Here is a 72,089-nt window from a genome sequence, read left to right as displayed (position 1 = left end):
CAGTTTATCATGCTGGGAAATCATATATCACTCTACGTCTTGATTCTTAACATTGGTCAAGGGACATATATACATGATTGCTATTCCCTTGAGCTCCTTATGTGGAGACTTAAAGGAGAAGGGTGGGCTGCTGGAAGCACAGATGATCCTTGCTTGATCTCAAGGCACATGAGAGTGATTTGTAGCTGTGACTGTTTGGAGGAATGAATATGCGCCACTCATTGCCAGTGAGTATTAATAGATATTAGCTTAATGGGGCTATTGTAATATCTAGGACTGAGGGTTATGGAAGATGGGAACAGTTGTAGGTTCAGTAAGGTAGAACAGCTGAAACTAAAGAGGTTCATAAATATCAAGCAAGGCTATGTGCAATGGGAGCAGTACATGGAATGTTCTGGAAAGGATGCTCAGATGAATAGAAAGATAGGCTAGATGGGTGTTCTTACTGAAATATTCAAACATCCATATTAAGGACATGCCTTTATTAGCCCAACCAAAATGTCATGAATTGGTGTGCAAGCTTTTGAGTTCTTCAGAACTTTTCTTCAGGCTAGAGGGTAAACAAACAAAGGCTGGGGGGGGTGGGGAGAAAGAGGAATAAACCAGGCTGATGGTCAAGCCATAGAGTTTGCATCTGGTCATGGTTTCAGGATGGGAGGGGGGACTGGAGGAGGCAACAGGCGTTCTAAGGAGCCTCTGTTAGATGCTACGTATGCAGGGGTGCCGACAGGATGTTCTTGGCCAAGAATACTCTGTGTGGATTGGATCCCTTGCTACACTCATAAAAGAAGACATAAATTTGCATAAAATGTGCCCACTTAATGCCATATGAAAATTTGCACCCTGCTTTGCATGCGGGACCAAAAATAAATCAGGGGCCACCCACAAGTAATAAGTTATCTGACAGATAGAATGTCAACAGGTGAAGCTTTCCTCGTAACTGTAGTTCTGTAGTAGAAAAGTATTACCGTGTTTAATGTTTATTTATTTATTTATTTTTATTTATTTAATTAAGCTTGTCAGTTTGGCTGACAGACAGTTGTTAAAGGCACAAGAGCTCTGCTTTCCCCCAGTGCCAACCCTGAACCATGCAAAGAACTCAAGTGTTATCAGTTGTAAACCAGTTATGTTACTACCTGATCTGAGTTTGGCAGTACTACATTAAGTGCAAGAGCAGATGGGGAAGGAAAACAAAAGAGAGTTAAAATTTACTGTGACCCTGTTACATGCTCATGCTTGGATAAATTCAAGATTTAAATTGTTAAAAAGCAAGCAATGTATTCATTTGTTGTGGTTTCTGCCCACTTCTGTCACTGGTCCCAGAAGGCAATGAGACCCTTGGGTTGAAGAAGGCTCCCCATCACTGTCTTAAAAGTGCAAGTAACATTTCAAAATGGAAATAACTGAGAAGATTGGTTTGTTTTAGTTTTAATAAATCTTATGGTAGTAGCATTTTCTGTGGAAGAATGGGAGAGAGAGAGAGAGAGAGAGAGAGAGAGAGAGAGAGAGTGCTGAACTATGGGGGAAAGGTATGGAGTCTCTGAACAGGGACGTTCCATTCCTGCTTAGTAAGAATCACAGCCATTTGTTTAATACTTTTAAAAGCAAAAGAAGGGCTTTTCTTGTCTACGCCTGTAGCCTTTGACATACTTAATATGTCTTTTATGCGTTCAACCTCTGGCAGGAAACCTCTTCTCTGGGCAGAGAATTAGGGAACAGCACGCTAGTGACAGAATTCATCCTAATGGGACTTTCTGATCTCCCAGCTGTTCGCTTCTCCCTGTTTGCTGCCTTTTTGCTCATCTACCTGGTCACCCTGGTGGGAAACGGCATCATCCTTCTTGCCATAGGAGCTGACTCACACTTGCACAACCCCATGTATTTCTTCCTCAGTAACCTTTCCTTGCTGGACATCTTCTGCCCCACAGCTACAGTGCCCAAAATGCTGGAGAACCTTTTGTCAGAGAACAATACCATATCCTTTGCTGGCTGTGTGCTTCAGCTCTACTTCTTTGTAGCCCTGGCAGGGACTGAGGTCTTCCTCTTGGCTGCCATGGCCTATGACCGCTATGTGGCTATATGCAACCCCTTGCGATACACACTCATTATGAGCAAGAAGCTTTGCCTCCAGATGACTGCTGGTACATGGATCACTGGGTTCCTCAACTCCTTGCTACATACAGTGCTGACTTTCACTCTACCTTTCTGCAAATCCAATAGAGTAAATCAATACTACTGTGACATTCCACCAGTGATGGCCTTATCATGTGCTTCCACCTATATGGCCGAGATGGTTGTCCTTATTGTTGGGGGTATTTTTGGTGTGGGGGCTTTTCTGGTGACACTGGTCTCCTACATCCACATAATCTCTACCATCCTTAGGATCCGTTCCACCGAAGGGAAGCACAAGGCCTTCTCCACTTGTGCCTCTCATCTTATGGTGGTGTGCCTTTTCTATGGGACCACCATCTTCACTTATATACGTCCTTCCTCCAGCCACCATCCAGACCAGGACAGGCTGGTGAGCATGTTGTATGGGGTGATTACCCCCATGTTGAACCCCTTGATCTACAGCCTTAGAAACAAGGAGGTGAAAGGGGCCTTGAAGAGGATGATCATTCATAAATGGCACTAAAGCTGGAAAGGGAATGTGAGGCTTAGGCATTTGCATTTCTCAGTAATATAAAACAGGCATCAAAGTGATCCTAATTCTGAAGATGGGGGATACTATTATCTTATTCTATTCCATATCATCCCATTTTATCCTATTCTGTACCAAAGTAACCTAAACTCTCAGCAAGGAAGAACAGAAATTGACAATCTGTTTAAATTATGACAGATTAGCATTGACAGTGAGCCCCTTTGAAGTTGTCACCTGACATCATAATGCAGGGGGACCAGTTCTCCATCTAGCGCCTGGGCTGAAAAAGATTCCTCACCCTTGAGTTACGTGAATCAAAGAAATCCCTTTCTCTGGCTCTGGAATGCGCTCCCCAAGGAGGCTTTCCCATTGACAACCTTGATGTTTTGAACACCATTTTATTCTCCCAGGCATTTTAGATCCCATTTAAGTTTTAATTTGGCTGTCATTTTTTTTCTGCTGCTGCTGCTGTATATGCTTGATTATTGGTATTTTATTTTGCTTATATTTCAATTTTGTATTGGCTAACCTTGGAGGCTGCTGCTTGAGGATCAGGGTACAAAATCCTGGAATGATAATTAACTAACTAAAGTACATTATTACATTTGCTAATATTTATCCCATGCTGTCTTTGCCTATTTCTTTCCTTCGTTGCCTCTTTTTCCTCTCTTATCACCTCAGCTTTTGAATTATGCATTGTAAGCTCCGTGGGGCAGGGATCTTTCTTTCTTTCTTTCTTTCTTTCTTTCTTTCTTTCTTTCTTTCTTTCTTTCTTTCTTTCTTTCTTTCTTTCTTTCTTTCTTTCTTTCTTTCTTTCTTTCTTAAATCTCTTCAGTACAATCTACTGCAAATAATGTTAATACAATATATGGAGTCCAGTGCATGGCATAAGCACAGTTCTTAATTTTGACTCCCCACCACCCCCTTGGAGATTTCCTACACCAGGGATTTTCCCTCTCCCATTTCTACACTTGGAATAAAGTATGCCACTCAATAAATGAATTCATCAATAAATAAATGTTCTCTTATTTAGCATAAACACTTTCAATTTGCAAAGTTTATCTTGAACTGAGATACTTGAGTCTCTGTTCAGTGAATATTTGTACAAGTGTATATTTCTTCTTTAAAATGTTAGTCCTTTTTACTGTCTTTTCCTGCTGAATGTCGTATTTGTTTTATGTTAAAAACAATATATTAAAATTGCTGGAGATACACACACACATACACACACAACTGGTAGACTGTGTTCATTACTAGAAGTGTAAGCCCATTACTGAAGCTTCATTACAAGGATTTCATTTCCTTCCATACTTCAAAATATTTAAGGTTGCTGGAATGTATGTGTTTCTGTTTCAATTTATTGGTGCTGAATGCCATTAAACTCATCATCAGTGTAATATCAACGGACAAGAGAAAAATGCTCTGAAGTTCACAGGCAAGCACAATAGTAATATCCATCTTCATGCATCCTCAGCATTGGATAGCTGGAAGTGTTCCACCTCTGAAAACAGAAGTTGAAGTTTGAGCTGTGTTATTGAGGCGGTGCCCTAGCCACTCCCCACTGTTCTTGTTGCACACCTCAGTCATCTGCTTTTCTACTTCTTGCAGAAGAAGTTCTAAAGGGAAGGAGAGGAGGAAGGTGGGTGATCTGTTTGGGGTGGAGGAGAAGAGGACACTTTGTGACTCATTTGGGGGAGACCTGTTTGGGACTCAGTGTATGTTTGGGAGTCCCTGTGTATGTCTGTTTGGGAGTTCCTGGGTGTGTGTGGGGTGGTGGAGGTGTGCAAAGCAAGCAGGGGTGAAGCCCCTAGTATTTATTAAAAGAATGTATATACTGTCTTTCATTTCAAAAAGAATTACCACGGCGGTTCACAAACCAATAAAATAACAAGCTAATAATTAAACTGTCTCAATAAAACAAAGTTAACATATCAGTCACAAGACAACATTAAAATATGATTCACAGTAACCAGGAACAGCAGAATCGGAATTAAAGGTCAGGAAAATGCCCAGGTAAACAGGTATGTTTTTAAATGTTGGTGGAAACAATCTATTGTTGGAAGCTGCCTGATCTCTATGGGGACATCATTCTGTTGGGTCCAAATCTAAGCGCCCGCCCCTCACTGTGCAGGGGCGAGCCAGTGCACCCCTCAGCCCTGAATAGGAGTGCAAGCTTGGTAATTTAATTTACCTGTCTCAGTGGTTCAGCCAGATACCAAAACACAAATAGACACACACAATACTGCTTGATCAAGAAGGGGTCTCTAAACTGTACAGACAGCAGTCTGACAGAAGAGAGAGCACCGTTTAATAACTGAAGCATCATTTATATAGGTTTCATGAGCAAAACAAAGTATAATATTATTAAAATCATAACAAAGGGAATACAGTTTTACAGAGATAAGCAAGCGCATCTGTTATCCTTATTACATTTCTTATAATTCTAAAAAGTGAGAGATTGATAATGAATTCATACACTTGTCAATCTCAGAAAACTTATTCTGAGATAAGAACTAAGAAAAGGCGAGGAAAAGAATTAGATTGACACTAAAAGTGATAAAGATGTTGCTAGTATGCCTGTGAAAGTTACCCACTCAGCAGTGTGACGTAAATCTTATAGATACAATTTCTAATACGGTATTTTGAGAACAGTTCTCACTTTGTGCTGAATTAGCTACAATGTGCAGGATGTGTATAGTGAAGCAAGACAGAGAAATAGCAACAAATCAGAGGGGATACACTTTATCTCATTTTCCAAGATGTTACAGCCTTACAGGCGCCTCTGGGTGTTCTTCTCTCATGAGAGAAGAAGCGAAACTTAGAGTCTTGTGTCCCCCACCCTCTCTATGTTCCATGATTCATTGCGGCACTAGCTCTGGCAATAAGGTAGCGTTTCTTGACAACTCTTGACAACTCTTGGGGCCTAGGAAATAAAATATTTCCTAACAATTCCACAAGGTAAATGCCACCGTAGGTTTAAAACAAGGGATGAGAATTTGAGCTCCATGGATCACATGTGCTCCTGAGGCCTCTGCCCAGGACGTACCCCTCATTTTCCTTGCTGCATGCTCTCCTTGAGTGTGTTTGTCTGGCTGAAATGTATCCTTGAACTGCGATCCTGCTTCTTGCCTGGATGAAGAGATCTGGGTATTAATGTGGGAGAGTGTCGAAATCTCTGGCTTTTCTGTGACTGAAAAGCAGCCTACGGTACAAAGGTGCATGTCACATCTGTTGCTCCACCCACTTTTGCCTCGAGCTCCACCCATCACGCAGCCCCTGGAAAGTTGCCCACAAGGGAATGTCGCCCTCAGACTGAAGAAGTTTCCCCACCACCGGTTTAGAATCTCTGTGTGTGACACAGAATTCCTGCCTCAGAATTGGCTTTCAAAGGTCACAATGGCATTTTGAAGCTTCACTTTAGAATCTAGGATTATGGGATGCCTTTGGTAGTTTCTTCTAAGGTGGGGATAGGGAACCTATTGCCCTGTAGATGTTAGACTACAGCTTCCATCACCCCTGACCATTGGCCATTGAAATCAGCTGCACAGATATAGAGGGCTTGGTGGAAATATATTCATCTAATATTTTTATCTGTTTATTTTATTTTTTATAAACTACATATATTTAAAAATAAATATTTGAAGTGACTCAAGGCAGCACACAGGGTCCAGAGGGACAGACCGAGTAGACCAGAATGCACCAGAAAAAGGACAGGAGCCTTCTGTACCCTGGTCTGCATCTGCACCTAGACAATGTTGCTGGCTCCTATGTTTTCCAAAAACATTTTCCATTCTGTTCACAGCGTGATCATTGCTATATGCATCCTTCTTGACTGTTCCTGGATATATACAGGCAGATATTTTATGCACAGGGAGGGAGTTGCAATTCTGTACCAAGATCCATAAATTTGTGCATATTAAGAACTCTTTATCAAGCAAGATGTTACACAACGCAGGGGATGGGGGACAAGGGAAAAGTACAAAAATGAGGCTTAATGGCCTTATGATCAGCTTTTCAACTCAGTTTCAAGATGAAGATTGCAGATATTCCCTTAGCTGTAAATAATTCTGTCTGATCCACACTTCCAGTACCAACTCAAATCATTTTGCTGTTCAGCGCAGAACCCACATTGTTTTTCTATCTCTCCTAGGACCAACACACACACAAAGTCTTGCATCACCATTCAAATACCAATTTCTGCCTTTATCTATTTCCCCCCCGCCCCTTGTGGTTCTGTCCAAGTGGGTACTCCACCCTGCTACATGGTAGGAATGACCCTGCATATTTTTGGGTTTTCAAATTGCATCAGTTCTTTGGGGTAAGGAAAAAAGTTGATAGAGGGCAATGGAAGATGGGAAGGACATTGCCATTTTTTTTTTCCCTGCTCAGGTGTAAATAAACTTTAGAAAGCAGAAATTGCAAAGATTTACACGGCACTTCACTGTACATGGCGACATGTCCCTGCCCTGAACTGCTTTAGGGAAAGATGAATCTGTAATTTTTTGTTTCTCTGTTTCTCATATTTCCAATCTTAAGATCAGTTCTCCATATTTCTGCAACAGTTTGCTTTAAAAAATCCTCATAAAAATTCATCAGTAGTGCATATTTTTCCACATTTTTCTTTCCTTAAGAGAGTTTAGGTCAGGGGTGGGCTTGGGGAACCTCAAGCCCGAGGGCCAAATGAGGCTCTCCAGGCTTCTTTATCTGGCCCTTGAAATCCTCTACTGGCCCCCCTCTCACCAGCCCTCACCCCCTTACTGGCCCTGCTTTATACCCCAATTGTTTTTACCTGGCTAAAAATTGTTCTTGAATTCTGTAATGCCTCTTGCTTGTCTTGCTGGAGGACAGAGGTGTGTGTGTAAAAACTAGTCTTCTGTACAAAACTAAAATGTACATTTGTTGCTCTACCCACTTTTGCCTCTGGCATCGCCTACCACTAGCATGTAGCCCTCAGAAAGCTGCTGAGAAGGTAACATGGCCCTTGGGCTGAAAAATGTTTTCCGTCCCTGGTTTAGATAATCTAATTCAGTTTCTCTTGTGCATCCGTTTGTCTGTAGCTGCTCAGTGCTTCATATTCTGCCAATGTTCCATTGCTTTTATTTCTCTATATATGTTGCTGTGTGAGGACTTGGCCCTTGGCAACTGATCGATAGCAGGCCTTAACACAATACATGCAAATAAATAATGAAGCAACAATAGAACATAATAAAAGCCGCAATAAAAGCACCATGTCTGCAGCCCAATTATAATTATTCCATGAAAGCTGCAGAGAATGGGCGTGTCTTTAAGGCCCACTTAAAAATATATGGAGGTGGGGCTTTGATCTAATTTGGAATTGAGTCCTCCAGATTTGAAATGAGACCAGACAAGCTTCATTTCCCTCTCCCGCTATGTACCTACCCGGTTGCTGCGCTCGACGTCAAAGGCCCTTCTCCGTGTCCCAACGCATAGGGAGGCACGGAGAACGATAACTAGAGCTAGGGCCTTCTCAGTGGTGGCCCCCGAACTATGGAACGCCCTCCCTGATGAGATACGCCTGGCGCCTTCTTTGTTATCTTTTCGGCGCCAGGTAAAGACCTACCTCTTCGCCCAGGCATTTTAAAAATTTTAAAAATTTTAAAATTTGAATTTAAAATTGAAAAATTTTAATTATGTTTTATTGTGTATCTACATCCACTTGTATTTTAACCTGTTTTATTATGCTGTACACCACCCTGGGAGCTTATTGCTATAGGGCGGTCTAAAAATGTAATAAAATAAATAAATAAATAAAAAATAAATAAATAAAATAAATAAATTTCACTGGTAAAAAGATCCTGCCTGCTCACCAGCCTGATTGCTCTAATCGATGGGCACACAAGCAGGGCCTCAGAAACAGTTTGGTAGACATGGGCAGGTTCATATGAAGAAAAGCAGTCCTTCAAGTTACCTATTTACGGCTTTAAAGGTCATCACTCACACTTTAATTAGGACAAGGAAACATGTGAGTAGTACAATATTTGTGTAATTTGTTCAGACGTCATGGCCCCACCCAGTATCTGGGCAGCTACATTTTGTACCAGATTCTGAACCATCTTTAAAGGCAGCCCCATGTAATGTGTTCCTGTGCATGTGTATTTCACTCGTGGGGACATTGCATCATGGCTTTTGTGGGTCTTAAGGATGCATGAGCTTTTGCTCTCATGCAAACATGTTCATTAGGACAGTACATTGCGGTGATGCTCTCACAGGTTTTGTGGTTGAAAGGGACAAGTCTCAGTCACTGGCTATGATCAAAACATAAGGTGAAGATGAGGAAAGGTCTGATTGAGGAGATGGGTGGGAATAAACTTCCTTGTGAAAAAGAAAACAGGAAGATAATAACAGGAAGCTGAACTTTGTGCCAACTTCTATATTATGTCATCTCCTCCTCCCGGTACTCCTGAGGCATACACACTGCTTAGCATATAAATTATGCTTTAAACTGGATTCCTGTATTGATCAATGAGTTGGACTAGATGGCCTTATAGGCCCCTTCCAACTCTACTATTCTATGATTCTGTGAAATCACATACATTAGCAGCATGTGTCTCTGTGGCACTGGTTTTCCACTGAAAATCTCAGGAATCATGGTGAAAATACAGATTAAATCAGTTCAAAAGTATAAAAATATCCTTCAAAATATATCTTTAGGAAAACACATATTGTTTAGTTTATCATCAGTTGTGCATGTACTTCACTTGTTCGGATTTTAGTGTTTTCACAACCTTCCCCCTTTAGTAGCTGCCTTATCAAAAGCTGCCCTGCCCTTCTCTGACATCAGAGCAGCCAAGCTAATGGCAACCAGAAGGGCCATGATACTCCTACCTATGTGGGCTCACTGTGGCATCAGAGCAAATCAGCCATCATTGCTAAATGGTACCTGTTATCCATAGGCTGTGAACACGCTAATGAGTAATACTAATAGTTGACTTATGATAAAAGCTCAATTAAAGTTTAACTCAGCTTCGTAGTCTGGTCATTTTAAATAACAGTGTCATTCTAATATAAAATATGTACAATTAGTTGCATGGGGACATGAGGATGCTGCCTAAGAGTTAATGAGATGCAACTCCTCTGAGATGGATTGTCTTAATGATCCCCCATTAATTTCTGCTCTAAATTTGAACTCTTGGCTGCAGGAATAAGGTCCAAAGCGATTAACTGAACACTGTCCTTGTGGAGTGAATGGACAACTTTGATAAACTCTAGAGAAATTAAATGAATAGATGCAAAGAACTTTATTGTAACTCTAATAAGAGTGTAATGGGTCCTTCTGGGAACCCTCAGCATGCTTTCTATAATGCCTCTTCCAGCAAGAAATCCCACATGAGCATTATAAAGAATATTTATTTTAATGTCACTGATTGAAGCTAGACGAGAGACAGAAGTGGACATATTCTTTGTAGGGCAGGAGTGGGGAATCCCTGATGCTGGGCAACAGTGCAATGTATTCATGTGTGTAGTTGGGGGGGTGCAGATATGACAATATTTACATTTCACCTCTTGTTCAATTTGCAGTCTGGTAGAAAATTCACCAGACATCTATTACATTAAGGAATGTAAGAGTATATTGTAGACTCAACCTATCACTGTCAATTAAAGGGTTTTGTTACATCCACAAAGCCTACACTCTCTAAGCTGAAGCTGTGAGTCAGTGTAGTTTAGCAGTTCAAATCCTCACAGCCATTAAGCTTACTGGGTGACCTTGGGCTGGTCATTGGCTCAGACAAACCTACTTCACAGTGTTGTTGTGAGGATAAATGGGGAGAAGAATAGTTGATACTACCTTGAACTCTTAGTAGGAATTGCTGGATATAAATGTACTACTGCTACTGCTACTCCTAGGTTCTATCCAACACTAGTCATGCTCAGAGTAGACTCACTGAAATTAAAGGACAGGAGTAATTTAGGCTCATTAATTTCAGTATGTCTATTCTGAGCAGAATTTGGATAAATACAACCCAGTAATGATGATGAGGAGGACTGAACTCTTCTTGAGCAAGCCACTGTGAAGCCTGAACTGTGCATCTTCTACTGCAGCTGTCCATGGTGCTGAAGGTTCAGCATACACTCAACACAGAACTCAGCCCAACAGATATTTAACCTAGTACTGACTAAGAAAAACCTCACAAATAATTAGTGTGTGCATGTGTGTGTGTGTGTGTAAAAACTAGTGGGCTGTGGAAACTCATGTAGAAAAGGAGTGTGTGATACAATTAGTAACTCAGGGCCAGATTCTGGATACATTTACCATGAACCGATGGGATCAATTGTTCTGGTTAAATTTCTCGGAGTGGTGCTAATGGCATGCATTCTGGATTAGATTCTGATGTAGTCCCTGTTGCATTGCACATGACAGCACCATCAAAGTGAGAATAATAGCAGATTATTATTATTATTTATTAAATTTCTATCCTGAACTTCCTTCCAGTAGGAGCCCAGATGTAAGGGAAAGGTGATACTTGCATAAAGAGGGGGTTATCATAGGAGGGTGATGTTGAGAAATGGTGGTAGGTGGGGAGGCTGAAGGCAAGGGAGGATATGGGGAGTGCTTATTCATAACTGTGGTGCTTCCTGCTTCTTTCTCATCCACCTGGCTCCAGTAATCCTCTGGTCAGCTTAATCTCCCTGCTAAGGTCTCCCTCCCCTGCCTACATTTTTTGATAGCTGTATCTTTTGGAGTCCTAAACCTGAAATACTACTGTTTATAGCACAGCTCTAATACCACCACATGAACTGGTTGCCCTTCCAGTGCTGAAAGTGGATGGCATCTTTTCCCAGAGGTCTCATAACATGTTTCTGGTAGTTGATGCTCAGTGACAGATATGGAAAATTTTTGTTGCTGTCGCCAGGACTCTGTTTCCATCTACTACAGCTGGCTTTGTCTGCATCCCCTCGACAGGTCTTTAGAAACTCTGGATGAATGAATAGCATAAATATATATATGCATTTAACAAGGATGGCCACGTGGTGACAGCAAAGGATAAGAAACATGAATGAAATTATACGGGTCACAGTGAACAAAATATACCACAGGTAACCCCAAAATTGGTACCCTCCAGATGTTGCTGGATTACAACTCCCATAATTCCTAATTGCTGGCCATGCTGGCTGGGGCTGATGGTCCAGCATCATCTGGAGGACACCAAGTTGGCTATCCCTGAAATATACTGAATGCCTCTGAGACCTTCTTTGCCAGACCATTTTCAAGGGTAACCCCACATAGAGCGCATTACAGTAGTCTAGGCGAGAGGTGACCAGGGCATGTACTACTGGTGGGAGCAGATGGTTGGGAAGGTAGGGGTGCAGCCTCCGTATCAGATGGAGTTGATACAGCGCCGCCCGGCTCACAGCCGAGACTTGAGCCTCCATGGTCAGCTGGGAGTCAAGAATGACCCCCAGGCTGCGGACCTGGTCTTTCAGGGGCAAACGTACCCCATTGAGCACCAGGTCCACATCCCCCAGCCTTCCCTTGTCTCCCACAGGAATGATTGTGTATGCTTCCCGGTGAGTGCAGGGAGCTCCGGAGGTGAGGAGTGAGTAGTTCCTTCCTTGTTTTAGTGTGAGGTTCAAGTTGGGGAGACAGTAGCAGAAATGAGATTGTTGCTGCTTCCTATCACTACAGGCGTTTGTATACTTGGTGCGTAGACTCCGTTGCCTCTCTTGTATTACTGTATTTTGGATCTGCTATAGAGGGTTTTTTTTCATTTTCAAATATTTTATTAAATATATATTCATACAATACAGAAGACAGTAAAAACAAATCAACAGAAGAAACCCCCCTTAGTGCCATGCTTAACATACAGAAATCCTTGATAAAGAAACAATTAATTATGACATCTGTACTTCTTGCAGTGGTGAGGATAACAAATATTGGGTAGTAGTTCTACTAGTATGTGAAATAAAATTCCACCAGATGGCATAAAACTCCTCTGATTCCTCCAGTCTACAGGAAACCCTTAAATCATGGCTTATTTTTTCCCTGAGGCCAAGTTCCACACATTTTTGTCTCACAGTTGATTATTTAAATCCTGTGCTGTCTTTTGTGCTATAGAAAGCCTAGCATCCGCCAGCAGCCATGTCGAAAGCTCCTTGGGACAAAAAGCTTTCATGTGAGCAGCTCACAAAGACAATAAAGAAAGGTGAAGGATCATATCCATAACACTATCAAAGATGTTGGAGAGTTGCAAGTACACATTAGTCCAAAAATGATGTACAGGTGGGCATAAATGAAAAAAGCAGCCTCACTAATTTCCATTTGTAGGTCACTTTCCCAGATGGCCTTAAGACCCTGGATCCGCTACTAGTTATGATGGTTCACATATGTTAGTTGTTTTAGTTTGTAGTGATGGCTATCTTGTCAAAGTATTTTGTGCCGCTTTAAAATGTGGATTTTTAAATTTCATTTTTATTTTTTTGGGTGATTTTTTAATGATGGTATAAACTGCTCAGAGATATTCTCTGAAATATGGAACACTATATACAATTACCTACCTATCTATATAATGAAATACTGTACGTACGTTCTGCCAGCTTTGTGTCAACAAGTGTTACAAGCAAAGTTACTTAGTAGTTACAGATGAAGGGAGGACATATGAGAGACTGCACAGCCTTGTAAGAAATTGCACATCCATGTTCTAGTAAACATGGAAATTTAGTTTATTGATACAAATTTACAGGGATCTACTCTCTATTGTAACCAGTTGGATATTTTCCCAGGCACCAGTCACACTGGCCAAAGAGATCTCCTCAGTGCTTTGTTTGTGTGTAACAATACTCACTGGTATAGAGTATTGTCTACTTAGGTATTACATTTTTAACTAAAAGCAGCTCCAGGCAGCATACATGATTGTCCCTCATCTTATCCAATGTGACAGTTGAAAGAAAATATCAGGTGTAGTGGCTGAGTGGGGATTCCAAGCTGAGCCTCCCCCAGTCAAAGTCCAACACTCTAACCTAATGATAGGGAACTTTTGGGCCTCCAGATGTTGCTGAACTACAACTCCCATCAGCCCCAGCAAGCAAGGCTAATGGTCAGGGATAATGGAAATTGTAGTTCAGCAACATCTGGATGGCCAAAGGTTTCCCACACCTGCTCTAACCACTATCCTGCACTGACCCTCAGCTGGGATCTGCCCATGAGCTTCTTCAGTGCCTCTTTAATTTCTTTATTCCTCAGAGAATATATGATGGGATTGAGCACAGGGGTCACTACTGAATAAAGGATAGCGACCACCTTGTCTTCTTCTTGGGAGGAGGCTGAGGTGGGCCTGATATATGTGTAGATGATGGTTGAAAAGTAAAAGCTGACCACTAGGAAGTGGGAAGAGCAAGTAGAGAAGGCTTTCTTCTTCCCTTCGGTAGATCGAATTCTAAAGATGGTTGCCAGAATTAATAAATATGAAGTTAATGTCAGCAGACAGCTACCCATGGAGAAGATTGCATCAGAAACATAAGCCGTGATTTCGTTGAGGCTGATGTCTGAGCAAGAGAGAGCCAGCAAAGGAGGCAGGTTGCAGAAGAAGTGGTTGATGACATTGGAGCCGCAGAAGGAAAGGCGCAGCACAAGCCCAGTGTTAATGGCAGAAACAACCACTCCAGCCACCCACGCTCCAGCCATCATCCCAATGTACACTTCCCTCCTCATGATGACCACGTACTCCAAAGGGCGGCAGATGGCTGCATAGCGATCAAAGGCCATGAAGGACAGGAGCAAGAGCTCTGTCCCCAAAGCCCATAAGAAAAAGTAGACCTGGGCCATGCAGCCAGAAAAGGAGATGGTCTTCCTGGGGGCCAAAGTTGCCTGGAGCATCTTGGGAATTGTCACTGAGATACAGAACATGTTTACTATGGACAAATTGATGAGAAAGAAGTACATTGGGGTGTGGAGCTTCTTGGAAGTGCTTATAGTGAAGATGAAGAGGAAGTTGGTAGACAAAGCTGCTGCATAGATTAAAGTGAATCCCCAAAAGATGATTTCCTGATGTTCAGGGGAGCTGGATAAGCCAACCAAAATAAACTCTTGAATGGCTGACTGATTCATCATTTCCATCTCTCTGATAGTAGATGGTTTCCTTTATTGGTACTAATACACCCAGGTCAAATTCATGGAGACCAATTAATAGAGGACCACTCCATCACTGGGTATTAACCATGATCTGGAACCTCCATATTCAGAAGCAGGACAGCAGATGTTGTAGTCAGATAGGTTCCTGGGCTCCTGCTGGGAGGAAGGGCAGTATATATATGAACAAACAAACAAACAAACAAACAAACAAACAAACAAACAAACAAACAAACAAACAAACAAACAAACAAAGTGGAGGGCTGCTGCTTGTAAACTTCTCAGAGGCCTGTTTGGTCACTGTTGGAAACTGAATGTTATAGCACAAGGACTTTGGGACCAATCCAGCAGAGCAGTTATGTTCTTAAATATCCATCTACATGTCTCTACCAGGATCAGTAAGGAAGAAGAAATAGGTCACACAAAATTACAGGGCTGTCAACTGTTGGAAGGCAATCAAAAGGTGCTGATTAAGACAAAGAGGAGCTTATTGATTGTGATGCTACAATTTAGCAGGGTGTCTCGCAGTCTCCGGCCTGTCCCACCTCTCCTCCTATTAGGCTACAATTAAGGGGTGGAGAACCTGTGGCTCTCCAGGTGTTGCTGGACTACAACTCCCATCATTGTTGGCCACTGCCCACACTGGTTGAGGCTGATGTGAGTTGGAGTCTAACACTGGAGGGATGTGGGTTTCCCATTCCTGCCATAGTTTCTGTACAGACCTGCATTCCAGCCATATTTCATAGTAAGTGGGGGAGGAGAGTGATTTATCCTATTAATTCATATTTTTCTGGTTCACTGTTAACTGCATCTCATCATTAATTAATTTATACCAATATCTATCTATCTATCTATCTATCTATCTATCTGTCTGTCTGTCTGTCTGTCTGTCTGAGAGCCAGTGTGGTGTAGTGGTTAAGGTGTTTGACTATGACCTGGGAGACCAGGGTTCGAATCCCCACACAGCCACGAAGCTTACTTGGTGACTTTGGGCCAGTCACTGCCTCTCAGTCTCAGAGGAAGGCAATCGTAAACCCTCTCTGAATACCGCTTACCATGAAAACCCTATTCATAGGGTCGCCATAAGTCGGGATCAACTTGAAGGCAGTCCACCTATCTATCTGTCTATCTATCATCTATTTATCTATCTATCATCTCATTGCTTTAAGATATTTTCTACATTATTTTAATTTGATGTAATTCCAATATTATCTTTGTTTGATTGTCTATCAGTTCATTATCACATAGGTAACAGATCAGGATTACTGTGCACGCACAGCTGACTCCTAATGCTGACCAAGGCTGTCAATTTATTTCACAGAAGATCAGAAGTGTTGGGTCTTCTGCAACCTTATGGCTTTTCTATACTGAACATGTAGAAGATCAATTTCCCCTTATAATAAAGACAAGTCAACACTCAGATCTGCTGGTCTATGTAAAATAGCTCACCTGGAAGCAGCAGGGTTCAAATGTTCCATACATCTGAAGGTGCAAGGTAAAACAAATCTAGTCCCATTGATGACAACCCCCCCTCCTGAGAAGCCAGAGAAGAATGTAGCGAAGAAACCCACAGCAAACTTAAATAATGAGGGACTAGTTCAAGTGCAGTGTTGGAGCCATTGGGAGAAAGACTTTGGAGGCACTCAAATTAGCAAGAGATGTAAGGTTGCCATCGTGGCAAATTGGGATCATCATTCATGATTGCCTAGGAACCTCTGGGCCCAAGGCAGGAGGTTTGGGTTTATGATATATTTATTTATTTTACATTATATCCAGCTTTTCCTCCAAGGAGCACAAGGTAGTGTACATGCTTGTCCCCCTTCTCCATTGTATCCTCACAACAACCTTGTGAGGTAGGTTTGGCTGAGAAGCAGTGACTGGCTCAAGGTCACCCAGTGAGCTTTGTGGTTGATTTGGGATTTGAGCCCTGGTCTCCCAGTTCCTAAGGCCAGCACTCTAACTTCTGCACCACTTTGGCCCTATATGGCAGTATATTTGCATTTCTCTTTTTATGTACAGTATATGATTATTATGACTATCTATCTATCTATCTATCTATCTATCTATCTATCTATCGATCGATCTATCTATCTATCTATCTATCTATCTATCTATCTATCTATCTATCTATCTATCTATCTATCTATCTATCTATCTATCTATCTATCTATCTATCTATCTATCTATCTATCTATCTATCTATCTATCTATCTATCTATCTATCTATCTATCTATCTATCTATCTATCTATCTATCTATCTATCTATCTATCTAATTTTATACCTCTAATCTTTATACCTCTGCAACTGGGGCACCGTCAGTGAAAAACCTTCTCTCCAGGAGCCGCTCGCTTGGTCTCTGACAATAGGAGCACATGGAGGAGGGCTGACACTGGATGATCTTAGCTGATGGAATGTTTGTATAGGATAAGGTACCCAAAGCCAAAGCATTTAGATCTTTAGTGCAATTTGAATTGTGCTTGGAAACAAATCAGAAGCTGGTGTAGATATTACTTTCTTTTTTTTAGAACATTTATCGGTGTATTAAGTGAATGAATGAATTTCATTTAGAATCATAGAATTGTAGAGTTGGAAGCAGCCAGTAAGGCCATTGAGTCCAACCCCCTGCTCAATGCAGGAATCCAAATTAAAGCATACCCAACAGGTGGCTGTCCAGCTGCCTCTTGAATGCCTCCTGTGTTGAAGAGCCCACCGCCTCCCTAGGTAATTGGTTCCATTGTCATACTGCTCTAACAGGAAGTTTTTTGTAATGTTCAGCCTTCTTGGCTTATTAAAGGTTGCTGAAGGGATCTGACCGAGAGGATCCAGGGTGTGTCCAATGCATCATTGCGGGAAGGAGTGGTTCCAGCCACCTTGAAAGAGGCAGTGATCCAACCACTCCTGAAAAAGCCCACCCTGGACCCATTGGTTTGTGACAAGTACCAACCGGTTGCAAATATCCCCTTTTTAGGGAAGGTGATTGAGAGGATTGTGGCGCAGCAGTTGCAAGTACTCTTGGATGAAACAGATAATCTTGACCCATCCCAGTCTGGGTTCAGGCCTGGCTATGGGACTGAATTGGCCTTGGTCACTCTGATGTATGACCTTTATTGGGAGAAGGACAGGGGGAGTGCAACCCTGTTGTTCTTACTTGATCTCTCAGCGGCTTTTGATACGGCATCTTTCCCATTCCTTGACAGATGCCCTCAAGATGTTGACCTGATGCTAATATTGTATTGTTATGATGATCTGATGCAAAAGGATGCAGCTGAGAATAACAGAGCAATCCAAATGAAGGGAAGTCAGTGGAGGAGAAACCGGCAGGAAACTCCGCGGCATCCACTTGCCAGTCAGGAGCCACTGGTCTGGCTGAACACAGACTCTATTGGGAGCTGCACGTGTGAGCCAGAAGGGAAGAGTTGGCTCTCAGGAATAGCCCAACTGTAGAGTGAGCTCTCCACATAGACCACCATTGTAATTATTTTCCTCCACCAGTTACCTGAATCAAAAGCTGAAACAGTGGATAAGCGCCAATAATATCTTAGGAGAAGAGCAGATAGGTTTTAAAATGGGACGCTCCACTCTTGATCATAGTTTGGTCCTGGCTCATTTAGCACTCAAATATTCTAATCCTCGAGGTGGCAAGCTTTTCATGGCCTCCATTGACCTGAAGTCTGCATTTGACTCTATCTCGCGCGCCCGATTATGGAGTAAGTTAGAATCCTGGGCAATAGAGAAAAGGCTTCTGTTCTTGATCTCTGCCTTATATTATAATACCTCCATCCAAGTGCGATGTAATAACTGAGGTTACCTCTCCGGGGTGATTCACTCTTCACTTGGTGTCAGGCAAGGGTGTGTTCGCACCCTCACTTTATTTAATCTATACCTGGCTGACCTTCCCCCTGCCCTGAGAAGGATACAATCTCATTCCCCCAAACTAAGGTTTCCTAAGGTGCTGATTCTGCTTTATGCAGACGACGTAGTTTTGATCTCTCAAACCCAGTTGGGATTAAAAAGACTCCTCTCGGGCTTTGCGGAGTACTGCAAAAATAACCATCTAATTATCAATCAAGTGAAATCTAAAGAAATCGTGTTTGCAAGGAGAAAAGTGAGGTTCCCCTGGTTTTTGGGGTCTGTTAAAATTGAGCAGGTCAACTCGTACAAGTATTTGGGGGTGTGGATCCATGAAACAATAAGCTGGAGATCCCAAGCAAATTATGTCAAAGCTAAGGCTGAGAAAAACCTGGGTGCGATATCCCGCTTCTTTTTTCTTAAGGGTGGGAAATTTGTCCCTGCTGCAGTTTGTGTGGCAAGAACAAAAATAATCCCAGTGATGCTATATGGGGCTCCAATCTGGTATCCCTTTTTTAAGGGGTCACTCGAAGGTCCCTTCCACCTTTTCCTCAGATCCATTCTAGGTGTCCCACGATGTGTTTCTGGGGCTACCCTCAAACTGGAGGTGGGCCTAAATTCTATAAATTGTATAGCCTGGACTCATACTATTCATTATTGGCTTTGTTGTAGTTCTATGCTACCTCAAGAGTCATTTGTGAGGCAGATAATGAGTGATTCCACTACCCCTCCTTGGTCCAAATTGGTGAGGAACAAAATCCTAGCGGTTGGCCTTTCCCCTGTTGACCTGCTTGCCATGGAACACGATAGAGCTAGGGTGCTGGTCAAACAGCAGTTGCACGATATTGATAACCAGGAGCTCCTTGCAGCTGCTGTGGAACCATGCTCCCCCCGCTCATTGGGCATATCAGGCTCCCCTCGCAAAGAGGGGATGCACTACTTAAGATGGCTAACTGTGCCAAAGTATAGAAGGGCCTTTTCTTTGGCCCGTTTTGATGCTCTCCCATCAAAACTTCTGGAGGGCAGATTTGAGAAAATACCAAGGAGCAACAGATACTGCCCCTGTGACAAACCTGAAGTTGAAACGGTCTCACATGTTTTGTTTAAGTGCCCTTTCTATGATGAAGCTAGGACTGGTCTCTTACTAATTCTAATTCTGCAAGCATTCCCAGGTCGCTCTACGGACTCTTTTCTGGTAGTTCTCCTCCAGGGCTCCGACATACAATCCAAGTGGCCAAATTTCTGAACTTGGCTATGGAGACTAGATCTCGTAAGTGCGTGTCTTGCCCCTAAGTACTGTCCGCAGCTGTTTCTCTGCAGAGCCTATTTTAAGTTGTGTTAATGTGTTTTATTGTTAATTTCTTGTATAGAGTGGTTTTAATGTATCGCAATGGTCGGTTGACCAAGCAATAAATATACTATTTGATTTTTGCAGGTCTTTGCTGGGTATCGATTCCAGTTGTCTGTAACAGCAATGTCTAGTTTTGCCTATTGTTATGTCCTTTTTAGTTATTCTGTAAGTTTTGACTTTTTGTATCCCACCTTGTGCTGGTTATATGAAAGGCGGTCTAGAAATAGTTTTAATAAATAAAACAATGAAAGCTCTGTATATAACTGCTTCTACAGTACCTGTATTGTAAAATGGTATTATAACAGTATTATAAAACAGATAACAGTATTATAAAAACAGATAAAACCTGGGGCCCTCCAGATGTTGCTAGAGATTTTGGCTCCTATCATCCCTTACCAATAGCTATGCTGGCTGTGGCTGATGGGAACATCTTAGGTGTAATTTGCTCTGTGATTCACCACGAGCTCATGAACTCATAAGACCTGTCAGTTAGAGATATGTGTACGTATGTGTGTGTCCATGCATGGTGGAGCAAAAATTGTAGCAGATTCTATCAGGGCACTTATCACATAAAGTGTGGTTTGGAGTTCAGAAACTACTTTGACCTGAGTTATCTCACTGAAGATTTTATCAGCAAATGTGCAGATCCAAAAGCATTAATCACAATAAAGTGTCAAAGGGGTGGTGCCTTTGGTAGAGCCATTTGAAACCTGGGCTTCACCATCAGATGTTTTAGAATTTGAAACAGAGAATTTATCTACCTATGTGCAGACTTCCAGTTTCTGAATCTGACAACTAGTTTCCTTTATTTGCTGATGATTTCCCCGAAATCAAATGCACTTCTCTTCCTCTATTCCTCTTTGTCCAAAAATCCATCCACAAGAGGTGGAAAAACATGTAGCAAATGATTTTCCCTTTTTATTAATGAAAAATCAGCACCCATAGCCAGCAGAAGAGTTATAGGTAGCCACGCTGGTCTATTAGAAAAAATAAAAATTAAAAAAGCACAGTGTACATTATCTTTATAAGTGGTGATCAAGTTTTCTTGTTCTCCAGAACTCTTCATCAGTTTTGATGTTAAACCAAAAAAATAAAAATAAAAAAATGAGGGGTGGAGCAGAGGGAACAAAAATGTGCATGTTTTCACTCCAAGCCAAATTTGCAAGAATCTAAAATGGGAATGCAGGAGTTGTTTTGTAGACATGATAATTGGATTAAACCCACTAATTGAAAGAAACATTTTAGGAAGCACCCAGGGTTACTGTGACAAAGAAGCAAAAATACTATACTCTCTCATATGCTGGTCTTAGTGCAATGGAGGCTGGTGGCTCCATGTCAGTGGGGCAGTGGAATCCACTCCATTTTTTTCTTGGAGCTGTACAAGGTGCTGAAACTTTCATGGAGCCACCAGCCACTACTATCTTAATGTAAAACAGACATGAGAATTTAAGAATGCAGAACTAGATGGGTCTTTGGACTGACCTAGGAGGGCTCTTGATGTTGTAACCCATTCTGGGACCCCCTTTTTTTGACTAAAGTGCTTGATAAAAATGCTTTGAATGAATGAATAAATATTTATCTATCTGATGTATCGTGTACAGAATTGTCATATGCCACTCCTTATCTATTTAGAAAGTTAGGGTAACTATCATTAGGCTGTTTCATGCAAATGAAGTTTTCTTTGCAGCCTTACTGCTGCAAAGTGGAGGAAGCTGTGGCTTCTAGGGGAGTCTCACTAAGATGTGGTTTCTTTGCTTGTATTGAGAATTGAGGACTTTAGGCAAAGCAGACAATCTGCCCTGTAATTCTCAAAATTCCTCTGATCAGTCCTGCTGCTTTTAGAACCCCATGGGTAATCAAAAGGCTCCATGTGCAAGATCAATACCAAACTAGCCTATTCCAAAGCTAATATCTTACGCCCAGTTTTTAAAGACTGTTGTCAGAATATGTTGTGCCTCCCAAATCTGGATGGTTAATCTGAGACAGGCACAGCTGTTGTCAGTCCCATGCTTTGAACCTTGTACCTTGAGCCCAGGAGCCCAGATTATAATCTGTGTATTAGTGGAGACCATCCTTAATCCTAATGGATTAAGGCTTTCAGTAACTCCTTCTGATACTTCTGATGGTGGCTGGAGTGGGTGAATGATCTCAAATGAAGATCCTCAGTATGTTGGGATCATTGGGCTACTCAAGCATTTTGGATGGAACTGGATTGGCCTCATTGTTTCAGATGATGAGAGTGGAGAAACCTTCCTTCAAATCCTGAGACCAAGGCTTTTGCAGAGCAAGCTTTGCATCACATGGGCACTGGTGATCCCACTAGTGACAAGAAATTTACCAAATGAAATACTGCAACAAAAATCAGGATCAATTCATTCTTTTCTCTCACTGAGTGAAATCAGTGTGATTCTGGTTTATGGAAACAGTCACTGGAGGGTTCAAGATTGGTTTTATATTCCAATTTTTTTTTTTAATAACGCAACCTTTAGAAAGGGTGTGGATCACAACTACTGAATGAGATTTCACTGGAGTAGTGGGTGGATTTTACCAGCTTTGCTTGGTAGACCAACACTGGCCACTGGCCTCCAGGCCTTGGCTGCCTCAGGACATATTACTGCAGGTCTCTCAATGTGGGGATGCTCTTGGGACTGGTCCAGAAACTCCAGTTAGTGGAGAATGCAGTAGCTAGACTGCTGATGGGGGCAGACATGTTAAAATATCTGCCCTAGCTGCCCATATGCTACTGGGCCAGATTCAACGCCTTTGTGTTGATATGCAATACCCTAAATAACTTGAGTCCAGGGTACCTTGAGTCCAGGACTGCCTGAGCCCTTATATTCCAGCTCAGGTTGCAATCCAAACCCAAGATCCGTTGGGATGAGTGAGTTAGGTTCTGGTGGATCTCTGGCTTAGCCATCTCGTTTGCAGCTTAGCTGGTTTATGTCAGGGTGACTACCCTGGCTCAGCTGAAGATATGCCAGCTGGACTTGCTCATCCCAGCTGAGCTGGGGCTCAGCTGGCTGAGCTGAGACCATTGTAACACGTGACAGTGTAAGCCCCTCCCAAACTGGGCATTGCAGGGAAGTACTGGGGATAAGACCAAGAGAGGGGACTTACACTGGATCTTAACTCTGTTCAGCTAAGTTGTGTGACCTGGCAACCCAGTTGAACTGGTTCACAGGCTTATTTTCTTTCTACCAAGCTTAGACTGGCTCCTGAATGGGGCTTGGATCTGGCACACTTTATGGCACCTTAACTTAAGCCAGCATAAATTCTGCTGGCTTCCATGATTTAGAATTGCTCCCTCAGTCACTAAGATCAACCAGAGGAGTACTATTAGTCGTCCACTGTGTTACAGAGGCAAGAATAAAAAAGGGGGGGACCCAAGATGCTGGAAATTGTGGTGTTTATTTAAAGAAACGAACAAACAAAAGCCCAACACGTTTCAGCCACTAAACTGTCTGGCCTTCATCAGGGGCTGTAAATAAAATTGCAAAGACACACTACATTATTACACATAATAAACAAAGTACATTAAAGCATAAAATCATATTCTACATAAACTAATCTGTACAAAAGAAATGTTTTGCACTTACATGGACTGGTCTGCAATATTCTTTTCTAGCATGATTGCTTGAAATGATAGATGACCACGAAGAAGAATACACATGAGCATACTCATGAATATACATCCCTAAGTCTCTTAATTCTGGTGTAACTAATTAAACATAGGGGAATTATGTGCAATTGAGGAAAAAAATATGGGAGGGAGCATCGATATTTGTTAAAACTTATAGGAGAGGAAGAAATTCCAACCCCTCATTAAGACCACCAGGAGCCAGTGTTGTTAGTTCCGAAATCCACACCATTTCTTTCCTTAATAAAACATTGCTTTTTTCCACACTTATTTTTTTTCCTAAAACCCAAGGGGAACAATATAGAGCAATATTAAAAACAAGAGACCTGGGGCCCCCTTGGTGAAGCGTTTTACAAGATGTCATCACTCCTTTGCTGATTTTAAGTTTTGGGTTTGCTGTACTGAGACTTGAGGCCTTTAGCAAAATTACAGTGATTATTTCTGCTGCTTTTAGAAGCCCCAGGGGTAATTGAAAGGCTCCAGGTGCAAGTTTAAACTAGCCCATTCCAAACTAGCCTGTTCCAAAGCTAATATGCTACGCTAAGTCTTCAAAACTCTGATCAGAAGAAGTTGTGTCACCCAAATCTGGATGGTTAATTTGAAACAGGAACAGCTCTTGTCAGTCTCATGCTTTGACACTTAGACCTTCAGACCAAGAGCCCTAATTGGAATCTGTTTATTAGTGAGGACCACACTAGTGGATCAAGGATTCCAGTAACATCTGCTGATACTGGTGTAATCATGAAATCATTCGGCTGGAGTTTGGCCCGAGATTTGTTAGCAGACAGTCTGATTTTGATGTTGCTATTGCTGCATTATTCCTTCAGTGAGAGTTTGAACTCCTCCTCCGTATGCACCCAATGGACAGCATCACAAACCAATTCATATAGTGCTGCCAATGAACTGATCATAGGTGAATTTGTATCCCTAACAATTGCTAAAATAATTTCATCGGGGTTTATGGAACATCCACATTCCTTCCAAATAGGTGGTTTGTAAGTATTCATTGATAAAAATGTTTTTGAAGTTGGCTTGGAACAAGGACAGGATAATCATTCTTGGGTGAGGAATCTGGAAGGACTTGATCCATAGTGCTCCAATGACAGCAATATGCAGTTATGACAAATCAAATATAATCAGCAAGTGTAGCATCCTTCATACAAATACAAATGTGTGGACATAGTTTGGACTTTTGTTTACTGTAATGTATGAACAGGTCTAGAATGAAATTACATCTTTTCTAATATAATGATTATTATGATTATAATACAATGATTAGCTGAACTGGAGCACAGGGTACAATGGGTTGTCTCCAACATTAGTCACAATCAGAGAAGGCTTATTAAAATTAATGGACATGACTAACTTAGGTCCATTTATTTCAGTAGGTCTACACTGACCAGAACTTAGATACAAACTAATGTTTTTAAGTGAAAGTTCAAACCTGGTGAGAAATTGAGATACTCTGCGTTGGGTTATATAATGGATAATATGTTCAGTGACTTTAAAGTCTTTTCTGTATACAGTGAGTGTTAGCAGTCATTGGTTTTGCAATCCACTCCCAGCTTTTCTCCTGACAGAGGTCTCACGCATTTAACAACTCTTTGACAGGCAGAAATTCAACAAGTGCCAATTTTTCTGCTCACAGAGGAACAGATATGGAAGCCTGCATCTGTCAAAATTTTGCCTTTCAAGCAGATTGTTAAAGACACAGAGCCTCTGTTTGGAAAGACATGAGACACTCTCTTGAGGAATTGCTGCTTGACATTGTGCTTGTGGTATTGACCACACAAATGGGAAGGAAGGGGTGGTGGAGGTAGGGGGACAGGGCAGAATAACAGACATGCAGAAGATTGTAATAGGAGAGAAGTGGGGGAGGAAGAGAAATGGAAGAGAGATTGCCTATGTTTCACTGACTTAGCAGAAATTTGGACAGCGATGCACTGGGGTAGTTCTGCATTGGAACCTCTCTGCAAAAATGGGTAAATCAATGTCTATAACCATTTCGCTATTTTTATGCAATGTACCCTGGGAAGGTGGATTAGTAAAAGAGACAGATTCTTACAACAAAAGACTAATTTAGCGAGCTTCAGAGGTGAACAAGGATCTTAATCTCCTACACCCATTGTATTTTAGTGGATGTCTTAGGCTCTGATGTCTACATACAAGTCAGTCAGTCATAGAAGACAGCCGTTGGAGCAAGATCTAGGCTTTCTGATAGCATGGGTGACAACATCTCACTTTTTAATGGCAGATTATAATGCAAGCTGTAACACACCTGATGTCAGCATATACTGTACATCTTTATAAATCTATAAATCTCATTGCAGTACAGTCACTAAAAACTACCAGCACATCCTTGCCTTTCTTTTTGCCATTCATGAAATCAACAGCAATGCTGAGTTGTTACCCAACACAACCCTGGGATCGGAGATCTATGATAATACTTTCAGTCCTCTGCAAACATTTTGGACCACTCTGGAATTTCTATTTACAGGGGAGGGGAATCCCCCCAATTACAAATGTGTCAAGGAAAAGAAACTAATGTCTGTCATTGGAGGGCTCACTTCCCCAAACTCCATCCAGATGGCCAATATCTTAAATATCTACAAGATACCACAGGTGTGTGTTTAGAATTACATAAGGGGGAGGTATTTCAATTTTGGTGAGCAAAAACATTCTGCCCACAAACACTGGTATCTATGATAATTCCCCAAAAGAAAACTCCACAACACAAATAATCCAAACTGTGAATGATGTGTAACAGGCCCATAAACAAGAAGATTTCTTGTGTTTTTTATTTTCTGCTTGCATTGTATTCAGAATCCAAGAACTGATGAGTTTTACTATTTAATATTATTAATTAATTTATAAACCACTTAAAGCCAAAATAGGCTTCTAAGCAGTTCACAAGTATAAAAGCTAATTTCACAAGCATTACTATATGAACATGCAGAATGAAATCATGCAGTAGAATGATCCTATTAAAACAATGTGGTAATTAATACAGGAGACTCAACTTCAGAGATCAAAGGAATGCCAGTGTAAAAAGATGTGTCTTCAAAAGCTGGAGAAATGCCAATACAGATGGGGGCTGTCATATTTCAGCAGGGAGTGCATTTCATTGCAACTGTCCCATACATAAAAAAGCCTTCTACAGCTTCACCACGAGCCAATAATCAAAAGTCCATGGCAAGAGTAACTAAGTCCCAGTTGTTAATTTTAGGCTGCATTCAGACGGCCATTTATTCTGTTTTCCCTATGCTTCCTTATCTGATAATTTCTGCATTTTATTTGATCGTTCATGTTTCATAAAAGCCACTTCTGGAAATCTAGTTGAATACAGTGGACGTTTGGCACTCATTTCTGTGTTCATTGCTTCCAGAAAAAAATCTGTTTGCAACCTCACTAATCAGAAAACCACAGGAGTAAAGTAACAAAATTTGGGGCAATATACCAGCATACTGTGTTGCTGTTTTCATGTATGAATGATGGGGGAATAGAAGTGTGCATGTGCGGGAAGGCTGGGGGAGTCGTGACATATCCAGTGATATTCATTGTTGTGTCACATGATGTCCATTGGTGTGAATAAAATTTAGTCCAATATGGCACTATTGCCATACACATTGGAAACACATTTTTGAGCAACTGAAAAGATGACTATACATGCGGGCATCACCAAATGGTTAATATAGGAATAAAATTGATTATATAATTGGTAGTCAGGATTATTCAGACTATGGTATTCCTGATCTCTATGTATGGATGTGAAAGTTGAACAGTGAGAAAAGTGGATAAGAGAGAAATCAACTCATTTGAAATGTGGTGTTGGAGAAGAACTTTGTACATACCATGGACTGCAAAAAAGACAAATAATTGGGTGTTAGAACAAATTAAACCAAAATGATCCCTAGAAGCTAAAATGATGAAACAGGTTATCATACTTTGGACACATAATGGGAAGACATGATTCACTAGAAAAGACAATAATGCTGGGAAAAACAGAAGGGAGTAGAAAAAGAGGAAGGCCAAACAAGAGATGGATTGATTCCACAAAGGAAGCCACAGACCTGAACTTACAAGATCTGAACAGGGTGGTTTGTAACAGATGCTACTGGAGGTCACTGATTCATAGGGTTGCCATAAGTCAATAACAACAATGGCACTATAGTGGTAAAAAAGCCACAGTTCCATAGAGCAACAGGCATGGTAGTGTGAAAGGAATGTTAGAAATTGGGACAGAAGTGCTATCATTGTAGTCTAATGCAATAAACCCCATGTCTGAAAGCAGCCTAAATGTCTTTACTGCACAATTGGGGGAGGGTCAATCTTTCAGGTAACGTGGTCTAGAGTTGCTTAGGGCTTTACATGTAAGTAACAAGACTTTAAAACTGGCTTGCTGGCTAACAGGCAGCCAGTGCAGATACCTTAGTATAGGCATGATATGTGCCCATGAACAGGCACCACTCACCTGGGCTGTGGCTTTCTGCACCAGCTGCAGTCTCTGAACAAGCACCAATCCTTGTAATAAGAAATACTTGAAACAAGGAGGGCGGTGCAATAGACAGAAAGGCACCCTATTCTTACCTCACTGATTCCTTCTCTAAACTTGTTTGTTTCTCCTCAGGCTTCACTTCCTCCCTTCCTTTCTAGTTAGTTAAATATGGTGTATGTGACTGTGATCTGAAGGCTAAATCATGGCTATATGTATGTCTGCAATCAGAATGTCTTTATTTCCCAGTAGTAATAAGCTGCAGTCTCTGAACAAGCCATAAGTGAAGTCCCACACAGAGTGCATTACAAGCGGTCCAGACTTGGCTTTATCTGTGCACGAGTCAAAGTAGCCAAGCTACCCCTGTCCTGGAAATGGTGCAGTTGACATTTTTAAATTTATCCTTGTCCAGGAAAGGGGGCAATTTGCCATCAAGGCCAGATGAGCCTCCATGGACAAAAATGGTTCCAAGAGTATCCCTAACCTGTATAACTGTTTCTACAGAGAAACTGTTCCTACCTGTAGAACTGTTCCTACAACCCTATTAAGAATAGGCAAAATCCCCAATTTTTAGAACCAGGAACCACTCACCCACAGTGTCTCTGTCTTAGCGACAGTCATCTTCATCTTACTGGCTTCATGCATTGCACAACTGCATGCAGGAACTGGGTCAGCTAGTGTACAGCTTCTCCTGATTCAGATTTAGTGCTATTTCTCCATTAGTGTGATATTGCGTAAGATTGGACTGTTAGTCGCAGTAATGCTTGTTAGAAGATACTACTAAAGGAGCTCAAAATTATCACCAAGGCATTGGGATGAAGTCATTTTCTCTTCAAGAACAAAGAAATGGTTTTCTTAGGTCTAAAAAATTACCATATTTTCTCCAACAGCTCAGCTATGGCTCCTTTGATTTAGTGTTGAGCGACAAAACCCACTTCCCTTCTTTCTATCGGATGATTCCTAATGAAGATCTGCAGTATGTTGGGATCGTTGGGCTACTCAAGCATTTTGGATGGAACTGGATTGGCCTCATTGTTTCAGATGATGACAGTGGTGAAGCTTTCCTTCGAAACCTGAGACCAAGGCTTTTACAGAGTAATCTTTGCATTGCATGGATGCTGGTGATCCCGCTAGTGACAACATTTTTACAAAATGAAATACAGCAACAAAAGTTGGATCCCATTCAATCTTTTCTCTCATTGAGTGAAATCAATGTGATTTTGGTTTATGGAGACAGTCAGTCACTGGAGGGTTTACGAATAGTTTTATATTCCAAAGAATTGATTTATATGGAGCCTCTAGAAAGGGTGTGGATTACAGCTGCTGAATGGGATTTCACTGCAGTAGTTGGTGGACAAGAAATCACCTCAAAATCCTTCAATGGCACCTTGTCATTCACCCTCCATTCACAAGTAGTGCCAGGCTTTCAAGATTTTGTTGAGATGATAAATCCTTTCCAGTCTACATTTTACTTCATCCGTGAGTTCTGGTGCACTGCATTCCTCTGTTCACTACCAAAATATAACATCGATGTGCCAAACAAGAGAAACTGCAGTGGAGAGGAGAATCTGGGAAGCCTTCCTGGGTCCACGTTTGAAATGGAAATGTCTGGTCAGAGCTACAGTATATACAATGCTGTGCATTCTGTAGCACATGCTCTCCATGCCATGTATTCCCTGAGAGCCAAAGAGAGAACATTGGGGTATGGAAACAGAAGTAAGCCTTGGGAAGTTCAGCCATGGCAGGTAGCCACAGCTACTGTAGTCATAAAGAATGTACAGTACCACAGGAGAATTAAGAATGAAAAGAGTAAAGTAAAAATGAAATGTAATAAGGTTGCCCCCCTTATATATAGTTAAATAATAATGAGTATTTCCTGAGAATGAAATCTTTCACCCTGATGCCTGATTAGAGTGGGTTTACTGAAATGGCTTGATGGTGAAGTGGAAATTCTTTGCACCTGTTTAGAAGTACTAAAGTTTTTGAAGTCATATGTTTCATAGCTGAATCCTGGCATGAAAAATAGGTACCAGGGATTAACTCTCACGAGCAATGTCACTGGTAGGGGGTGTAGCTCAGTTATAGAGCATATAATTTTCATACTAATGGTCCCAAACTCAATATTTGAATTCTCTTGTTAAAAAGGGATCTCAGCAGAACCTCTACCCAACATGACGAAGAGTCATTTCAAATTCAGTTCAGAGCTTGATAGACTAAAGTTGTGACTTAAGATAAGGCAACTTGATGTGTTTATATAATTGAAATGAAAACACTCATTCTTTGGAATATTATGGTTATTAGTAGTCTTCCTTACCTTTATTTATTACATTTGTATACCGCCCCATAGCTGAAGCTGTCTGGGCAGTTTACAACAATTAAAACATTAAAAACAAATATACAAATTTAAAAACACATTTTTAAAAAACAATTTAAAAACACATGCTAAAATGCATTTTAAAATATTTGTCATGTTTGGAAAGTATAAATTCATGTTTATTTTTATGTGTATGGTAATGATACAATGGCAAATTGGTACTGAAAGTCATAGTTTGGAAATTTCAGAGATATGAAATTGATGCTTTCTCAGCATTTGAATTTACAAATCCTTTCTCTTCCATTATAGCTTCACTCGTTTCTGAGAAACATCCACTTCAACAATAGCGCTGGTGAAGAAATATTTTTTTATGATAATGGGGATGTGTCAGGTGGATATGATCTCATCAATTTGATCACATTCCCCAATGGATCCTTCCAGAGAATACGAGTTGGAAGGATGGACCCCCAGTCTCCTGCACAGAAAGAGTTCACCATTAATCGAGATGCCATTGCATGGAATCCCCAGTTTAATCAAGTAGGAGTTATCCTGATGATGCTGAGTATGAACATGTTCTTTTATTAATGTGCTCTGAATACTGGTATTTGGGCTGGTCCATATTGCTCATAGCAGCACACCCTGGACATTTGAAGAATATGAAGCACGTAAGATAAATCTGTCTGCATCTCCATGCTGTTCCTCTCCTCACTCTGCTTTTTTATTCGGCCATCATATCTATCTAGTCTATCATTGCTTTCATGGCTACCTTGTTTCTTTCTTTCTTTTTTTTATAATTTTTATTCAAATTTTTCAAAAGAGGAAGAAGTGATTGATTGGGAAGGACAAAACGTGTGTGGGGGCACCCCCGTTTCTCTCTTTCTGCTGTGGGAGGGGCAGATCGCTCTTGCCAGAAATCTGCACTGATTTTGTGCAGAATCCTTTTGAAAGGATTCTATTTCTCTGTAACATCTGAATCAGGAGAGATGTATCACCAGATGTATTCAAGAAACATACGAGTAGAATGACAGCTTTGAAACACAATGGGCAGAAAGGCAGATAGGAATATCCTCCTCCTCCCTTTAAAAACCGAATTTGAGGATTTTGTTATTTGGACTTGGTTTTGGCTTCTGTTTTATTCATATTACTTCTAAGTGACATGAATATATGCAATGGTGTAACCCAGCCTTTCCCAACCTTTGGGTCCCCAGATGTTGTGGGACTGTAATTCCCAACCTTCCTGACCATTGGCTATGCTGGCTGGGGCTGATGGGAGTTGTAGTCCAATGACATCTGTGGACCCAAAGATTGGGAAAGGCCGGTGTAGCCTATTCATGGTGATTATAAAGTGTAGTTTTGCATTTCAATGTGACCTCACTGTTTATGTTTCTTTCTCTCTACATTCCTGTATCAATAGATCTGCTAGCCATGGATTGTAAAAGTTTATGCTAGAAGACTCCTTATTGTCTCTGACAACTTATGCAACAAGATTATTTATTTAACTATTATGGCTACACCTTTGAAATTAATATATTTAGGGTTGCCAGGTCAGAAGCATCCCAAAACCTGAGACTTGAGGGGCGGGCCCTAGTGATGTCATGGGGCGGGCCCGAGTGATGCCATGGGGCAGGCTCAAGTAATGTTATGGGGTGGGCCCCAGTGATGTCATTAAGCATGATACATTAAGCATCAATCACAGTTGCTTGGAGCATACAATTAAAAAAAAATCTGATTGGCAATTAAGATAGAAATTTTAGCTAAAAGGTGGAGCCTGGGTAGGGAACATTTAATCTAGCCTACATGCTTTCAGCAAGAAGGGTTTAAGTGCCTTCAGGCCAGTCCAGTCACCAGAAGGTCACTGTAGGGACAAAGGGGCTTAGTGTTGTGGAGATGTTAGATGGGAGCTTTGGGGAGTAAAGATGGATGCTCCTGAAGGCTGCAATTCTAAACACATTTACTAAGGGATTAAGCCCCATAGAACTCAACAGGACTGACTTCTAAGTAGATATAGTTTGGATTGTGCTGCTGGTAAACCTTGACTAGGGTTCTTCTGCAAAGACATCCATCTCCAAGCAGGGTTGGCAACCCTCTGCCTGGAATACCCTGCCCTTATCTTTTAACGTGGCTGCTCCAAACTTTTTTTACAGATTTGACCCTTTACTTCAGAAAGAGCTCTGAGAAATGAGTAAGAGTAAGAAGTATCTTTTAAAATTGTTCTTTTCAATTCACTCTTGAATGCACCTAGGGCAGATCCACACCATTCATTTAAAGCACACTCAACATCCATTTGAAGCACATGAATCCCACCACAGAATCATGGGAACTGCAGTTTGTTAAGAGTGGTGAGAACTATAACTGTGAGGGGGAAATGACACTTCCCATAATTCTTTAGGGGAAGTCGTGCGCTTTAAATGCAAGTTGGATGTGCTTTAAACGTATTGTGTGAATCCACTTAATAAATTTTGCCTGCATGTAAATTGTTTTAATTAATTTTTCAAAATGGAAATGAGCTATAAACTGTAGTGGGTGACCATGGGCTACTCACCATCTCTCAGCCTATCTGCCCCTCAGGATGAAAACAATGGAGAACCATGACTACCCCAAGGCATACTTAAAATGTAAAGGAAGTATTGTACAACCATAGTGTGAAATCAGATACTTATAGGGACACAGTATGACCAAACTGGGCGGAAGTAATGAGTGGGGTACCACAGGGCTCGATCCTGGGCCCAGTGCTCTTCAACATTTTTATTAATGACTTGGATGAGGAGGTACAGAGCATGCTTATCAAATTTGCAGATGATACAAAATTGGGGGGCATAGCTAATACCGTGGAAGACAGAAAGAAAATTCAGAGGGACCTTGATAGGCTGGAGCATTGGGCTGAAAACAACAGAATGAAAATGCAAAGTTCTACACTTAGGAAAAAGAAACCAAATGCACAGTTATAAGGTGGGGGATACTTGGCTCAGCAATACAACATGTGAGAAGGATCTTGGAATTGTTGTTGATCACAAGCTGAATATGAGCCAACAGTGTGATGTGGCTGCAAAAAAGGCAAATGGTATATTAGGCTGCATTAACAGAAGTATAGTTTTCAAATCGTGTGAAGTATTAGTTCCCCTCTATTCAGCACTGGTTAGGCCTCATCTTGAGTTCTGCGTCCAGTTCTGGTCTCTGCACTTCAAGAAGGATGCAGACAAACTGGAACAGGTTCAGAGGAGGGCAACAAGGATGATCAGGGGACTGGAAACAAAGCCCTATGAGGAGAGACTGAAAGAACTGGGCATGTTTACCCTGGAGAAGAGAAGGCTGAGGGGAGATATGATAGCACAAGTACTTGAAAGGTTGCCACACGGACGAGGGCTGGGATCTCTTCTCGATTGTCCCAGAATGCAGGACACGGAATAATGGGCTCAAGTTGCAAGAAGCCAGATTTCGACTGGACATCAGGAAAAACCTCCTAACTGTTAGAGCCATACGACAGTGGAACCAATTACTAGAGAGGTAGTGGGCTGTCCAACACTGGAGGCATTCAAGAGGCAGTTGGACATCCATCTGTCGGGTATGCTTCGATTTGGATTCCTGTATTGAACAGGGGGTTGGACGATGGCCTTATAGGCCCCTTCCAACTCTACTATTCTATGACTCTATGAAAATATATAAGCATGACTATCAACTATGTTTATTATTTATACAACCTGTAAAGATATTTATAGTGCAATCCTATGTTTGTTTACTCAGAAGCAAGTCCCAATGTATTCAATAGGGCTTACTCAACCAGGGAAAACTGTACCCTGAAGTGATAAGGAACTTGTTCTTTTAGCAAGTCTTTTAAGCTGAGACCTTATCCCAGTCTGTGTTGGAATTGATTTTTAATATGTTTTTAAACCTTTTCTTTTTTTAAAAAAAAGTTTTTAAAGCTTTTAAAAATGCTTTTAAAGATGTTTTGTTTTAATATATTTTAAGGTCTGTTTTTATGATTTTTAAAGTGTTTTTAGTGCTTTTGTTTGCCGCCCTGGGCTCCTACTGGGAGGAAGGGCGGGATATAAATCAAATAATAAATAAATCAACCCAAAATTTGGAATCATGCCACTTTAAGCTGTTTTCCAACTGTTTATACTTTTTATGGTTATTGGTTTTTAAAGTGATTTATTTCTTATTGTGAGCTGCCTTGATTTTCAATCACCATCCCTACACACACATATATATGCAGGTGTAAAAATACACCCCATATAATAGTTTATTGTCAAACCAGTTGGTCATTGAGGAACATTTTAAAAAAAATCAGTATTAGTTTCCTACATAATACAGTACAGTACAGTACAGTATCTTTATTGCGGTCACAGACCCATAATGGAAAGAGTACACAATGGGTTAAGTACAAAAAAAAAAAACAATGATATTTACAAAAATAGAGTGGCAAAATACATGGTCAAGGATAAATTACAATATAATTCTCTGACGGATAGTTTGGGCAGCATTGATAAATTTGGCAACCATAAGAGTACGAGGTTTATTAGAACCAGACATCAGGGATTTCAACAGAGAATCAGGTGACTTGCCTGGGAGTTTCTTAATTATAGATTCTAAGTACCTGGAACGTTCAGTAATATAAAAGGGGCAGTCAAAAAGAACGTGGGACAGGGATTCGATGGTTGCAAGGTTACAGGGACAAAGTCTCCGTTCAAAGGGGATGCCCTGAAAACGGCCTTCAAGGAGTGCAGAGAATAAACAGTTAAACCTAGCCTTAGAAAAGGCTAGGCGATATTTGGGAATGACTAAAAATTCTAAATATTGGGCAAATAAAGGAAATGTGAATCTTAGACCCAAATTTGTGGGGGAACAGGTCTTGGCAGCCATCGGAAAAGCAGTTTGGAGATCTATATCATTGATGTGGGTTTCGATGGAGCATCTAGCCGATTCTAAATCTAGAGAGGCAAGAAACTCTATAGAGAAACCCAGACTTGTTAGTTTAAGCTGGAATGTTGTATTACAGCAGTTTGGGTAGGCATCAATCCAAAGAAAGGATAAATAGTCTAAAGATGTAGATGTATAGACTTGTTTAAGCCAATATCTAAAGGCAGCAATCCAGGCGACGGATTCGAGGGAAGGCATGCCAGACTCTAAACGTAGGGCTGCTGCAGGTACACACCTAGGGACACCAAAAAGGGCACGGAGAAAAATAGATAAAACAGATTCAACTGAAGAATTAAAACTCCGGATCCAAAGTGATATTCCAAAAAAAAAATTGGGGAAGGATTTTAGCTTTAAAAACTTGGATGGCAGCTGGAAAATACTGTCCACCCTTGGTAAAATAAAAAATTAAAATACTCTTTAATGTGTTGCGAGCGGTCTGAACTGCGGAACGAATGTGGGGTACCCATGAGAGGGAGGAATGGAAGATGACACCAAGACATTTATATTGTCTAACCTGAGAGATCTTCTGGTCGCTAATTGTCCAATCGGAAACTACTTTACGCTTGGAAAAGACCAGTATTTTCGTTTTGGAGTAGTTAATCGAAAGAAGGTTGTCATTACAATACTTTATAAAGGCCCAAAAGAGTTGTTTGAGTCCGACTTTAGACAAAGATAGGAGGGCTGCATCGTCAGCATAAAGTAGGAGAGGACAGATTTGGTCGGCCACCTTAGGGGGGTGAAAGTCGGGGGAACAGCAGCGGACATTCAGGTCATTTAAAAACAGATTAAACAACAAGGAGGCTAAAATACATCCTTGTCTGACTCCTTTGGTGACGGGGATGGAGTTGGTTAATGTTCCATCTGGGCCACATCGGACACGCATGGTGGTAGACTGGTGTAATCGTATAATAAGAAATAGAAGTCTCTTATCCATTGTAGACTTCATAAGTTTGGCCCACAATTTATCTCGAGGGATGGAGTCAAAGGCAGATCTTAGATCAATGAATGCCACAAAAAGTCCATTACCCCTAGGGCCTTTGTATTTATCTGCCAGGTGATTTAAGAGGATGCAATGATCGAGTGTGGATTTACCCTTCCTAAAACCCGTCTGTTCCCGACCAAGGATATGGTTTTCCTCTACCCAAGAAGATAGTCTACAGTTTAGGTAGGAGGCGTATAGCTTGCCCACAATTGAGAGTAAGCTAATAGGTCTATAGTTTGCTGGGGAGTCCCTAGGCCCTTTTTTGAAAATGGGGATGACTATGGCTTCTAACCAAACCGTAGGAAGGCAGCCAGAGTTATTTATGTTTGTGAATAAAGTGGCAAGTAAGGGGGCCCACCAAACTTGGTGCGTTCTTAATAATTCAGGGGGGATTAGGTCAACTCCCAGAGATTTACCTGATTTTAGGGCATTAATTAATATTTTGATTTCAGGTTGTGTGACAGGGGGCCAAAGAGGAGAGGACGAAAGATCAATGGATAAAAGACAGTTCGAGGAACAGTCTGGAGCTTGAAACATTTGTGAGAAATACTGCTCCCAGATATGGGAGGGAATATTGCAAGGAAATGGATTATGTGACGTTAGGGCGTCAGAAACTATTGCCCAAAAGGTCCTAGTATTATTCAGCTTAGATGCATTTATTAAGGCCTTCCAGCTGTCCTGTACTGCCTGTCTCTTTTTAATTGCAAGGAGGAGCTTATATTGTTTTTTGATGTTGTAATACTCCGTGGGTAAAGCAGTTAAATTGCGGGATCTGTACTGACTATAGATCTTTCTCAGGTGATTTTTTGCAACTAAGCACTCTTTATCAAACCTTCTAGAAGAATTTTGATGGGAAAGAGTGGTTGGGATTGGTTTGGGTTTTAAGATTGGGAGGAGCATAGACATCAGGTGGGAATATTCGTTTAGGACACATACCGGGTCATCAGCAATCATTATACGGTTTTTGATGTCTCGGACCTGAGGAGAGTTGTGAAAAACCGCAATCTTAGCAGCTAGCGCAGCAGACCATTTGGGACTCTTATGATTAAGTGAAGATGGCTTGTCCACTATATTATATTTAATCAGAGAATGACACTTCTTGGGCATAGGGAGCGAGAAATTTAGGGGTAAATGATCGCTGTCAAGTCTGCAACCCACTGAAAATCTAGTGTTCAGGTGTAAGAGCTGTTGAGAGATTAAAATATAGTCTACCACGCTGCTTCCTTGGTTTGAAAAGTATGTAAATTCCGCGCATTTATCAACAGGATTAAGACCATTTAGTATGACTAAATTTAAGTGTCTCACTAGGTTTGTTAGGCGGATTCCCCCGTAATTTACCTTAGGGTCTTTAGATGACCATAAGTGTACAGGAACATAAGGTTCGGTGTCTGCCCCCTTCCAAAGTCTGGAGGAGAAAAGGGTGGAATTATCGGGTCCAATTCTGGCGTTAAAATCCCCCATTATGACGGAATAGGCTCTGGGGTGCGCGGATTTAAGTCTGGTTATGAAGTCTTCTAGGACTTCCCAGGCCTGATTAACCTCATTCCTAGAAGAGAAAGGTGGTATGTATATATTAATTATTAAAAGAGATATGTATTTCAAATCAAGAAGAGCTGCAATTGCTAAATTCTCACAAGGCGGGAAGGTCTTAAAATTAAATGGTAAGGAAGTCGATATTAACGTCACTAGTCCTGCCTTTGGTCTGCCCTTTTCTCTTCCTTTAGGGGGCGCTGCGGGAAGAATAATTGGGGTGAAACCGTCCAAGTATATTTTGTTACAGCACCACGTCTCCTGTAAACAGATTAGATCGAAGGACGTTAAGAAAGCAACTAAATCTTGATTTGATTGTTTGGACGCCCACCCAGCAATATTCCAGGAGAGAAATTGAAGTTGGTCCCTTACTGGGTGAAGGTGTTTCCGGGGGGTCCAAGATGGTAGGAAAGATCGTCAATTTATTTCTGTAATCTGGTTGAGTGTTCCGGCCGTGTCCACAAATATGGCACCTGAACGTACAGGAAGAGCAGTATGTTTGTTGTTGTTCGGTGAGGGCCTAACACGACAGGGGGGAAAATCACCAAGTTCCTCTGTGTCCAGGAGTCTGGCTCGAACCCAGTCCTCCTTGGACAGAGGAGGTCTGGAAACATGATTCGTATAAGATACTGTTATTGAGCCCGGGAGGTTCTGCTTAACGCGGTCGGAGAGCGTTTTGGAGTCGTGGCAGCCAGAAGAGGTTAATAGATGTTGAGGTGATGGAGCACTAGAGTGGGGTCCCCTAGAATTATCTCAGACTACCGAACATGCAAGGGTGTCTCTTAGTTGGGTCAGTCTTGTAATTATTTCTTGTTGGCAATGAAAAGGAAGAGATTGATAGGACTCAATGAGCTCTTTTTCTTCTGTAAACAGGGCGGTTGTGTCGGCCACCAGTGGACTGGGAAAGATGTCCTTTAGTTCTTGAGTAATTTGTGGCAGAGGACTGGAGGGTAGCGTTAGATTAGAACAAACTGGTCTAATAAGTCCAGACAGATGATTGACTAATGGAATGGGAGGGGCTACATTGACAAAGTAGCATTGGATAATTATACCTCATTTCCTTAGTTTGTCTCTGGCGTTGTAGATCTGGTTGGCAATGGTCGAAGAATGGAGTGTCACAATCAGGCACCAGGGCTGTGTGCTAGAAGATAGGTTGGTCATATATTTGATGTAATTCGTACGGGAAGCAGCAAAAAGAGACTGACTGAAACAGGTGTCCAAAAATGGGATATTAGGATAGGCAGGCTGATAACCGAAGGCTTTGAAATGACATGTGATCGCAAGCTTTTCTGGTATCAATTTAAGTCTCCAGACGCTGGATTTATGTGGGCCTGTTGTTTTACATGCGGTATAAGATGTTTTCTGCAGTGCCTGCAAAGATAGAGATCTTTCCACAGAGGTAGATATATTTTGATCACGAGAGGGGGTTATACTTTTTTCCTTTGGGCTTATCCCCTTTGTTTCCCTCTCATTTTTACTGTCTTTAGATAAATGTTGCTGGACCAGTTTTGCTCGATGAGTATGAGGGTCCAACAATTTAAAAAGAGGCTTAAAGTTCATATTTCCTACGGAGCTGGATTTAAAGTTTTTAATATTCTTTGATTTTTTTGTCGTCCTGGACACCGAGAGAGTCTTCGTGGGTCCCTTGCCCTTATTCTTGCCGGGTCCTTTGCTTGTCTCTTTGTACTGGACACGAGTAGTTGAAGGGCTCACCGGGGATCCAGAGTCTTTTGTTTTCTCATGTAAGAGAGGCCCCATGGCCTGGACCAAAGTGGTTAGCAGGCTGTTTGTTTCTGTAATGTATGTTTTAATTAAAGTCAGCTCTTTGAACAAAAGCGCTTCCCAACTCGGGGGAGGGGATTTAGGGCCCGAGGATGTTGCGTGGGTTAGGAGCTTCTTCGCTGGTATCATCATAGGAGAGATTGATTGTTGCCTCTGGGAGTCTTGAAGCGAGTCGATGGTAATTATCTCAGTAGGAGGACCATCAGTTTCCAGACTTAGGGAGCAATTAAAACCGGCGTCCAATAACTCCTCTGCTAAACTTTTAACGGCTGAAGTAGGTTCACTTGGTGTATTGAGAAGATGGTAGTCTATTGACCAATCGTGTGGGCTTTCAGACTGGGTCGTGTCTTTCTGGGCACTTTGCAACTGCCGTTTCATATGTAGGAAGGAAGAACTGGGTAATCTTTGCTTGGTGATTTAGTTGTTGCAACTGCTCCTCCCCCAAAGATAAACCCAGTTCCTGGTGTCTCTTCCTTGTAAGGACCATTTGTGGGAACTTTGGGGGGTGTTGCGCAAAAAGGAGTAACACCTGATTATAAATGTTTTTAAGTAGCTCTTTAAATCTGAAGCTACCACTGAAGAAATGTCTCTTGGCAGGGGGAAAAGCAGCTACAGAGAAGGCTTCCACAGCTCACGACAGCTGTTGGAACATATCCAGAGTAAAATGAGATATAATAGTTGCTCTGAAAGCACAACAACTCCCACTCAGACTACCGGAGAGGAGAAATTCCAGCAGAAACAAATTGGAAGGATTTATGATTATAGTCCGAAGAGGAGAAATGAAGAGCAGCTTACCGGAAGAGACGGCAACCAGAAGTCTTTCCTATATAATAAAAACTGTGATAAACCCTGCCTAATTTCTTTAAAAATAGGGTTGGAGGGGGAGAGAAAGATTTACAACACAAACACAAGTCTGTGCTATGTTTACTTAAAAGTCCCATTAATTTACAGCACAATCCTAACCATGTCTACTCAAAAGTAAGTCCTAATGGAGTTCAATGGGGTTTACTCCAGGTACATGGGATTGGAATTGCTTTACTCCCAGAAAAGCAGATATTGGATTAAATACTTTCATATTTCATAGCCCATGGTCTGACTCTTGGACAGAAGAGAAAAAAACACGTTAAGCCATATTACTTACGCAAACTGCAAAAATCTAAAAGCCACCATTTTCTGATGCTGAAATTAAGCCTAGGCATGCCTGGATCAACAAGTCACAACCCTGGCTTCATTGGCTACAATCCTGAAAGGGCGGGGTTACAGCCAGAACTTTGAAAAGTTACTTTTTTAAACTACAACTCCCATCAGCCCCAGCCAGCATGGCCACTGGATTGGGCTGATGGGAGTTGTAGCTAGAGGAAGGAATTGTGCTAGAGATCTGTAAAAAACAGTCGTGCAGGGGGGTGCCGTTTGACGTTTTGGTGTATATCTCAGGAACCAGGCCACCTAGAAGCTGAGAGTCTGGAGAGTAAGGGGTGCTAACTGGAGAGCCAGAGGGGCCCCCCAAACAATGGAGACTCCACCTGAAAACCTGAGACCTGGTAACTCTAAATATATTGCAGTTACTTGTCTTCCTGCTCTAGGTCAGGGGTTGGTCACATTCATTTGGGGTAGGGTTTCCAGGTTCAGGGCCTGAGACTGATCATATATCTTTAGGAGAAGAGAAAGTCAGCCAAGTGCAGGTGTTCTTGCAACACTGTAATGGGAAAAACCACAAGGTGGCATTCTCCCTTCCCTCTGCACAACTTTCAAAGATACAGAAGACCTCTTGGAAGCGAGGCCTGGCAACAAAGAGGTCTTCTGTATCTTTAACAGTTATGCAGGGGTGTCAGCTCTGCACAGAGTCAGCAGTGCCGGTGGGGGGGCTGGGAATTCCTGGGTCGTTAGCAGGGAAGGGAAGTCCTTAGCCGGCAGTCTGGTTGTAAATCTGCCAGGCCAACGAGGAGGGAGCCTGATAAGGGCCAGGCCGGTCTGAAGCCTACTTGCCGAGTCAGAAGTCCAGAAGCGAGGTCAGTAGAGGTCCAGGATCAATTGCCAAGGGGTCAGTCCAAGACTTGCTGCAGGGAAACTAGGTAAACACGAAGCCACGCCTGACGTTGCAGTCAGCAACAAGCTGCAGCCAAGGGGTGCCTTATAAAGAGCATGTTTGACAGCAGGTGTGAGCCCTCAGCGTTTTGGCCTTAAGGGGACAGGCCTGCCTCTCTTCTGCCTGACCTTCTGCTGTCTACGTTCTGCAGGTGAGGGGGGAGTATCCTGCTCACTGTCTGTGTCTGGCTGCAGGGCCTCCACTGTATCTGGGGTGCTCTGCAGCTGAGAGGGAGAAGGAGCTGGATTCTCAGGAGTCTCCTCTGTGTCTCCTTCTGGGTCTGCTGCTCCTGGGTCTGCTGCTGTTACTCCCGAGTCGTCCTCATCTGAGGAGTCCTCTGACGGGGCCATGACAAGGGGAAAGTGAGAATTCCACCTTGTGGTTTTTCCTATTACAGTGTTGCAAGAACACCTGCACTTGGCTGACTTTCTCTTTTCCTAAAGATACAGGATCAGTCTCAGGCTCTGAGCCTGGCAACCCTAATTTGGGGGCAGTCTGTCAGACTGTGGGTGGGGTTGAAGCCAGGGGTGAATATAGCAGTACCAAATATGGGTTGTGGCAACAAGATTATTTATTTATTTAATTGCCTGCAACCGACTAATGTGGCTACTCCTTTGAAACTGATATACTGCAGTTATTTGTCTTGCTGCTCTAGTTCAGGGGTCGGTCACATTCACTTGGGGGCAGTCTGTCAGATTGTAGGTGGGGCTGAAGCAGTATGACATATGGGTTGTAGCAGCTCCCTTTCTATGTTTTTCCTGTATGTGTGTGTGAAGATTGCTCTTTCCAGAGATCTGAATGGATTTTGTGCAGAAACAGGCCAAGAATAAAATGTGGTCAAGGCCTGCATGCAACATAGAGCTGGAAGCTCCTCACCTCTGCTCTAGGTGATAGTGGTGATTGGAGCTGATTGGTCAAATCCTCACCACAGTCCAGAAGAGTAGTTACTGTCAGTTACTAGCAACTGCTTCTCTTTGCCATTCACACTTCAGACTGGTGGGGCAAGAGGTGAGCGGCAAAGCCAGAAAGATGCATCATAGCTTGGAGACTCAGTGGTGACCTCTTCCCAGGCTTTGCCAAATGCCTTGAAGATACTGACCTGATGCCAGTGTTGTGTTCTTATGATGATCTAATTCAAAGGAATTTAGCTGAGAATGAGAGCAATAAGGAAAAAGTAGTTCATTTCCATCCCCAAAATGTCCTTACTTGTGGTTTCTGTCAGATGATGCCCAGATCCAGCTGTGTCGAGAGCTGCCACCCAGGACAGAACATGTTCATGCAACAGGGAAAACAGGTGTGTTGCTATGACTGTGTTCAATGTCCTCAGGGGAAGATTTCATCCCACAGGGGTAAGTGAAAGAACTCAGGGTTGTGTGGGGAAAAGGTTTTACATTCCTAATACAGTAGGGCCCCACTCATAAGGCAGGTTACATTGTGAACCCCCACTGTAAAGCAGAACTCATTGAATAGAATGGCGTGCGATGCTCAAAAACCACCATAAAAGCGGAACAAGCGCCGTATGAGTGGGGCTTTAGACGAATTGCATCTAATTGAGACCGCTGTATTAGCGAATCTCTGTAAAGCAAAGCACCGTAAAGCGGGGCCCTTCTGTACATGTATTTTTGCAAACATTTAGGTTCCAGAATTTTCCTGAAAAATTTGCAGAAGTGTGAACTTGAAGGATATCTGCCTTCTCATGTCTGTAATTTTTTTTTTGTAAATGTGAATTGAGTATATTCAAATTAGAATCCAAGGCAAATGGAATGCCTTCCCCATCTTTATGTATTATTTCAACAATGTATTTTGCTTTTCATCAAGGTAATTAATATCTGGGAGCTAAATATGGAAAACATTGGTGTACTTGGGAAATAATGAGCCTTCGCCTCTTGCTTTCAGATGCAGACGAATGTGAGAGGTGCCCAGAAGATCAGTATCCAAACCAGAAGCAGGACCAATGTCTTCCTAAAGAACTAAGCTATCTATCCTATGAAGAACCCTTGGGAGAAGTTTTAGCTTCCTTGTCTCTTTTCCTATCTGTGATCACAATTGTCATGTTAGGGACCTTTAGTCTGCACTGGGACACTCCCATTGTGAAAGCCAATAACTGGAGCATCACATGCACCTTGCTGTTCTCTCTGTTGCTTTGCTTTCTCTGTTCCTTCTTATTCATTGGCCGGCCTGGGACGGTGACCTGTCTCTTCCAGCAAACAGCGTTTGGCATCATCTTCTCCCTTGCAGTTTCTTGTGTGTTGGCTAAAACCATCACTGTGGTGCTGGCCTTCATGGCCACAAAGCCTGGAAACAGGATGAGGAAATGGTTTGGGAAAAGGCTGGCAGTATTAGTCATAATTCTGTGTTCTCTTAATCAGATGGGCATCTGTGTTGTGTGGCTGGCAACCTCTCCCCCTTTCATAGAGTTTGATATGTATTCCCAGACTGGACAGATCATAGTGCAGTGCAACGAGGGCTCAGATAAGATGTTCTACATTGTCTTGGGCTACATGTGGTTTCTGGCCATTATCAGCTTCTTGGTGGCTTTCTTTGCCAGGAAGTTGCCGGATAGTTTCAATGAAGCCAAGCTCATCACTTTTAGCATGTTAGTCTTCTGCAGTGTTTGGGTGTCTTTCGTGCCAACCTATCTGAGCACGAAGGGGAAATACATGGTGGCTGTGGAGATCTTCTCCATCTTGGCCTCTAGTGCCGGCTTACTGGGTTGTATCTTCCTCCCCAAATTCTACATAATTATTCTGAGACCTGAGCTGAACACCAGGGAGCAGTTAGTAAGGAAAAAGAATGGTCACAGTTAAGGTTGGAAGTGATATTATTGACAGGAATAATTAACTCCTGTGATGATTGACACCATCCTGAGATTGAGGGAGGGTGAGAGTTTGGGGATAGAAGGCAATAGCTACTTTAAGGTTTAAACTGTTTAACTTAGATAAGGCAATTATTTTCTGTTGTAAAGCAAGATTCAGCAAGATTTAGATTCATGGAAGAAATGGGCGTATCTCTGTTGGGAAGTAAAAAGACTAATAAAAATGAACATTCTACCAAACATTGATCTGATGATGATCTTCAGGATGTTTTGGAACACTCCCATGGTGAAAGTCAAGAACTAGAGCCTCACATGCACCCAGCTCTACTCCGTGATGCTCTGTTTTCTCCTTGGAATTACCTCCCCTATGAATTAAGGCAGGCACAAACAAAGCTGTCATTTTTATGTCTTCTATAAACTTATTTTCTCAGGTGTTTGCTTCATATCAATGTCAATTAGCTGTAACAACTTAATATGCCTGTTTTTGCCTAACCTTTGCTGCTTTTTATTCTGCAGGCTTCACTGTATTTATATACACCATATTGTGATAGTTTCATGAAATGTCATCTAGAAATAGTTTTAATAAATTAAACTAACAAAACCCCTTTGTACATCTGCTTCTACAGATATGTGCTATATCCCTCACAGAGGTATAGTTTTAGATACTATCTAAGTAGGCAGTGGACATGCACTAAAACCTATGCTTTCTAAAGGTTTCCCTCCAGGTGTTAGAAAGTTAGATTTTTTTTAAAAATGACAGAATACTATTGAGAAAGTGGATTATTGTTAGTCACTTCCCCATCTGTTAATATCTGTGAATTTACAATCTGCTTACACAGTCCACATTGGAGGTCATAGATAGCTACATAGTTCCTCTATGGGAGGGCTGGGCAGAAGGGCTGACAGATGTCTGGTTGATTTTCAATAAACCAGGAAGGGTTTCTGACACCAACATTGTTGAACAACAAAACAAATTCTTCCATCTAAATTATGAAAACTAACTTGGAGCAGAATTTAGTCTGGCAGGGCCATTAGCTCAGCTTCATTCTGGTACAGAATATGTAGTCCTGGGCTCAGAATGTGCTCAAAGGGACCACTTTCTTCAATTTTAACTGTATGTATTTTGCACCTGGGTCTTCTTGGTGGATCCAGGGGTTCAGGTCAGAATGAAATCAGATCTGACAAGCCTGAAATCTGACCACCCCTCTTTATGGGAATTGAATATTGTTGCATTCAGTGCTGACAGATTTGTGCCCAATCTCCCTATTTCATTTCTTCATACCCACATTTCTTCAATGGTTTTGAATCCAGAGGCGCATTCAACTACCTTTGAATATGATGTTCTTATGGGGGCCATAGTCTTTAGATAGCAATGTTTATTACTTCACAATGTGGTAAGCCGACCCTACTGTGTTTTTGGGCCATCCTGACTTAAATCACCCATATTAATAGTGACCAACTGAGAAAAGTGACATTAATGCCCAATTCCCCATACTGGAAGTTCCCAAGGTGAATACTGATCTCCATCCTGGACAGCCCCATGGTTGTAGATGTGGGCTGATCTCACCTTCAACTGACTCAGACCATGATTCATGTTCTTCCAAGTTCTTTTCGTGCAGCATAATCAGAATTTCTGCTATGACCTTGTTCATTTGATAGTAGAGCTGAAACTAGCCTCCAAGGCATCCAACATAGCTTGAATAACAGACTAAGGTTAATTCTGGATGAAAGAAGGTTTATATTTGGCCTACTCCAAAGCCCTAAGCGTGGCCAAAATTGCTGCCATATCTGGCTCATCAGCCTCAGATGAAGATCCTGCAGAAGAGGAATTTTGGAGGTGGAGTGGTATTTCCGTACTCCTCCCTCATATTTATTGGGTGCCATCCCTGTCCTCACAGCCTCAGACAGAACCTCCTATCCCCCCATGTCCTGGGATAAAACCAAAACTGTCTAGGTCCTCAAAACAGGTTTTCCCTCATAAAAATTCCTATCCCAAGAAACCCCTATGCTAGCCACAAAATATCAGAGCTTGGAAAAGTTACTTTTTTGAACTCCCATCAGCCCAATCCAGTGGCCATGCTGGCTGGGGCTGATGAGAGTTGTAGTTCAGAAAAGTAACTTTTCCAAGCTCTGCAAAAAATACCAAACAGGATGAAGAGATCCCATAACAGTTCCCAATGGGCGATCCTGTCATTTTTGTGTGTAAATCTTAGAGGCCAACAGAAACCCAACCAGGCCTTCCCAAAGTGAAAGAACCTCCTAAATACTTGACTGGGCTAGACTCCACTTATTGAAGTGAATGGGCATGAAAATGTCAAATGTGGTTCAACATAAGCAAGTGTGAACTGATGCAGATCAGGACAAAGAAATTTCAGATATACACTAATGAATACTTGGCATTCTATATACAATTCTGGACATATTACTTTAAAAAGGATACTGTAGAGCTGGTAAAGGTGCTTGAAAAGGGGTGTCAAAATGATCAAGGGGCTAGAGGAACTCCTTTATGAAGAAAGGGTACAGGATACAGGTTCCCTGGGGTCATCCAATTAAGCTGAATATTGGAGGATTTAGGGTGGACAGAAGGCGGCACATCTTCACAAAGCATGCAATTATACGGTGGAATTTACCACTTCAAGAAGTGGTGATGGTCACCATGATTTTAAAAGGGGATTAGAAAATTTCATGGCGAGTAAGGCTGTCATTGACTACTTGTCCTGATGCCTATGGACTACCTCCAGTATGCCTCTGAACATCAGTTGCTGAGGAGCATGAGTGAGAAAGAACAACTGCACACACAAGTCCTGCATGAGGACTTCTCAATAGGTATCTGGTTTGCCACTGTGAGGAGAGAATGATGAACAAGATGGGCCACTGGTCTGATTCTGATGGGCTTATGTTCTCCTTGTTCTATTTATTGATGTTGTAAGCAATTCTGGGAGCCAAGTTGGGCTGAAGAGTAAGGCAACAATAGTTTAAACAAACAATATCTATCTGTGTGTCTGTCTATCTGTCTAGTGACCACATGAATATAGAACGGCCATACTCCATTTATTCGGGAATTTAATCAACAGACTTTTTTGACTATTTTTTTCCTGCCTCACTATAGCCTGGCAGTCTCGCTAAGATGTAATTTCTTTGGCTGTGTTGAGATTTGAGGACTTGAGCAAAACAGATGATCTGCCTTGTAATGATCAAAATTACTATGATCCCTGCTGCTGCTTTTGGAAGCCCCGTGGGTAATCAAAAGGCTCCATGTGCAAAATCTGTACCAAAACAGCCCATCCTAAAGCTAATATGCTACTCTGTCTTGAAAGACTCTTGTTGGAAGACATTGTGCCATCCACATCTGGATGTTTAATTTGAGAGAGGCACATCTCTTGTCAGTCCCAAGCTTTGATGCTTGGATCTTGAGACCACAATCCTCAGATTAGAACCTTTGTGTTAGTGATCCTGGTGGGTTACTGCTGGTGGCGATTGCTGTGTGTGTTTGTGTAATCATGATAATGTCTGGTTGGTGTTTGGTCCGAGACTTGTTAAGAATGAATCTGATTTTGATGCTGCTATTACAGCATTATTCCTTTAGCAAAAAATTGAACTCCCTGAAATGTAGTTGGGGGACAGCGTCACAAACCAATTCATATACTGCTGCCAGTGAGATGATTATTAGTGAATTTGTATCTCTTTCAATTGCTAACAAAATTTCACTGGGTTTTGAGGAACATCCACATTTCTACCCAACAAGTGGTTAGTAAGTATTCCACCCTCCCTTTTATTTTAGCTTTGGAATGGGCTCAAGGTTTATTCTCTTGTTTCATGAAATAAATCACTAATTTCAAGCCCCAGGTTGAGGTATCTCTCTTGTGTCTCACTCTTACCAAAGACATGCTGGTGTCTTATTCAAAACATTTTCCTGTCATGCTAGCTGGTATAGACATATAAGGACTAAATCATTATCAGGCTTTGCAATGAAATGGCAGTAGGTCTCCATGTATGAAATGGTTTTGGAAGGTGGCTTGGAAGGAGGCGGTGGGAACTGGTGTCAGAGCAGTTAGGAAGTCATGGGGGTTTGTTCTAGTTTCTGCCCATCTTTCTCCCTTGTATTGAGAGCGTTGTGGGCACTTCAGCATTGCATCTGAACTAATACTCAACCCCAGTAACCAGGAAAGTGCCTCATTTTGGTTCAAAAGAGGGTCTCTAATGCTGCAGTTGCTTCTCTGCTGTGAGAATTGTTGTGTGGTCTCCACATGATCTGATTGTCTTTCTGTCCTCCTTGCAAAGAAGAGATGTACAGTACACTTACAGGTTACAGTTGTGTAAATACTTGATGCCTAACTGTCTTACTGTGGATCAGAACTGGTGTCCCAGTTTCTGGTGGGGTTCATGCCAAAGAAACCATACATTACTCACAATAAGTCCCACTGAATCCCATGGGGATTACTCCCTGATAAGTATGTATATGATTGTAGCCTGAATTGCTTTGTCTTAAACGTGCCACACAGGACTGTTAGCAACCCCGCTGCATTTTCAGACCCATGGTGAAAGATTACTCTCCTCCTCCAGCTTATTCATATCTACATCTTCTTTCCAGAATTTAGAATAAGGTGGAGGAATAGTAAATGGACTAGAACCTAGGAGATCAGGGTTAAAATTGCTGCTGAGCCCATGATGTTCACTGTGTTACCTTGGACCAGTCATTGTCTCTTAACCTACCCAAACTCACAAGGTTGTTTTGAGGATAACATGGGAGAAAGGAGACCCATGAATGCCACCTTGGGCTCCTTGATTGAAAGGTGGAATGGATATAAAAGTAATGCTGATATATAATAATAAAAAGTCTATCTCCAGCCAGCCTGCCCCTGATTTTGAACTGGGACAGGTGTGTGTGGCCAGGTCTGGAACCTCGAAACAAACAAACAAACTAAAATTAAAAGGGGGAAAAAGAATCAAGGACACAACGTGATATTCAGGCCTCCTACAAATATTAGACTTTATATGTAGGTCCTCAGGAAAATTCAGTGTGTGGCTATCTGCTGGGACAGATAGCTTGGGTGGGCAGGCAGGGTGCATTCTCTGCTCCTGTAGCACATATAAGCTCTGCACATTCAGTTCTCATCTGAATCAGCCCCTGCACCATCCTACCTTTTGTAATAGTATTTTAAATTTGCCAAAGTGCTTTATAGCCTTTTGTCCTCACAACAACCTTTTATAATAGGCCACATTATAATTTGAGCAAAACAACAGAAAAGGATAAGGCACAATCTAAATAGTCCTTGTATCATCAGTTTGAGCATATGGTGAGTGGGGGCAACACCTGCAATCAGCCCAAATAATAGAAAGAAGACATGTGCTGTGCTGATCTTGTTTTAGCAGGGAGGAAGCAACATTATTAAGACAGTTGATATAGTTCAGATGGTCACTTTGAATATGTCTGATTTCCTTTGCAATTTTAGTGACGTTTCCTATAGGAAATCATTTTCTTTTGTTTCTATTTCTGTGAATATGTGAAGTTCAGCAACATTTTGCAAAATTTACACTAAAAAAACTCCAAACATAATTGTGGAATAAGGGCACTGACTTCTGCAGAATAGTCTCCAGTGGACCTCAGGAGTGTCTCAATTTGCACAAGATAAAACAGTGGGAGGTGAAATATATTCCAGCAAAATTCTATGTGTGCTCTATGTTTTTAATTGACCGTGTCCACCTTGACTTAAATGAAATGGTTTAAACATAGCAGGCTGAAAACTTGCATCCTCTTTTTTCCAACAGCTAGAGTCATTACTGAAATAGCAACATATTGGAATCAGTCTGATTTTACATCAAACTGCAGTTTCAAATTCCACTGTTAATGCACCCAAAATAGAAATAGGACATAACCTCCAATTTGAAACACAAAAGGCTGCCTTCACCATCATATGACACTGACCAATAAAAAGGCTTTGAAATTAATAAAAATAAATTTGACACACATTTCTGGGATGAACAGTGAGGGAAATAAAATTTTCTAGTTCACATTCTTTGTAGAAACAGTAGTGACATAGCAAAGAAGCAATGTAAGAAGAACACCAACAAACATAGAAAAATATAATTCTCCATCTTTGGAGATGGCAGGTGTTGCCACCACTCACCATATGCTCAGAGGCACATGTTACCAAATTCTTCCAAGCTACGCAGGAAGTGGATTGGACTGTGAAAGACCAACCCAGATGGTGTTTGCATTTTGACCAATTTGTAGGGCAGTCCAATATCTCAGAGAGGAGTTCAGGTCTCCTGCTCCCCTGGTGCATTCACTATAGCTTCTCAATTTCCCTGCTTTTTAAAGTTTGATAGAAATATCTGTTGGCTATAGGTACATTCTTAAACTGCAAGGGTTTTTGCCTAGTAGTGAATAAATTTATAATTCTCATTGCAGCAGCATCACTAAAAACTACCAGCACATCCTTGCCTTTCTTTTTGCCCTTCTTGAGATCAACAAGAATGCTAACTTGTTACCCAACACTACATTGGGATCTGAGTTCCATGATAATTTTTTCAGTCCATTGCAGTCCTGTTGGACCACTGTGAGTCTTCTATTTACAGGACAAGGGAATCCACTCAATTACAACTGTGTTAAGAAAAAGAAAATAATGGCTGTCATTGGAGGGCTCCTTTCCCTCAACTCCATCCAGATGGCTTACATCTTAAATACCTACAAGATACCACAGGTATGTGTTTAGAATGTAGACAGAAGCAACTGCAACAGGAGATATTGACACCTCTGTAAGGAAAAAGATTCTGCCCTTCCCAGTGAGGTCTTTATTAGCTGCATTGCCATTTTGGTATCTATGATGATTCCTAGGAAGAAAACCTTACAACACAAAGAACACAAGTCATGTATTCTGCAGCAGAAGGCTGGTCCCAGGCTGCAGTCTGAAGGCACATGAGGCCAGCTCCCTGCTGAAGCTACACAGGGTCAGGTCTGGTCAGGGTCAGGATGGGAGACTGCCTGGGAACCGTATGTAAGCCCCCTTGGGTTTCAGGAAAAGAAAGGCGGGGTATAAATGTAATAAATAAATAATTAATAATAATAAACACTGAGATTTCTGGTTTCTTCCATGTTCAGTTTACAATCTACTCAGAACTGAAGGACTGACAGCACCTTGCACAAAGTTATGTAGGGCTTTACCTGTAAGTAAACAGATCTTGGTGGTGTTACATGCTTACATCTGAACTCTCTGATGTGTGTATACCCACTAAAGATTCAAATGCCTCTTGAGAGCGCAGCGGAAACTTTTGCTGGAATTAAAACCTGCACGTCACTCTAACATGTCTAAATCCACCCACATAACTACAAGAAGAAACATGCAAAAGGTACAATAGAGGTTGGTTTATTGATAGAAGACACCAGAGTATTTCATTTGCAATTAGAATACAAGCAGCATTTAGGTAACACAACCATTCATTCCTTAGTGCTAAGAAAGCAAGGAGAGACCCTTCACCTTAATCACTTTTAGGACTGCAAATAAGTGGACTCACACCAAAGACTCACATCAATCTCTCTCTCTCTCTTTCCTCCCAAAATATTGCCCCGTGACCAAGCATATCATTCTTACCCTTTCCCTGCCTGGTGTCTCAAACTGCATGTTGAGATGAGCTTAGGGAGTGGCGATATCAGAAGTTCATTGAAGCCAAAGTGTGCTGCTGCTTTTATCCAGGCAAAGTCTCTAATTTAAATATGTTTTTGGGCTCATGCAATTGTATGTAAACTGGAAAGGGGGGAGAGTGCCTATGTGACCAACCAGAGAACAAAGAAGTTCTTTGAAATGTAAAGTTAGGGTGTGGTTTTGCCAGATGAACTTTGCAGATAAGCCTGCTGTCTTATGATCTGGGGAAATCCACTCCTCTGTGAAGTCAGAGGGTGTCCTAAATCCTGCCAAATTGTACCATTGTTTAGATGATTGGATTACTCCTTGGGCAAACCTGCAATTAGCATCTGTCCTTGGTATTTATTAGCATGGAAAAAAATGTCTTCCTGAGATCTGGTCATCCTGAAATTAGGGTCAGTGAAAGCACAGTTTTCCCAGGGATCCTTGCACTTTGGCTCTCATACAGTGATCCATTAATATGAACCATAGAATTAAACCCAGTTTCTCCCTTTACTGTGGCTAGCAGTCAGTCAGTGTGCATTCCTCAGTATGGGTGCAATATGTGTTCAATAAGCAGTACCACTCACTATCTGTATTGCAGCATTCTTAACTGCCAGCAGAATCTGGACCAGCCATAATGGAATCCTCACACAGAGCACATCAGAATAGTATAAAAGGGAAGTTATAAGTGCATGAGAATGTGAAAAATCCACGCTAGCTATAGTATACAACTACTCTTGCAGCTGTATAATAAACTTGAAGTTATAAGTATATGAGTTACAGTGGTCAAGCTATCATTGTCCTGGAAAGGGTGCAACTGACAATCTATAAAATTATCCTAGTGTAGGAAAGAGTGCTCTTGGACATCAAGGCCTTCAGGGTTTCCATAAAAAAAGATGGTTCCAAGAGTACCCGTAAGATACTATTTCTACAGAGGAAGCACAGTGCATTCTAGAAATGGAAAAAATCCCAAATTCTCAGGCCTGAGAACCAATCTGTTTTAGTAACATTCAGCGTCAGCTAATTGGAACTCATCTATCTCAAAACCACATCCAGGCATTGGTTCAACTTCTGCACCATCCCTTCTGACTAATATTTAATGGAATAATAGAGCTAGTAAAAGATTGGTTAAGATTGGATTGTTAGTCAGTGTAAGGTTTATTAGAAGCTTCTAATCAATGAGCTGAAAATGATGACAAGATATGTGGGTGGAGTCATTTTCTCTTCAAGAACTATGAAATGGTTTTCTTGGATCTGAAAAATGCCATATTTTCCCCTTTAGCTCAGCTATGGCTCCTTTGATCCAGTGCTGAGTGACAAAACCCACTTCCCTTCTTTCTATCGGATGATCCCAAATGAAGAACCTCAGTATGTTGGCATCGTTGGGTTACTCAAGCATTTTGGATGGAACTGGATTGGCCTCATTGTTTCAGATGATGCCAGTGGTGCAGCTTTCCTTCAAAACCTAGGACCAAGGCTGTTGCAGAGCAGTCTTTGCATCGCATGGACACTGGTAATCCCACTAATGACAACATTTTTACAAAAGCAAATAGGGCCACAAAAAATGGGTCCCATTCAATCTTTTCTCTCATTGAGTGAAATCAATGTGATTTTGGTTTATGGAGACAGTCGGTCACTGGAGGGTTTACGAATAGTTTTATATTCCGAAGAATTGACTTATATGCAGCCTCTAGAAAGGGTGTGGATTACAACTGCTGAATGGGATTTCACTGGAGCAGTGGGTAGACTCAAAACCACCACAAAATCCTTCAATGGCACCTTGTCATTCACCCTCCATTCACAAGTAGTGCCAGGCTTTCAAGATTTTGTTGAGATGATAAATCCTTTCCAGTCTACATTTTACTTCATCCATGAGTTCTGGTGCACTGCATTCCTCTGTTCGCTACCAAAATATAACATCGATGTGCCAAACAAGAGAAACTGCACTGGGCAGGAGAATCTGGGAAGCCTTCCTGGGTCCATGTTTGAAATGGAAATGTCTGGTCAGAGCTATAGTATCTATAATGCTGTGTATTCTGTAGCACATGCTCTCCATGCAATATATTCCCTGAGAGCAAAAGAGAGAGTAATGGGGGTTGGAGACAGGTGGAAGCATCAGGAACTTCAACCATGGCAGGTAAGGTTGAACTCATAAGATATAGACCAGCCTCTCCCAACCAGTATGCCTCCAGATGTTGTTGGACCACAATTGCCATCTTTCCTGACCATTGGCAATGCTGGCTGAGGCTGATGGGAGTTGTGGTCCAACAACATCTGGAGGCACACTCGTTGGGAAAGGCTGATATAGACAGTTAAATAAGAAGTATGAAGTTAAATAAGTTAAATAAGAAGTATAAATGTGAAGTATGATGGACACCAGCTGGCCTGAGATTTTACTGACATGAAATACTGTAACCTTAATGAAGCCATAATGAAGTTTTTCAGGGATCTGGATATGATGGCCTTCACTTCTTGGCAGCTGACATACAGGCCTTAATTTCAAAGAAAATAGATGCTGGGGCTCACACTGGCCTCCTTGACAATGAGCCCCCCTTCCATGACAGCTGATGAAAGCTAGACAGCTAGAATCAATATTTGGTGAAGGGTAAATTTTCTGCAAGCGTTGGGAAGCACTAAGGCTTTTACTTTATTGATTCATTTGTGTCATAGCTAACCTGCGGCATAGAAAACAGGTGCAGGTGCTTAACTATGGGCTGGAGAACAGGTACCAGTGCTTAACCCTCATGAGCAATGTCACTGGTTGTGGCTATAGCTCCATTACAAAACATGTTTTTCATGAGGAAGGTGCCAAGCTCAATTGCAGAATGAGAGTCAGAACCTTTGCCTGAGACCCAGAAGAGATGCTGAGAGTCAGAATAAGATGTCTGTGGTTAGATAGACCAATAAGACAGCTTCAAGTGTTTATGGGGTTGAAATGGAAAGTCATTCTTTGGGATATTAATGCTAATAGTCAGCTTCCCTCTGAACTTGTATTAAAGTGTTTTACATCTTTAAATTTTCACTTTTAAACTTTTATTTAATATTACAAGACTAAAATTTATAGCTCCCATCAATTATATGATTCTATATCAAAGAAAAATACAGAAATATAATCATTTAATCTCTGAGCAGAAATGATAACAGGCTCTATTTGATCATTCCTACCTATTTTAATCCAAAACTATGAAGACATCAAGAGCATCATTTCACGAATTTCAGTAATATTTCTCAAGATAAAAGAAGCATATCTATGTCTATTTATTGTAACATTTCTTCATAAGTAGCAGTATATTATAAACATTTAACTCTTATTTGGTACTAAACCCTATTTTTTACGATAATCAACAATTTGTTTCCACTTTACCAAAAGTTGTCTTGTTGCTGTCTTCCTTCTTGATATCTTAGAAAAATTGTTCCAAATGTTATCAATCCATTATTTGATTTTAGGTATTGTTTTAAATCTCCAATATTTTGCATAAAGAATTCTGGCCACAGCAACCATATAAGAAACCACTTGTTTATCTTCTGGCCCAACAAATTATTTCATGTAGTAAAGTAGAAAGAATGGGACCTCAAATCCTAAAATGTTTGTGACTTTATTTTTTTATTATCTTCCAGTCTTCATCTGACAGCTTAAATTTCCACCTTGTGTGGAAAAAATCACCTTGACATTTCCAACCCCCAAATAGATAATTTTTATTAATTTTTTTATCTTTGTTGGTGTAATGTACCATCTGCTCATAACTTTGAATCAATTTTCTGTTATACCTATAGTTAAGGAGAACTGGTGTCCTTATTTCTACAGATTTTCCCAGATGTCCAAAGGAACATTTCCCCCACTAGTTTGCGCCCATTTCACCATAGATTCTTTGATTTGTTCTGATTCTGCATGATATTTTAGAAGAAACTGATAAAAGGTTTGCTAGAGACAATGGGAGGCAGAACCAAGCTGTGAAGGCATAAAACCCAGGCAGATCTGTTTATTCCTCAGCTCAGCTTATATTGGGCAGGTGATTTGCTGTCCTCTTTTCCATCCATGATAACTCTGCACCATTTCCTCTTGGATTTTAGATTAAATGTGATTTGCTTAATGCTTATTTTCTTCAGCATTTATTATCTCCTCCCTTTGTTCAATCCTTTGAATCATCCCAATGGGAAGCAATATTAAGTGGGTCTTATTGAATGTTAATGGATTTAGGAGCTCAGTGAAATGTGTGCACGCGCAAACAAAGATTTCAAGTTCTTTGGAAAGCATGGATGCAGCTGTGACCTACATATGCTAAAACAGCCCAGCTTATTAACATTAAATATTGAGGAGCAGATTTTCATTCCAGGAAACTGGGTTTACTAAGGAAGATATTCAAGAGGAAAATATTGGTGTATTGTTCCCAGCCAGCAGGACCTTCTGGTTACCCTGGAGAAGAAAATGCTTCAGCGACTGTTGAAAGTGCACCTGTTTGGAGTATTTATACTTTGTTGTGTACACTTTTATTATGTATGTGTGCGATTTTATTGTAAGCCTTCCTGAGTGCCCTATTATAGGGTAGAAGGGTGGGATAGAAAGATTATAAATAAATAAATAAATAATCTGTGCTTATTTGAAAATTGGATGTGAAAAAGAATAAAAGAGTTTTCAATATTTGGCATGTTTGGGAAGTACAAAATAATGTTGATCCATTTTTATGTGTGTGGTAATGATACAGTGGCAAATAGGTGCTGTTGCTTTCTCAGAGGAATATAAATTTAGTTGCTTTCTCAGCGTTTGAGTTCATAAAATCTTTCTCCTTCATTGTAGCTTCACTTGTTTCTGAGAAACATCTATTTTAACAATAGTGCTGGTGAAGAAATATTTTTTGATGATAATGGGGACCTAGCAGGTGGATACGATCTCATCAACTTGGTCATGTTCCCGAATGAATCATTCCAGAGAAGACATGTTGGAAGGCTGGATCCCCAGGCTCCTCCAGGGAAAAGGTTCATTGTTAACGGTGATGCCATTGTGTGGAATCCCAAGTTTAATCAAGTAGGAAGGATGTTGATGATAACTATGAGTGTGTCCTTTTATCAGTATGATGTGGATATTGGTATTAGGACTTGTTTTTTTGGCAAATTTGCTCTGTGTCTAGTGCAACTCTCAGTGTGATTTTTATTTAGCAGACACTGGGTCTGGCAGCTAAGCTACACTCTAGCTCCCTCTACAACAGATACCACATTAGGGAGTTAGCACCCCTCCATATTAGCACACAGAGAATTTAAGGTTCAGGGATGAGTCTTAGGCATATCAAGTTTGGTAAATACATTTTCTTTACTTAACATAACAATAAAAAAAGACAGAAAAATAAAGAAATGAAATTAGACAGTAACACAGGAGCATTATAAAATACAATTGCTATTATCACATCGTGAAACTATTGATGCAGTTGAGAAACTGTATTAAACCATAATCACCTGAATCAACAAGTCTGTCCAGGATGCAAGCAAGGTGATTGGTGCCTCTCAAAAAGAAGTGAGTCAGACTCTCAAAGGAGTATATCTATACTAAATCTTTTTTCTATTTAGTATATCTATACTAAATCTTTCCTTTGAAGAAGATGAATTCACGAGGCATTCCTAAATTTAATTGTTAATTTTCTCAATTATCAAAGAAATACACTGCTAGATTCTCCAAAATACTGAACTGCATGAAAGGCTCTGATAAATCATATGCCCAGGTAATATACATTGCAAGTTCTGCAACAGTTGTGATTAAACACAGTTTGCTATCATCAGAGTGAAGTATTTTTTGCTGCATCCAATAGACCTACATCAAATACAAATAACTGCTTTTTTTTTTAATAAAAACCTAGAATATTTTAATATGATAATGTGCCTGCCTGGTATGCATCTGTGCGTAGTAAATGTATCACTGTGAATGCAACATGTTTAGCTAATCTATAAATGTGGGTTGACTGAGTCTAGCCAACCCAAGGTTTTCTTTGTGTGACAGGAGCCGCAGGTGTATGGTTGAAGATAGGGAAATGGGAAGTAGTGATGTCCCAGTCTGATTCGCAAGTCCGATCTATCTCTCAAGGGCATCACAAAAATAGAAAGATACTTTGTATTCCTAGTAAAGACAATCATTAATAAAAGGATGAGCTATGGCGCATGGTCTAATGTCTCTGGAACCAGTCAAAATTGGTGCAAAAATGGGAATATTTGTTATAGTTCATATTAGTTTTAGCAGCACATCCTGGGCATTTGAAGTATTTGAAGCATGTGTGATAACTTTTTCTGCATCTTGTGGGTTTTTTTTGTATGTATCTACCTATCTACAGCGCAACCCAACTTATGGGTAGCCGGCAGCAGGGGGGGGCAGTCAAGGAGGAGCCAGTGGGAAGCTCCGCGGCATCCACTTGCTGCTTGGGAGCCGCCACCCTGGCCGAACACAGGCTCTGTCAGGAGCCATGTGTGAGAGTCAGACAGGAAGAGCTGGCTCGCATGAATAAGTAAGTGCTCCCCGTAGACCACCATTGTCATTATTTTACTCCACCAGCCTTTATGCTGGTGAAATTCTGATGTGGAGCGGGACCTGGGGACAGGGCCGGATTAAGCTGAGGAGAGCCCCTAGTCAGATTGGTGTTTGGGCCCCCCCATCCTCACGCTTCACCTACCTTTCCGTTGTTTTTTGTGGCGCGTGCAGGTTTGCCATCAATCAAGATGGTGGCCGAGGTTTCCCTAAGGAGCTGAAGATTTTGCCACCATCTTTGTTGTTGGCAGCAAAGCGCGCATGTGTGCCATCAGCCAAGATGGTGGCAGAGGCTTCACCCCTTAAGGAAACCTCGGCCGCCATCTTTATTGATGGCAAATCTGCGCGCCACAAATAACAACGGAAAGGTAGGTAAAGCGGGGGGATGGCGGTCCACTGATGCTTCCGCAGATCGCGGAAGGAGAGCGGAGGGCCCCATGTAGCTCCAGGGGCCGTCAGGCTAGTGCCCCATGGGCCCCCAAGAGCTCCGGGCCCCTAGGCTTCAGCCTACTAAGCCTGATGGATAATCCGGCCCTGCCTGGGGGAGCACTCTGAGGGTGACTTGGATCTTGTGTATGTCCCCCCCACGTCTCCTCCCTGTTATATCCCCGAAATGCCCCATTTTCAGGACTACTGCTGGCTTCCACCAGCGCTCTGTCTGCTGGGCTGGCCATGCCTGGCAGATGCCCAGGGGTGCTGGCAGGGTCCTAGCAGCGCCACAGCTCAGCTGGGACATGGGGCTTCTCCTGGTGGAGCTTGGCTCCTGGAGCCTGCCAGCTCAGCTAGGGATCTGCCTCATTCAACTCCCCCTAGCCTGGCACAAATCAAGTTGAATTGCACCTGTAGTCTATCATAGCTTATGCCATGCAAGTATTTTCCCCCCTGCAACAGACTACCATGGCTATCTTATTTTAAAATTGATGCTTCTTTTACTGTTACTTTTTTTTAAGGGCAGGGGTGTGTCACAGTCATTTGGGATGAATGTGGCAAAGGTTGCCTCCTGAATGTGGGTGGGGCCGAAGCCAGTGGTGGAAAGAGAAGAACAAAGAAGAGGGTGGGAACATTCCCATTTCTCTCTTTCTGGTGTGGGAGGGGCAGATTGCTCTTGCCAAACATCTGAACTGATTTTGCGTAGAATCACAAAAGAGCTGAACAACTTGGGTTTAGGATACCTTAAGGACCACCTCAGTTCATATATCCCAGTTTGATCCTTGAGATCGTCCAGAGGAGTGCTGTTGTTTGCTCCCCATGTTACAGAGGCCCGAGTGACCACAACAAGAACTCAGGCATTGGATGTTGCTGGTCCTATGCTCTGGAGAAGACATTTGACAGACATTCTTGCTTTTGACTTTCAGATGTCTCCTGAAGACCTTTTTATGATGACTAGCCTAAACAGCTGTTTAAAACATTTGATTATACTGGTCATTTTAATTATTATTTGTTCCAGTTTATGTTTCATTGTTTACATATACAGCTGTACATCACCTTGATATTTTATGAGATGGTGGTATATAGAAATGCTTTTATAAACAAATTAAAAAATAATTTGTCTGGGGATTGTATATAATTAGGAGGCACATATGTCCTACACCGCTAGTCTAGGGGACAGTTGTGAGTAAACTGGGTTGGTCCAAACCTCACCACCACCCAGAAGGAGAGGGTGGGCAAGTGGCCAGAAAGTGCTTCTCTTTGCCATTCACCCATTAGAGCAGTGGGAAAGAGGCGAATGGCAATGTCCTCAAGAAGCATCACTAGTTGAGAGGTCAGGAAGTATTAGGCCCTTCCCAGGTGGCAAATGCCCTGAAGATGCTGACCTCATGTCAGTATTGTGGTATTATGATGATCTGACGCAAAAGGTTGCAACTGAGAATTAGAGGAATGCAGAACAACTAGCTGATTTCCATCCTAAATGCCCTTCATTGTGTTATTCATCAGATGCTGCCCAGCTCTACTTGTGTCAAGAGTTGCCACCCAGGACAGAGCATGTTCATCCAACAGGGAAGGCAAATGTGTTGCTACGACTGTGTTCAGTGCCCTCAAGGGAGGATTTCATCCCACATGAGTAAGAAAAGGAACCAGATCTCCTTTGAGGGGAAAAGTTTTAAATTCAGGTCTACTGAATTCCAAGTATTTTTTTTCTACAGATGAAAATATGCATGCACTTGCTAACACATAGTAGGTGCTGACATAGCAACCATTGCTGACTGAAAAAAGAATATATATTGTATAATTAGAGATGGACAAATGTGTTGATTTCAGCTGTTCATTTTTCCAGTCTTAAGTTCACTTCTTCATATGTTTGCATCAGCCCTCAGAAAAATCTATCTGCATTTCAGTGTGTCTCTCTCCTAATTTATAAATTTCTGTAAGCAACTTTACCCAATGTAATGTAATTTTGTCTGTTTTTTCATTAATATATGCATTTTATGCACACTTTCTCCTATGTATATTTGTAAACATTTTAGATCAATAAAGGCGCTGAAAAATAAAAGTGTGAATTTTGAAGTATAGCTGACTTTATGCTTGCATATTGTTTCAGCAAGTGTGAATTAGGTATATTGGCAACAACACACAAACCAAACTGATTTTGTCCCTATGTATAATTGTAATTGAGAGCCAGTGTGGTGTAGTGGCTAAGGTGTTGGACTACGACCTGGGAGACCAGGGTTTGAATCTCCACACAGCCATGAAGCTCACTGGGCGACCTTGGTCCAGTCACTGCCTCACAGCCTCAGAGGGAGGCAATGGTAAACCCCCTCTGAATACCCCTTACCATGAGAACCCTATTCATAGGGTCACTATAAGTCGGGATCGACTTGAAGGCAGTCCATGTCCATTTTCATAATTGTAATTGCATATTTTGGTTTCACCAAGAGAATTAATAATATGGATAAATAGGAGAGCATTGGAGCATTCAGGAAATACTGAGAATTTGTTTCTTATTTCAGATACAGAGCAATGTGAGAAGTGCCCTGAAGATCAGTATCCGAACAAGAACCAGGACCAGTGTATTCCCAAAGAAATGAGCTACCTATCCTATGAGGAGCCCTTGGGAGCAGTTCTGGCTTCCTTGGCTCTTTTCCTTTCTGTGACCACAGCGGTCGTAATGGGGACATTCACTCTGCACTGGGACACCCCCATTGTCAAAGCTAACAACTGGAGCATCACATGCATCTTGCTGTCCTCTTTACTACTTTGTTTTCTGTGCTCCTTTTTATTCATTGGCTGCCCTATGAAGGTGACCTGTCTTTTGAGGCAAACCATCTTTGGCATCATCTTCTCCATTGCTGTTGCTTGTGTGTTAGCAAAAACCATCACCGTGGTACTGGCCTTCATGGCCACAAAATCTGGAAACAGGATGAGCAAATGGGTTGGGAATATCAGTCATCATTCTCTGTACTTTTACTCAAATAGGCATCTGTGTTGTATGGCTGGCAACTTGTCCCCCTTTCCTAGATTTTGACATGCACTCCCAAATTGGGTGGATCATAGTTCAATGTAATGAAGGCTCAGACACCATGTTCTACATTATCTTGGGCTACATGGGTTTTTTGTCCACCATCAGCTTCACCATGGCTTTCTTTGCCAGAAAATTGCCTCATTCTTTTAATGAAGCCAAACTGATCACTTTTAGCATGTTGGTCTTCTGCAGTGTTTGGGTGTCCTTTGTCCCAACTTACCTGAGCACCAAAGGGAAATACATGGTGGCTGTGGAGATCTTCTCCATCTTGGCCTCTAGTGCTGGCTTACTGGGTTGTATCTTCCTCCCCAAATTCTACCTTATTGTGTTCAGGTCTGAGCTGAACACCAGGGAGCAGTTAGTAAGGAAAAATAATGGTCACAGTTGAGAGAGGAATTGATAATCAGAAATACCACTGAGGGAGAGAAAGAGAGAGAAGGAGAAGGGCGTTTACATTTTAAACTATTCAACTTATATAAGCACGTTCACTTTTAAAATTGTTCTTTTCAATTCATTCTTGAATGCACATCATACCTAGGGCAGATCCACACCATTCATTTAAAGCACATTCAACACCTATTTGAAGCACATGAATCCCACCACAGAATCATGGGAACTGCAGTTTGTTAAGAGTGGTGAGAACTATAACTGTGAGGGGGAAATGACACTTCCCATAATTCTTTAGAGGAAGTCGTGCGGTTTAAATGCGAGTTGGATGGGCTTTAAACGAATTGTGTGAATCCACTTAATAAATTTTGCCTGCATGTAAATTAGAAGTATAGTTTCCAAATCGCTTGAAATATTAGTTCCCCTCTATTCAGCACTGGTTAGGCCTCATCTTGAGTTCTGCATCCAGTTCTGGTCTCTGCACTTCAAGAAGGATGCAGACAAACTGGAACAGGTTCAGAGGAGGGCAATAAGGATGATCAGGAGACTGGAAACAAAGCCCTATGAGGAGAGACTGAAAGAACTGGGCATGTTTACCCTGGAGAAGAGAAGATTGAGGGGAGATATGATAGCACAAGTACTTGAAAGGTTGCCACACAGACGAGGGCCGGGATCTCTTCTCGATTGTCCCAGAGTGCAGGACACGGAATAATGGGCTCAAGTTGCAAGAAGCCAGATTTCGACTGGACATCAGGAAAAACTTCCTAACTGTTAGAGCCATACGACAATGGAACCAATTACTAGAGAGGTAGTGGGCTCTCCAACACTGGAGGCATTCAAGAGGCAGTTGGACATCCATCTGTCGGGAATGCTTTGATTTGGATTCCTGCATTGAGCAGGGGGTTGGACTTGATGGCCTTATAGGCCCCTTCCAACTCTACTATTTTATGATTCTATGAAAATATTTATATAAGCATGACTATCAACTATGTTTATTATTTATACAACCTGTAAAGATATTTATAGTGCAATCCTATGTTTGTTTACTCAGAAGCAAGTCCCAATGTATTCAATGGGGCTTACTCAACCAGGGAAAACTGTACCCTGAAGTGATAAGGAACTTGTTCTTTTAGCAAGTCTTTTAAGCTGAGACCTTATCCCAGTCTGTGTTGGAATTGATTTTTAATATGTTTTTAAACCTTTTCTTTTAAAAAAAATGTTTTAAAGCTTTTAAAAATGTTTTTAAAGATGTTTTGTTTTAATATATTTTAAGGTCTGTTTTTATGATTTTTAAAGTGTTTTTAGTGCTTTTCTTTGCCGCCCTAGGCTCCTACTGGATGGAAGGGCGGGATATAAATCAAATAATAAATACATAAAAATAAATAGATAAACTTCATTCACTCAACACAAAATTTGGAATCATGCCACGTTAAGCTGTTTTCCAACTGTCAATACTTTTTATGGTTATTGGTTTTAAAGTGATTTATTTCTTATTGTGAGCTGCCTTGATTTCCATTCACCAACCCTACACACACATATATATGCAGGTGTAAAAATACACCCCATATAATAGTTTATTGTCAAACCAGTTGGTCATTGAGGAACATTTAAAAAAAAAATCAGTATTAGTTTCCTACATAATAAAAACTGTGATAAACCCTGCCTAATTTCTTTAAAAATAGGGTTGGAGGGGGAGAGAAAGATTTACAACACAAACACAAGTCTGCGCTATGTTTACTCAAAAGTCCCATTAATTTACAGCACAATCCTAACCATGTCTACTCAAATGTAAGTCCTAATGGAGTTCAATGGGGTTTACTCCAGGTACATGGGATTAGAATTGCTTTACTCCCAGAAAAGCAGATATTGGATTAAATACTTTCATATTTCATAGCCCAGGGTCTGACTCTTGGACAGAAGAGAAAACAAAATGTTAAGCCATATTACCAGAGCTTGGAAAAGTTACTTTTTTGAACTACAACTCCCATCAGCCCCAGCCAGCATGGCCACTGGATTGAGCTGGTGGGAGTTGTAGTTCAAAAAAGTAACTTTCCCAAGCTCTGCATATTACTTACGCAAACTGCAAAATTCTTAAAGCCACCATTTTCTGATGCTGAAATTAGGCCTAGGCATGTCTGGATCAACAAGTCACAACCCTGGCTTCATTGGCTACAATCCTGAAAGGGTGGGGTTACAGCCAGAACTTTGAAAAGTTACTTTTTTAAACTACAACTCCCATCAGCCCCAGCCAGCATGGCCACTGGATTGGGCTGATGGGAGTTGTAGCTAGAGCAAGGAATTGTGCTAGAGTTCTGTAAAAAACATTTTGGTGTATATCTCGGGAACCAGACCACCTAGAAGCTGAGAGTCTGGATATTAAGGGGTGCTAGCCGGAGAGCCAGAGGGGCCCTGTGATGTTCCTGTATTAATGTATATATGGTAAGTGCTGTTTGTATAGGAGATACATGGTAAGTGGAATGAAAGAGGAGGGGGGAGTAAATGGGCAGTACAATGCTGGATGATTGGCTGAGTGTTTAGAATGGCTGAGAGTATAAATGGAAGGATTACAGTTAAATCTGGGTGGACCTGAGTGGGTTGTTTTGGTGGGTTTTTGAGAGGAGATTGTGTGGAGAGTTGGTGAATGTGAGGAGAGTGTGGAGTTCGGATTAATACTAAGACAAGTACCAGAAATAGATGAAACCATATGCTTATGTGCCTTTATAAAGTAATCTTGTTATCTCTGTTATTTAATAAAAACTATATTTGGTTTACCGAAGGCCTGATCCTTGGCTGGGGTTATACAGACCAGAAGGGAGGGCAAGGTGCTTACCAAGGCTGAAGGGAAACTGTAACAATTGGTGGCAGTGGTGAAGGGAAGAATATAACACCACAAGTATTCAGAGCAAACCAGGATTGTATGCTTTATATATAAAGATCCAAGGGATTGGGGACAGCTTAAGCACTCAGTCACAGAGGTAACCTGATACAGAGACTCAGGCAGAGTCTCTGGGAATACTGGTTATAGGATGTGACTGGTGGTGCTGCCTAGCAGGGGGATCTGTTGAGTTCTGTGCTAGAGCGGGGAGAGAAACCATAAAAAAGGACAGTCCGGACTGGTGGAGTCCCTGGTGGTGCCTAGTGACAGGCAGTAACCACGAGCAGGTAGGAACCTGACAGGGAGAGCCAGGGAAGGGCGTCACAGGCCCCCCAAACAATGAAGACTCCGGCTGAAAACCGGAGACCTGGTAACTCTAAATATATTGCAGTTACTTGACTTCCTGCTCTAGGTCAGGGGTTGGTCACATTCGTTTGGGATAGGGTTTCCAGGTTCAGGGCCTGAGACTGATCCTATATCTTTAGGAGAAGAGAAAGTCAGCCAAGTGCAGGTGTTCTTGCAACACTGTAATGGGAAAAACCACAAGGTGGCATTCTCCCTTCCCTCTGCACAACTTTTAAAGATACAGAAGACCTCTTGGAGGCTGGGACTGGCAACCAAGAGGTCTTCTGTATCTTTAAAAGTTATGCAGGGGGAAGTGAGAATTCCACCTTGTGGTTTTTCCCATTACAGTGTTACAAGAACACCTGCACTTGGCTGTCTTTCTCTTCTCCTAAAGATACAGGATCATTCTCAGGCTATGAGCCTGGCAACCGTAATCTGGGGGCAGTCTGTCAGATTGTAGGTGGGGCTGAAGCATTATGAAATATGGGTTGTAGCAGCTCCCTTTCTATGTTTTTCCTGTATGTATGTGTGTGTATGTGTGTGTGAAGATTGCTCTTTCCAGAGATCTGAATGGATTTTGTGCAGAAACAGGCCAAGAATAAAATGTGGTCAAGGCCTGCATGCAACATAGAGCTGGAAGCTCCTCACCTCTGCTCTAGGTGACAGTGGTGATTGGAGCTGATTGGTCAAATCCTCACCACAGTCCAGAAGAGTAGTTACTGTCAGTTACTAGCAACTGCTTCTCTTTGCCATTCACACTTCAGACTGGTGGGGCAAGAGGTGAGCGGCAAAGCCAGAAAGATGCATCATAGCTTGGAGACTCAGTGGTGACCTCTTCCCAGGCTTTGCCAAATGCCTTGAAGATACTGACCTGATGCCAGTGTTGTGTCCTTATGATGATCTAATTCAAAGGAATTTAGCTGAGAATGAGAGCAATAAGGAAAAAGTAGTTCATTTCCATCCCCAAAATGTCCTTACTTGTGTTTTCTATCAGATGATGCCCAGATCCAGCTGTGTCGAGAGCTGCCACTCAGGACAAAACATGTTCATCCAACAGGGAAAACAGGTGTGTTGCTATGATTGTGTTTGATGTCCTCAGGGGAAGATTTCATCCCACAGGGGTAAGTGAAAGAACTCAGGGTTGAGTGGGGAAAAGGTTTTACATTCCTAATACAGTAGGGCCCCACTCATATGGCGGGTTATGTTCTGGACCCCCGCTGTAAAGCGAAAACCGCTGTAAAGAGGTACTCATTGAATAGAATGGCGTGCGATGCTCGAAAACCGCCATAAAAGCGGAACAAGCGCCGTATGAGTGGGGCTTTAGACGAATTGCATCTAATTGAGACCGCTGTATTAGTGAATGGCTGTAAAACGAAGCACTGTAAAGCGGGGCCCTTCTGTACATGTATTTTTGCAAACATTTAGGTTCTAGAATTTTCCTGAAAAATTTGCAGAAGTGTGAACTTGAAGGATATCTGCCTTCTCATGTCTGTAATTGTTTTGTTTTGTAAATGTGAATTAAGTATATTCAAATTAGAATCCAAGGCAAATGGAATGCCTTCCCCATCTTTATGTATAATTTCAACAATGTATTTTGCTTTTCATCAAGGTAATTAATATCTGGGAGCTAAATATGGAAAACATTGGTGTACTTGGGAAATAATGAGCCTTCGCCTCTTGCTTCCAGATGCAGACGAATGTGAGAGGTGCCCAGAAGATCAGTATCCAAACCAGAAGCAGGACCAATGTCTTCCTAAAGAACTAAGCTATCTATCCTATGAAGAACCCTTGGGAGAAGTTTTAGCTTCCTTGTCTCTTTTCCTATCTGTGATCACAATTGTCATGTTAGGGACCTTTAGTCTGCACTGGGACACTCCCATTGTGAAAGCCAATAACTGGAGCATCACATGCACCTTGCTGTTCTCTCTGTTGCTTTGCTTTCTCTGTTCCTTCTTATTTATTGGCCGGCCTGGGAAGTTGACCTGTCTCTTCCAGCAAACAGCATTTGGCATCATCTTCTCCATTGTAGTTTCTTGTGTGTTGGCTAAAACCATCACTGTGGTGCTGGCCTTCATGGCCACAAAGCCTGGAAACAGGATGAGGAAATGGTTTGGGAAAAGGCTGGCAATATTAGTCATAATTCTGTGTTCTCTTAATCAGATGGGCATCTGTGTTGTGTGGCTGGCAACCTCTCCCCCTTTCATAGAGTTTGATATGTATTCCCAGACTGGACAGATCATAGTGCAGTGCAACGAGGGCTCAGATAAGATGTTCTACATTGTCTTGGGCTACATGTGGTTTCTGGCCATTATCAGCTTCTTGGTGGCTTTCTTTGCCAGGAAGTTGCCGGATAGTTTCAATGAAGCCAAGCTCATCACTTTTAGCATGTTAGTCTTCTGCAGTGTTTGGGTGTCTTTCGTGCCAACCTATCTGAGCACGAAGGGGAAATACATGGTGGCTGTGGAGATCTTCTCCATCTTGGCCTCTAGTGCCGGCTTACTGGGTTGTATCTTCCTCCCCAAATTCTACGTAATTATTCTGAGACCTGAGCTGAACACCAGGGAGCAGTTAGTAAGGAAAAAGAATGGTCACAGTTAAGGTTGGATGTGATATTATTGACAGGAATAATTAACTCCTGTGATGATTGACACCATCCTGAGATTGAGGGAGGGGGAGGGTTTGGGGATAGAAGGCAATAGCTACTTTAAGGTTTAAACTGTTTAACTTAGATAAGGACAATTATTTTCTGTTGTAAAGCAAGATTCAGCAAGATTTAGATTCATGGAAGAAATGGGTGTATCTCTGTTGGGAAGTAAAAAGACTAATAAAAATGAACATTCTACCAAACATTGATCTGATGATGATCTTCAGGATGTTTTGGAACACTCCCATGGTGAAAGTCAAGAACTAGAGCCTCACATGCACCCAGCTCTACTCTGTTATGCGCTGTTTTCTCCTTGAAATTACCTCCCCTATGAATTAAGGCAGGCACAAACAAAGCTGTCATTTTTATGTCTTCTATAAACTTATTTTCTCAGGTGTTTGCTTCATATCAATGTCAATTAGCTGTAACAACTTAATATGCCTGTTTTTGCCTAACCTTTGCTGCTTTTTATTCTGCAGGCTTCACTGTATTTATATACACCATATTGTGATAGTTTCATGAAATGTCATCTAGAAATAGTTTTAATAAATTAAACTAACAAAACCCCTTTGTACATCTGCTTCTGCAGATATGTGCTATATCCCTCACAGAGGTATAGTTTTAGATACTATCTAAGTAGGCAGTGGACATTCACTAAAACCTATGCTTTCTAAAGGTTTCCCTCCAGGTGTTAGAAAGTTAGATTTTTTTAAAAAAATGACAGAATATTATTGAGAAAGTGGATTATTGTTAGTCACTTCCCCATCTGTCAATATCTGTGAATTTACAATCTGCTTACACAGTCCAAATTGGAGCTCATAGATAGCTACATAGTTCCTCTATGGGAGGGCTGGGCAGAAGGGCTGACAGATGTCTGGGTGATTTTCAATAGACCAGGAAGGGTTTCTGACACCAACATAGTTGAACAACAAAACAAATTCTTCCATCTAAATTATGAAAACTAACTTGGAGCAGAATTTAGTCTGGCAGGGCCATTAGCTCAGCTTCATTCTGGTACAGAATATGTAGTCCTGGGCTCAGAATGTGCTCAAAGGGACCACTTTCTTCAATTTTAACTGTATGTATTTTGCACCTGGGTCTTCTTGGTGGATCCAGGGGTTCAGGTCAGAATGAAATCAGATCTGACAAGCCTGAAGTCTGACCACCCCTCTTTATGGGAATTGAATATTGTTGCATTCAGTGCTGACAGATTTGTGCCCAATCTCCCTATTTCATTTCTTCATACCCACATTTCTTCAATGGTTTTGAATCCAGAGGCGCATTCAACTACCTTTGAATATGATGTTCTTATGGGGGCCATAGTCTTTAGATAGCAATGTTTATTACTTCACAATGTGGTAAGCTGACCCTACTGTGTTTTCGGGCCATCCTGACTTAAATCACCCATATTAATAGTGACCAACTGAGAAAAGTGACATTAATGCCCAATTCCCCATACTGGAAGTTCCCAAGGTGAATACTGATCTCCATCCTGGACAGCCCCATGGTTGTAGATGTGGGCTGATCTCACCTTCAACTGACTCAGACCATGATTCATGTTCTTCCAAGTTCTTTTCATGCAGCATAATCATAATTTCTGCTATGACCTTGTTCATTTGATAGTAGAGCTGAAACTAGCCTCCAAGGCATCCAACATAGCTTGAATAACAGACTAAGGTTAATTCTGGATGAAAGAAGGTTTATATTTGGCCTACTCCAAAGCCCTAAGCATGGCCAAAATTGCTGCCATATCTGGCTCACCAGGGGCTAGAGGAACTCCTTTATGAAGAAAGGGTACAGGATACAGGTTCCCTGGGGTCATCCAATTAAGCTGAATATTGGAGGATTTAGGGTGGACAGAAGGCAGCACATCTTCACAAAGCATGCAGTTATACGGTGGAATTTGCCACTTCAAGAAGTGGTGATGGTCACCATGATTTTAAAAGGGGATTAGAAAATTTCATGGCGAGTAAGGCTGTCATTGACTACTTGTCCTGATGCCTATGGACTACCTCCAGTATGCCTCTGAACATCAGTTGCTGAGGCGCATGAGTGAGAAAGAACAACTGCACACACAAGTCCTGCATGAGGACTTCTCAATAGGTATCTGGTTTGCCACTGTGAGGAGAGAATGATGAACAAGATGGGCCACTGGTCTGATTCCGATGGGCTTATGTTCTCCTTGTTCTATTTATTGATGTTGTAAGCAATTCTGGGAGCCAAGTTGGGCTGAAGAGTAAGGCAACAATAGTTTAAACAAACAATATCTATCTGTGTGTCTGTCTATCTGTCTAGTGACCACATGAATATAGAATGGCCATACTCCATTTATTCGGGAATTTAATCAACAGACTTTTTTGACTATTTTTTTCCTGCCTCACTATAGCCTGGCAGTCTCACTAAGATGTAATTTCTTTGGCTGTGTTGAGATTTGAGGACTTCAGCAAAGCAGATGATCTGCCTTGTAATGATCAAAATTACTATGATCCCTGCTGCTGCTTTTGGAAGCCCCGTGGGTAATCAAAAGGCTCCATGTGCAAAATCTGTATCAAAACAGCCCATCCTAAAGCTAATATGCTACTCTGTCTTGAAAGACTCTTGTTGGAAGACATTGTGCCATCCAAATCTGGATGTTTAATTTGAGAGAGGCACATCTCTTGTCAGTCCCAAGCTTTGATGCTTGGAACTTGAGACCACAATCCTCAGATTAGAACCTTTTTGTTAGTGATCCTGGTGGGTTACTGCTGGTGGCGATTGCTGTATGTGTTTGTGTAATCATGATAATGTCTGGTTGGTGTTTGGTCCGAGACTTGTTAAGAATGAATCTGATTTTGATGCTGCTCTTGCAGTATTATTCCTTTAGCAAAAATTTGAACTCCCCCAAATGTTGTTGGGGGACAGCGTCACAAACCAATTCATATACTGCTGCCAGTGAGATGATTATTAGTGAATTTGTATCTCTTTCAATTGCTAACAAAATTTCACCAGGTTTTGAGGAACATCCACATTTCTACCCAACAAGTGGTTAGTAAGTATTCCACCCTCCCTTTTATTTTAGCTTTGGAATGGGCTCAAGGTTTATTCTCTTGTTTCATGAAATAAATCACCAATTTCAAGCCCCAGGTTGAGGTATCTCTCTTGTGTCTCACTCTTACCAAAGACATGCTGGTGTCTTATTCAAAACATTTTCCTGTCATGCTAGCTGGTATAGACGTATAAGGACTAAATCATTATCAGGCTTTGCAATGAAATGGCAGTAGGTCTCCATGTATGAAATGGTTTTGGAAGGTGGCTTGGAAGGAGGCGGTGGGAACTGGTGTCAGAGCAGTTAGGAAGTCATGGGGGGTTGTTCTAGTTTCTCCCCATCTTTCTCCCTTGTATTGAGAGCGTTGTGGGCACTTCAGCATTGCATCTGAACTAATACTCAGCCCCAGTAACCAGGAAAGTGCCTCATTTTGGTTCAAAAGGCGGTCTCTAATGCCACAGTTGCTTCTCTGTGGTCTCCACATGATCTGATTTTCTTTCTGTTCTCCTTGCAAAGAAGAGATGTACAGTACACTTACAGGTTACAGTTGTGTAAATACTTGATGCCTAACTGTCTTACTGTGGATCAGAACTGGTGTCCCAGTTTCTAGTGGGGTTCATGCCAAAGAAACCATACATTACTCACAATAAGTCCCACTGAATCCCATGGGGATTACTCCCTGATAAGTATGTATATGATTGTAGCCTGAATTGCTTTGTCTTAAACGTGCCACACAGGAC

At 41.6% G+C, this 72,089-nt stretch overlaps 2 protein-coding genes and 3 pseudogenes across 2 annotated transcripts in view; 4 read left to right on the top strand and 1 right to left on the bottom strand.

The window, feature by feature from the left end:
* LOC133367489 (olfactory receptor 5V1-like) overlaps positions 1–2,635 on the top strand; it is a 3,533-nt gene extending 898 nt beyond the window's left edge. Inside the window, exon 2 of the mRNA XM_061591587.1 lies at positions 1,685–2,635. Coding sequence (XP_061447571.1) covers positions 1,685–2,635 — 951 coding nt within the window. The remainder of the gene's footprint in view (positions 1–1,684) is intronic.
* An 11,131-nt stretch (positions 2,636–13,766) lies between these two features.
* LOC133367488 (olfactory receptor 13G1-like) lies at positions 13,767–14,714 on the bottom strand. Its single transcript, XM_061591586.1, has one exon. The coding sequence runs from the start codon at positions 14,712–14,714 to the stop codon at positions 13,767–13,769; it is 948 nt and encodes a 315-aa protein (XP_061447570.1).
* Positions 14,715–42,938: 28,224 nt separating this feature from the next.
* On the top strand, positions 42,939–60,368 carry LOC133367487 (vomeronasal type-2 receptor 26-like; annotated as a pseudogene).
* Positions 60,369–60,596: 228 nt separating this feature from the next.
* Positions 60,597–62,461, top strand: LOC133367486 (vomeronasal type-2 receptor 26-like; annotated as a pseudogene).
* Positions 62,462–66,722: 4,261 nt separating this feature from the next.
* Positions 66,723–68,278, top strand: LOC133367485 (vomeronasal type-2 receptor 26-like; annotated as a pseudogene).
* Positions 68,279–72,089: the final 3,811 nt, after the last annotated feature.

This window comes from Rhineura floridana, chromosome 11, assembly GCF_030035675.1.
Source record: "Rhineura floridana isolate rRhiFlo1 chromosome 11, rRhiFlo1.hap2, whole genome shotgun sequence".
Lineage (NCBI taxonomy): Eukaryota > Metazoa > Chordata > Lepidosauria > Squamata > Rhineuridae > Rhineura > Rhineura floridana.
This window is presented reverse-complemented; position numbering and strand designations above follow the sequence as displayed.

What these genes read in the sequence shown, in the direction of transcription:
- LOC133367488 (XM_061591586.1), bottom strand. Translation starts at nt 14,714, where the DNA reads ATGGAAATGATGAATCAGTCAGCCATTCAAGAGTTTATTTTGGTTGGC.